The sequence below is a fragment of the Hyla sarda genome, chromosome 7 (genome assembly GCF_029499605.1).
Source record: "Hyla sarda isolate aHylSar1 chromosome 7, aHylSar1.hap1, whole genome shotgun sequence".
Taxonomy (NCBI): Eukaryota; Metazoa; Chordata; class Amphibia; order Anura; family Hylidae; genus Hyla; species Hyla sarda.
The window spans coordinates 174,760,344-174,832,432 of NC_079195.1; the positions used below are offsets into that span (position 1 = coordinate 174,760,344).

Genomic DNA, 72,089 nt, shown 5'->3' on the forward strand with positions numbered 1-72,089 from the left:
ATGTCTTTGGGTGGTCCACCTTCCTGCATTATAGAGTCTTCTGAACTGCTGTATATGCGCTTGTTTTAACAAAAAGGTATTTTGTCACATAATTTTTTTTTAAATTGCGTTTTTTTGGGGTGGATTGTGAAGCCCGGGTGTGTACTCGTGCATCAGCCAACTCCAGGCTGTGTCTTTCAGGCAATCTATGGGTTACTGATGCAGCTGAGGTGGGGCCTGGTAGAATTTCAATTTTTTTTAAAATGTAGAAGATGTTTTCTTCTGATGACTCTTCCATGAAGACCATATTTGTACAAGTATCTCTTTATAGTGGAATAGTGTACCACAACTCCAGTGTCTGCCAGATCTTTCTGGAGAGATTGTGCAGTCGAACGTGGGTTTTGAATTACTTTTCTCACAATCCTGTGAGCTGTTCTGTCTGATATTTTCTTGGTCTTCCAGATCTTGCTTTAATTTCCACTGTTCCTGATGACTGCCATTTCTTAATTACATTCTGAACAGAGGATATTGACATCTGAAAACGTTTTGCTATCTTCTTATAACCTTCTCCAGCTTTGTGAGCATCAACTATTTTCAGTTTCAGATTTCTAGACAACTGCTTAGAAGAACCCATGGTTTAGATTGTTGGGGCAAGGTCAGATGAGTCTGGGCATTTAAAACCTTTGAGATTGACATCACCTGGTCTTCCCAGATGATGATTGAGAACAATCCATGACACTGGCAGGTCTCAGCTTTGCAAAGGGGGCAGTGCATGCTATAAATTCTGCAGGGTGCCCAAACTTTTGCCGACGCCATTTTTTTGTTTTCTGCTATTTTGAAACTGTAAATGATGGCAATAAAATCTAACTTTTGTTGACATATTATAAGAATGTCCAATCTGTAATTTGATGCCTTTTGGAGATTTTTCCATCTTTCCTTGGCTTCTTTATGCACATTAATACAAATTTTTACCTGGGGTGCCCTGGGGTTTACCTTGATCCCCACTGTAAGACAGACAAAAACAAGGTGCATCATAAAACAGACATCATAGTAGCATTATTGCACAAATAACCAGCACAGACTTCCAACAGAGCTCGGGTTATAAAACCACTATAAAACCACACCCAAGCAGTCATTGGCTCAGAGCATTAACTATTCCCCATCCAGGGGTAAATAGCACAGAAACTGATAATACACACAAAAATCTGAACAGTGCCTAATGTCTGAATAGACACCTAAAACAGAAGAATATAAAAACAGACATTACAAAACTATCTAGTAGCTTTCCCATAGATGACTTTTAATCTCTTTGTTTGGACCATTTGAAGAAAACAGTGTACATACTCTGCATAAGTTGCACTATTTTGGGTGGTAATGTCCTTCCTCAATGTATGCATGTTGCATGTTATTGATGCATACATTTTTATTAAAATACAATTCAAATATAACTGCAGTTAAAGATACTTTCTTATTTCCACTTGTGTTCTGTTAGCAATTTATAATATAACAGCACTATTTTATTACATCTGTATGAATCTTTATATTTGAGGAAGTGCTTCTTAACAAAGGCATGTAAAATGGTGTCTTTCTAAAAGCTTGTTTCATGCTGAGGATGGTAGAGCCACTTTATTATATGGGAAGCTAGATGTCAGCTGCACACACTAAGTTATAACCCAGTGCTCTACTGCATTCCCCTGGGCTACTTGAAGTGATGAAAACCATTGATTTGTACCATTGCGCACATAACCTGCCAGCTAGTCCCTCTATTCTTCAATCCCCAGCGGTGCATTCAAGAGGGGAAACCAGTAATTTTAGTTATCAGGAGCAGATACAGAAGAACTAGCTGGTAATATACAATTCTGGCATCCCGTCACTGGGGTTATTTTCTGCCTGGGAAGGCTATCATTTCATTCTGCTAGGGGTGCTGTTCAGAGCGGTTTTGTTTCTTTCTGACTTGGAGCTGACAGAATGAGGTATATTTTCAGACATGTTTGCTACCAGATTCCTTGAACAGAATAATAATATATATTTTTTAACACAACATTATCTGCACAGAAAATAAATGAATTGTCATGTCATGCAGAGACTTAAGCAATAGAAATAACAGATGCTTTATAAAGTTTGCACTAACCATGAACAGTTACTTTTTTATGGGCAATAAGAATGGAGGTGAAGTGTATCAAAGCTTTAAATGAAAGGGTTATATTTAGGTACAATATCACATATGTGTCTACAGTGCAAACTATTTCTTATAGCAGTGTGATACAACTGTGATTATTCTATGTTGGTGCTACCATTTTATTTAGTATAATAATTTACACAGTTTATGAACATAAAAGAGCTAGAAATATTAGGCTTAGTTCACACTATGTTTACTCTGTAAGTTGTAGATATACAGCACAAAGTTACTTAAAGTGTACCTGTCGTTAACAAAAACGTTTTATATAATGTAGATAATACCATTATATGTATATTTGTAATATACATTGGTTAAAATGTGTATATTTTTGTCCCTGCAGCTATTGCCTGTGTGTCTCTGTGAGGAGTCCAAATACAGGAAGTGTGGGAGGACAAGCAGGACTCTGTACATTGAGGACAAGCAGGGCTCTGTACACTGAGGATAAGCAGGACTCTGTACACTGAGGAGAAGCAGGGCTCTGTACACTGAGGACAAGCTGGGCTCTGTACACTGAGGACAAGCAGGGCTCTGTGCACTGAGGACAAGCAGGGCTCTGTGAGGTGAGGACAAGCAGGGCTCTGTACACTGAGGACAAGAAGAGCTCTGTGCAGTGAGGACACGCAAGGCTCTATACACTGAGGACAAGCAGGGCTCTGTACACTGAGGACAAGCAGGGCTCTGTGCACTGAGGACAAGCAGGGCTCTGTACACTGAGGACAAGCAGGGCTCTGTACACTGAGGACAAGCTGGGCTCTGTACACTGAGGACAAGCAGGGCTCTGTACAATGAGGACAAGCAGAGCTCTTTGCAGTGAGGACAAGAAGGGCTCTGTACACTGTGGACAAGCAGGGCTCTATTCACTAAGGACAAGCAGGGCTCTGTGCACTGAGGACAAGCAGGGCTCTGTACACTGAGGAGAAGCAGGGCTCTGTACACTGAGGACAAGCAGAGCTCTGTACACTGAGGACAAGCAGGGCTCTGTGCACTGAGGACAAGCAGAGCTCTGTGCAGTGAGGACAAGCAAGGCTCTGTACATTGAGAACAAGCAGGGCTCTGTACACTGATGACAAGCAGGGCTCTGCACACTGAGGACAAGCAGGGTTCTGTACACTGAGGACAAGTAGGGCTCTGTACACTGAGGACATGCAGGGCTCTGTACAATGAGGACAAGCAGAGCTCTGTGCAGTGAGGACAAGCAGGGCTCTGTACACTGAGGACAAGCAGGGCTCTGTTCACTATGGACAAGCAGGGCTCTGTGCACTGAGGACAAGTAGGGCTCTGTGGCACACTCCCATCTCACTGCACAGAGCCCTGCTTGTCCTGTCCTCACTTCCTGTATTTGGACTACTCATAGAGACACACATGCAAAGGCTGCAGGGACAGCATTTTTTCACTCAAAAATATACACATTTTATTACCAATGTATATTACAAATATTCATAAAATCATAATATCTACATTATGTAAATAGTTTTTGTTAACAACAGGTACACTTTGTTTAATGGGAAAAACATCGTCAACTAGTGACAATTGGAAATCTATTTATTTAGTAGGATTCAAAAGTAAATTCAGTTGCGCATTTAATGATATAAAAACAAATATATATGTGAGGGAAATTACCCAAATATAGTCACCAGTTGGGCAGGGTTATTAACCCCTTAAGGACGCAGACAATTTTATTTTTACGTTTTCGTTTTTTTCTCCTTGCCTTCAAAAAATCATAGCTCTTTTATATTTAACAGACTAGTATCTGTTAAATAACAGACTTGTTTTTTGCGCGACCAGTTGTCCATTGTAATGCCATCACTCACTTTACCATAAAATATATGGCGCAACCAAAAAATACTATTTGTGTGGGGAAATTAAAAAGAAAACTGCAATTTTTCTAATTTTGGAAGGTTTTGTTTTCACACCATACAATTTATGGGAAAAATGACATGTGTTCTTTATTCTTTGGGTCAATACGATTAAAATGATACCCATGATAACATACTTTTCTATTACTGTTACGCTTAAAAAAAATCGCAAACTTTTTAACCAAATTAGTACGTTTAAAATCCCCCTATTTTGAAGACCTATAACTTTTTCATTTTTCCGTATAAGCGGCGGTATGAGGGCTCATTTTTTGCGCTGTGATCTGATACCATATTTGCTTACCGTATATACTCGAGTATAAGCTGACCCGAATATAAGCCGAGGCCCCTAATTTCACCCCAAAATCCCAGGAAAAGTTATTGACTCGAGTATAAGCCTAGGGTGGGAAATACATCATCCCCTTCATCATCCAGACCCCCGTCATTAACACCCTCATCATCATCACCCTGTCATCATCCCCCCTTCATCATCACCGCCTGTCATCATCCCCTTGTCATCATCCCACACCCCCCCTTCATCATCCCCTTGTCATCATCCCACACCCCCCTTCATCATCCCCCTGTCATCATCCCACACCCCCCCTTCATCATCCCCTTGTCATCATCCCACACCCCCCCTTCATCATCCCCTTGTCATCATCCCACACCCCCCTTCATCATCCCCTTGTCATCATCACCACATGTCATCAGCCCCCCCCCCCCCCCTTCATCATCACCACTTGTCAATGTCTGATACAGTGGTCTTCAACCTGCGGACCTCTAGATGTTTCAAAACTACAACTCTTCTCCGCGCTTTGGCCCCAGAATAGTCATGTTGCCGTGACGACGACGCACAGGGACGTTCATTAGTAACGTCCCTCTGCGTCGTCGTCAAGGCAACGCCTCTATTCCGAGCCCAAAGCACGGAGAAGAGGCCCCCCGGTGAAGATGGACAGCCCGGATCAACTATCCCACCGGACGACCTCCCCACCGGACAGTCCTGCACACCGGACCAACGCACCCTAACGTCCAGCCGAGCGTAGGTGAGTACAGAACTAAAGGGGGTGGGGGGTCTGGATGATGTCGAAGGCCGCAGTGGTCTTCAACCTGCGGACGTCCAGAGGTTTCAAAACTACAACTCCCAGCAAGCCCGGAAAGCCGATGGCTGCCCGTACTTGCTGGGAGTTGTAGTTTTGAAACATCTGGAGGTCTGCAGGTTGATGATCACTGAGGGCGGAGAGTTCACTCGAGTATAAGTCGAGGGGGGTGTTTTCAGCACGAAAAATCGTGCTGAAAAACTCGGCTTATACTCGAGTATATACGGTATATAAAACTTTTTTAAACCCATTTTTTATTAAAAAAAAATTGGGGAATAAAATGTTATAAAAAAGCAGCTATTTTGGACTTTGTTTTTACGTTCACGCCGTTCACCACACAGTATCATTAACATTTTATTTTAATAGTTCAGATATTTATGCACGCGGCGATACCAAATATGTATGTAAAATATATTTTTAACACTTTTTGAGGGTGAAATAGGGAAAATGGGACAATTTACGTTTTTATTGGGGGAGGGGGTTTTTCAAATTTTTTTTACTTTAATTTTTACACTTTAATAGTCCCCCGGACGAAGGTCAGCAGACCGAAACACGTGTAGGGGTGGCGGCATCCTGGGACTTGCAGTACTTCTTTCACATTACTGTGGTATGTACATGTTATTCATCTGTTGTCATATGATCAATGCTTAGGCCTCATCTTGTTTGCACTTGCATTTTAGTTTGAATTTAGTTTGTACCCATTCAATGCACTTTCATTTTTGCCTCAGTAATTGTATATACATATCTAATGAGATTCTATCAGTATTTGCACATTTATTGATTTTGTCCCAGGTATGCTGTCTGTCTGTGCCGTATTCCTCCTTTTTTAACAATGTTTTTAATATTATGAAATAAAGTTTATATTTTATATTTTGACACCTAATTTCTGAGTAGCTCCTTTTTTCTTTGGGTTTATTCCAATAGGAGACTATGTATAGCAATCATTCGATTGCTAATACTGTTCAGTGCTTTCGGTCATCTTCTGCTCTGGTCTGCGGGAAGGCAGATCAGAGCAGAAGACGACAGGAAGGCAGCGGAGCCAGGTGAGGGGACCTCCGTCTGCCGTGCTGGATGACCGGTTCGTCGCGGCAGCGCTGCGGGTGATCCGATCATCCATTTTAATGACCGCGATGCTGCAGATGCCGTGATCTGTATTGATCACGGCATCTGAGGGGTTAATGGCGGACATCCGCGGGATCGTGGATGTCTGCCATTATGGGCGGGTCCCTGGCTGCGATCAGCAGCCGGGACCTGCCGCGCATGATCCGGGCATCGCTTCGATGCTCGCGGTTATACTTAGGACATAAAGGGACGTCCTGCTACGTTAAGTACCACCTCAAAAGACATACATTTACGTCCTGCATCGTTAAGGGGTTAAAGGGGTAATCCAGGAAAAAACTTTTTTTTTTATATCAACTGGCTCCAGAAAGTTAAACTGATTTGTAAATTACTTCTATAAAAAATCTTAAAGGGGTTCTCCGGTGCTTACACATCTTATCCCCTATCCAAAGGATAGGGGATAAGATGCCTGAATGCGGGAGTCCATCATTCACACGGCACCCCGTTTGTAATCAGTCCTCGGAGCGTGTTCACACCGGGTCTGATTATGGACGACTACAGGGCCAGCGGCGTGTGACGTCACACCTCCGCCCCCGTGTGACGTCACGCTCCGCCCCCCAAAGCAAGCCTACGGGAGGGGGCGTGATGGCTGTCACGCCCCCTCCCGTAGGCTTGCATTGAGGGGCGGAGCGTGACATCACAGGGGGGCGGAGGCGTGACGCCACACGCCGCTGGCCCTGTAGTCGCCCGTAATCAGACCCGGAGCGAACACGCTCCCGGGACTGATTACAAACGGGGTGCCGTGTGCATGATCACAGGCGTCCCCAGCTGCGGGACTCCCGCGATCAGGCATCTTATCCCCTATCCTTTGGATAAACGATAAGATGTGTAAGCACCGGAGAACCCCTTTAATCTTTCCAGTAGTTATCAGCTGCTGAAGTTGAGTTGTTCTTTTCAGTCTGACAACAGTGCTCTCTGCTGACACCTCTAATTGTCTCAGGAACTGTCCGGAGCATTAGAGGTTTGCTATGGGTATTCGCTTCTACTCTGGACAGTTCCTGAGACAGACAAAGGTGTCAGCAGAGAGCACTGTTGCCAGACAGAAAATAACTCAACTTCAGCAGCTGATAACTAATGGAAGGATTTATATTTTTTTTAGTAGAAGTAATTTACAAATCAGTTTAACTTTCTGGAACCAGTTGATAGAAAACATTTTTTTCTGGAATACCCCTTTTGAACTGAATGGGTCCACTGAGTAAATGCAGTGTGGACCTAGCATTATGCTGTATTGCATAGAAACAAAATCCTGACAGTAAAATGACTGCAAGTACATCAGATAATCTATATCACACTCTGTATGTATCTGCAGTTGATTATTTCTACCCATAATGATTGTTTACATAAATGTAAAATATTAACAGTTAAAATGCACAGATCTTCTCTACCAATGTCCCTCAATCAGGTAAAGGTTTGTTAAACTAGTGCAAAGGTTTTAGCACATTTCCTGTTCGATCCATCTTGTAAGTGTAGGACATGCTACTGCTAGGGCCTCGGTTTAACCACTTGTGCTCATCTGATTGCATCTGCGTGCTTACAAGCAAAAATCTAATTGATTGTCCTTAAAATGTTGCTTTCTTACTTCCAAAAAGTTTTATGTTCAGCCACTCCACTTCCAGTTAATTGCAATTCACTGCCTGTTGTAGTTCACTGACTGTTGTTAGGCTCAGTCCATTAAAAAAAAAATATAAGTAAATAAATAAAAAGGGTATGGGTGAGCCCTCTGTGAGCCTTAGAAATGATCCAACAATAATCCAGGCACTGATCATTTCTAACCTCCCTGAACCCAGTGCAATGGCATTAGGATAATTGTATAATGGAGAGCCCACAGGCAGTGGTAGGATACACACTTCTTTTTTTCTCAACGGACACTTATCTGTCTCCTTAAAACAAGGGAACCTTTATGTGTAATCTAATTTTTCAAATTTTTTTTTTAAATAACAAGAAACACAGGGCCAGCAAAACTGGTGTTTAGTACAACTAGACTACATACAATAATATAAATATGCACAAAGAATTCCAGTTTACTGGGGAATTACTGCATAGAAACATGTACTAAGATGAGAAAACTTGAAATGTTTATTTATTCCTTTACACATGGAATAAATGTTCTGTTCAGGATGAGTGGGAGCCATTGTTGTTTGCCAAGAGATATGTAAAGATACTTCAGGTACCCGGGCCTGGTTAAAACCTTTGCACTCTATAAATTTGCCCCTTTTTGAGACATAAGGAGGCTGCCCTATATGTAATCTTATTACAGGAATATTCAAAGGAAAAAACTCCAATCGCGCAAAGATCCCGTCACTTCTCAAACAAGGTGATGGAAGGAAGATTTATTCTCCAATCAAGAATATACGGCTCCTTCCTCAGGTTACAGAACTTAAAGGGGTTATCCAGGAAAAAAACTTTTTTTTCATATCAACTGGCTCCAGAAAGTTAAAAATAGGGTATTAGTCCTCAGCTCAATATCAAAAAGATTAAATGGTGGATGTCTGGTGACAGTAATAGAGAAAAAGAAGGATAGAATAATAAAAAATAGGTTGTTTATTATAAAATATTAAATAATGCGTTCCCGCAGGGCCCTACGGTAGCGCACAAATGGTTAAAAGATACAATATAATATAAAGAAGCAATTGAGTATTACACTACAGAGCGAACATGAATGGTAAGGATGATACTCCCAATTTCAATGTATCTAATATGGCTGCCAGCCATATAGTGATACACTAAATGTAACTGTTGCATATAGTGCTACACTTATCAGAGTGATAGTGTATCTGGTACGGGCAATGAAAAATAGGAAAAAAATGTCATTGCCCGTACCAGATACATCTGGTACATCTACATCTGTCTGTGGGGGAGAGCTTTTAGTTAACCTCGCTCATTTTATTGTGGTTGAGCTACACATATCTGTTTACAAGATTTGTAAATTACTTCTATTAAAAAATCTTAATCCTTTCAGTACTTATGAGCTTCTGAAGTTAAGAATGTTCTATTCTGTCTAAGTGCTCTCTGATGACACGTGTCTCGGGAACCGCCCAGTTTAGAAGAAAATCCCCATAGCAAACCTCTTCTAAACCGGGCAGTTCTCGAGACACGTGTCATCAGAGAGCACTTAGACAGAAAAGAACAACCTTAACTTCAGAAGCTCATAAGTACTGAAAGGATTAAGATTTTTTAAAAGGAGTGGCTACTGTAACCCCTCCCTCTTTTTTGTGTACATAAATAAAGCGGACACTGACCTACCCCAGGGATTTTTTTCTATGCTGGAGGAGAAATCAGTTGCTGGACCACTGACTCTGTCTGTGTTTTTCCAACTATTGCTAATTCCAGGGGCGGACACAGACAATAGAGGGCCCCTGTGCAAAGAATATGCCTGCCCCCCCCCCCCCCACCCAGGTAATATGTTTGCTAGGTAAGCAGGTAGTACGTTTGCAAGTAGTAAATTAGGTAAGTAGAACATTCTCTAAGTAGATAGGCAAGTAGTAAGTTTGCAATTTATTTAGGCAGGTAGTAAGTTCAGTTGGTAGGAAGGCAAGTAAAAGGTTTGCCGTTAAGTAGGTAGGTTACCGTATATACTCGAGTATAAGCCGACCCGAATATAAGCCGAGGCCCCTAATTTCACCCCAAAATCCCAGGAAAAGTTATTGACTCGAGTATAAGCCTAGGGTGGGAAATACATCATCCCCCCCTGTCATCATCCAGACCCCGTCATCAACACCCTCATCATCATCACCCTGTCATCATCACCCTGTCATCATCCCTCCTTCATCATCCCCCCTTCATTATCACCGCCTGTCATCATCCCCCCTTCATCATCCCACCCCCCCCTTCATCATCCCCTTGTCATCATCCCATTGTCATCATCCCACACCCCCCTTCATCATCCCCTTGTCATCATCCCCACCCCCCTTTATCATCCCCTTGTCATCATCCCACACCCCCCCTTCATCGTCCCCTTATCATCATCCCCTTCTCATCATCCCCACCCCCCTTCATCATCCCCTTGTCATCATCCTCTTGTCATCATCCTCTTGTCATCATCCCACACACCCCCGTCATCATCCCCCTGTCATCATCCCACACCCCCCCTTCATCATCCCCTTGTCATAATCCCACACCCCCCCCTTCATCATCCCCTTGTCATCATCACCACATGTCATCATCATCACCGCTTGTCAATGTCTGATACAGTGGTCTTCAACCTGCGGACCTCCAGATGTTTCAAAACTACAATTCCCAGCAAGCCCGGGCAGCCATCGGGTGTCCGGGCTTGCTGGGAGTTGTAGTTTTGAAACCTCTGGAGGTCCGCAGGTTGAAGACCACTGCGGCCTTCGACATCATCCTCACCCCCTTTAGTTCTGTACTCACCTCCGCTCGGCGCTGGTCCGGTGCTGCAGGACTGTCCGGTGGGGAGGTCGTCCGGTGGGATAGTGGTTCCGGGCTGCCATCTTCATCGGGGGGGGGGGGCCTCTTTTCCGCGTTTCGGGGCCGGAATAGAGGCGTTGCCTTGACGATGACGCAGAGGGACGTTGGTAATGAACGTACCTCTGCGTCGTCGTCAAGGCAACGTGACTATTCCGGGCCCGAAGCGCGGAGAAGAGGCCCCCCCCCCGATGAAGATGGCAGCCCGGAACCACTATCCTACCGGACGACCTCCCCACCGGACAGTCCTGCAGCACCGGACCAGCGCCGAGCGGAGATGAGTACAGAACTAAAGGGGGTGAGAGGGGCTGGATGATGTCGAAGGCCGCAGTGGTCTTCAACCTGCGGACCTCCAGAGGTTTCAAAACTACAACTCCCAGCAAGCCCGGACAGCCGATGGCTGCCCGGGCTTGCTGGGAGTTGTAGTTTTGAAACCTCTGGAGGTCCGCAGGTTGAAGACCACTGAGGGCGGAGAGTTCACTCGAGTATAAGCCGAAGGGGGTGTTTTCAGCACAAAAAATTGTGCTGAAAAACTCGGCTTATACTCGAGTATATACGGTATACGTTTGTTAGGTAGGCAGGAAAAGCATTTGCTAGGTAGGTAATATGTTTGGTTGGTAGGTAGGCAGGTATATGTTTGGTTGGCAGGTGGGTGGCCACGTTACATTTGGTAGGTAGGCCCTTAGTCCAGTGTTTTCCAAACAGGCTTTGGCTGTTTGGGCATGCTGGGAGTTGTAGTTTTGCAACAGCTGGAGGCACTCAGGTTGGGAAACACTGGACTAAGGGCCCAACTACCCACCAAAATGCCACCTTCTGCTGCAAAACTCTAACTTCCAGCTTTAGACTGTCCGAGCATGCTGGGAGTTGTAGTTTTGCAACAGATGGAGAGACAATGTTTCGAAAACACTGCCGTAGTTAGTGTTTCCCAACCTGGGAGTTAGAGTTTTTCAACAGCTGGAGGCACCCAGGTTGGAAAACAATGGACTAAGGACCTACCTACCAAACCTGAGTGTCTCCAGCTGTTGCAGAACTATAACTCCCAGCATGCCTGGACAGCTAAAGACTGTCAGGGGAATGCTGGGAGATGTAGTTTTGCAACAGCTGGAAGTCCCCAGGTTGGAAAATACTGATTAAGGCAGTGTTTTCAAAACAGTGTCTCTCCAAGTGGTCCAAAACTACAACTCCCAGCATTCCTGGACAGTCTCTAGCTGTCAAGGCATGCTGGAAGTTATAGTTTTGCAACAGCTGGAGGCACACTTATTTGTAAACACTGGTGTAACACTGGAGGCACACTGATTTGTAAAACTGGTGCTGAAACAATGATGACACTGAGCGCACCGTGATTCACTGACCTGCAGGAAAAGCAGAAGGCGGCGAACAGAGAACGGGACGCCAATATTGGAGCAATGGGGGAGCATAGACAGTTGAGTTAGTTTCTTTTGGAATAATTTTCATCCCTGGCACAGTGGATAAAACTAAAATAAAATACTAAAAAAGCCAGCAAGTAGAAGTAAAACATCCGTCTTTATTCAGGGTTCTTCCTTAAAAGCCTTCATGGTGGCAGACAAACCGTGAACATATCAAAAATATGAAATATTGCACAAACAGAGGGGGGTCCCAAGCATGGCTGACGCGTTTCTGATCTATCGATCCTTACTCATAGCCTGTAGATCCTCAAATGAGGCCCCCTTATATACTCCAGGGCATTTTCCCCATTCCCACAGGAAGGGGAGGGACAGGTCCACATCACATGTGCGCGTGATTAAAACCAAAACAAAAACATGGGACCAAACACAGATAAATTATTCGGAGACATATCAGTAATGTAATATTAAATCTGTTTTGCTATTTAGACCATGGTGTTGAATGCAATTCAAAAGATAAATCCACATGATTTCCCTATTGTGGAGGGATCGAATATGGTCACCTCCCCTTTTATTTAGCTTCACCTTCTCAATGAGCCGATAGCTGCCCGGGCTTGCTGGGAGTTGTAGTTTTGAAACCTCTGGAGGTCCGCAGGTTGAAGGCCACTGAGGGCGGAGAGTTCACTCGAGTATAAGCCGAAGGGGGTGTTTTCAGCACGAAAAATTGTGCTGAAAAACTCGGCTTATACTCGAGTATATACGGTATACGTTTGTTAGGTAGGCAGGAAAAGCATTTGCTAGGTAGGTAATATGTTTGGTTGGTAGGTAGGCAGGTATATGTTTGGTTGGCAGGTGGGTGGCCACGTTACATTTGGTAGGTAGGCCCTTAGTCCAGTGTTTTCCAAACAGGCTTTGGCTGTTTGGGCATGCTGGGAGTTGTAGTTTTGCAACAGCTGGAGGCACTCAGGTTGGGAAACACTGGACTAAGGGCCCAACTACCCACCAAAATGCCACCTTCTGCTGCAAAACTCTAACTTCCAGCTTAAGACTGTCCGAGCATGCTGGGAGTTGTAGTTTTGCAACAGATGGAGAGACAATGTTTCGAAAACACTGCCGTAGTTAGTGTTTCCCAACCTGGGGGCCTCCAGCTGTTGCAAAACTACAACTCCCAGCATGCCCGGACAGTCTTAAGCTGGGAGTTAGAGTTTTTCAACAGCTGGAGGCACCCAGGTTGGAAAACAATGGACTAAGGACCTACCTACCAAACCTGAGTGTCTCCAGCTGTTGCAGAACTATAACTCCCAGCATGCCTGGACAGCTAAAGACTGTCAGGGGAATGCTGGGAGATGTAGTTTTGCAACAGCTGGAAGTCCCCAGGGTGGAAAATACTGATTAAGGCAGTGTTTTCAAAACAGTGTCTCTCCAAGTGGTCCAAAACTACAACTCCCAGCATTCCCGGACAGTTTCTAGCTGTCAAGGCATGCTGGAAGTTATAGTTTTGCAACAGCTGGAGGCACACTTATTTGTAAACACTGGTGTAACACTGGAGGCACACTGATTTGTAAAACTGGTGCTGAAACAATGATGACACTGAGCGCACCGTGATTCACTGACCTGCAGGAAAAGCAGAAGGCGGCGAACAGAGAACGGGACACCAATATTGGAGCAACGGGGGAGCATAGACAGTTGAGTTAGTTTCTTTTGGAATAATTTTCATCCCTGGCACAGTGGATAAAACTAAAATAAAATACTAAAAAAGCCAGCAAGTAGAAGTAAAACGTCCGTCTTTATTCAGGGTTCTTCCTTAAAAGCCTTCACGGTGGCAGACAAACCGTGAACATATCAAAAATATGAAATATTGCACAAACAGAGGGGGGTCCCAAGCATGGCTGACGCGTTTCTGATCTATCGATCCTTACTCATAGCCTGTAGATCCTCAAATGAGGCCCCCTTATATACTCCAGGGCATTTTCCCCATTCCCACAGAAAGGGGAGGGACAGGTCCACATCACATGTGCGCGTGATTAAAACCAAAACAAAAACATGGGACCAAACACAGATAAATTATTCGGAGACATATCAGTAATGTAATATTAAATCTATTTTGCTATTTAGACCATGGGGTTGAATGCAATTCAAAAGATAAATCCACATGATTTCCCTATTGTGGAGGGATCGAATATGGTCACCTCCCCTTTTATTTAGCTTCACCTTCTCAATGCCTGAGAACTTGAGGGAAGTGGTGTCTGAATTATGAGATATTAGAAAATGTTTAGATATGTTAGAAATGTTCGAGCTTAAAGGGCCAGCAGCATGTCTAATGTGCTCTTGCATGCGTTTTTTCAGGGACCTTTTGGTGGAACCCACATATGTTAAGTGACATTGTGTGCACATGATTTTATATAAAACAAAAAGTGCTATCACAGTTTATAAAGTTGTGAATGACATGGCATTTGCCATCCACCGCACCTTCTATTTTCTGGCATTTTTCGGCAAAGGGACATACCACACACCGCGATTTACCGCACTTGTGGAAGCCCTTGGTGCTAATCCACTGGGTGGTAACACTAGCCGTGTCCACCATACTGGGGACAAGGAGATTGGATAGAGTAGGTGCCCGCCTCGCTGCAAATCTCACACCTGACTTTATAATCTCCCCTACCATGGGATCTGTTGATAGCAAAGGTAAGTGTTTAATTACAATGCGTTTGATGTCATTAAATTCTGGACTGTACGTGGTGACAAATGTAGGACAATCTTGTGATTCAGTTGGTTGCTTACTTGTAAAAAGGGATTTTCGATCCTTAGGATCCACTCTCGACCGAGCTTTTTTCAAGAGCCGTCCAGGGTAACCTCGAGCCGCCAGGCGTGTGCATGCTGCATCAGCTTCCCTGCGGTACACCTCGGCGGAAGAACTGTTCCGCTTAATTCGTATAAGTTCACCTACTGGTATGGCTCTTACTGTTTGTTTGGAATGGCATGAATTCGCCCTTCGGATGGTATTGCCTGATATCTTTTTTCTGTAAGGATCAACCTCAATTTTATTTGTATCAGGGTTGCCACGTAATATGACATCCAAAAAGTTGGTTTCACTTTTACACCATGTGTGGGTAAGATTGAACCGATTATTATTGATATATGTCATGAATGCATCAACGGTCAGATGGTCAGACGACCAAATGATGAACACATCGGATACATACCTCCCATACCATGCGAGGCATGTGGAAAATGGATTGGTGTCAGAAAAAATTAACTGCTCCTCCCACCAAAAAACAAAAAGGTTAGCCCGAGCTGGTGATGACTTTGCTCCCATTGAAGCACCCGTGCACTGCAAATAAAATTGTTACCAAACATAAAATAATTGTGTTTTAACACAAAATCTACCACCTCAATAATGTAAAGTCTCAAATCCACAGAATATTTAGAAAATCTCATCAGTATATCCTAAATAGCTGATAATGCTAGGTTTTGCGGAATACTGGAATAGAGCGATTCAATGTCGCAAGTAAGCCACGACAGAGAATCGCTCCATGTGAATTCATCCATGATTTTTAGCAAGTGCTTAGTGTCCTTGATATAACTTGGGCATTGCATAACCAGAGGTTGCAGTACTGAGTCCAACCATTCGCATAGGTGCTCGTTAAGGGATCCGATCCCCGCCACGATCGGACGCATCGGCGGCGGGAATCAGTCCTTATGTAGCTTGGGTAGCGAGTGGAAGATAGGAATAATTGGAGCAGGCACGAAAATATAATCCACTTCTTTTTGGGTCAAAATAGATCTGGCTTTCCCCTCTTCCAACAGAGTCAACAGTTCTTTTTTAAAAGGTTCAGTGGGATCCCCACAAAGTTTAAGGTAAGTTTTATCATCAGATAGTAGATTTTCATTTAAATTGATATACAGTCCCGTGTCCATAAATACTACCGAGCAGCCCTTATCGGCGGATCGGATCGTCAAATTTTTGTTTTTCTTTAATTTCTTTATGGCAGCAGCCTCCTTTTTATTCAAATTAGGACGAGTTGTATTGGACATTACTTTTGATTGTAGATTAACCAAATCTTTCATGATAAGGTCCTGGAACCAATCAAAAATTGCTGGTCTGGTCTGTATGAGGTAAAAATTTTGGTTTTTAGTGGAGAAGGTATGTGCAGTATTCACTTCATCACAAATTGATATCCCACTATTTTCAAGGAGACAGAGATCTCTAAAAGCAATTTGTTCTGTTAACGTATGCATTAGTGGTAAATCAGGGTTTATAGAAAGTTGAGGTGGGTCCGATGGTTCATCAGCATTTTCCACAAAAAAATGTTTCTTAAGTTCTCACAAATTTATTTATATCCAAAATTGTCCGATAAACATCAAAATGATCTATAGGAGAGAAACCCAGTCCTTTCCACAGGACCGAGGTTTCTTCATCTGTAATGGTTTGTGCAGAAATGTTGATGACTTGAAAATCCTCTTTTATTACTTTTTCCGCTTGTCCTTGTTACGCTCCGAAGCTCTTCTTCCTATGTTTTCTGCCACCGCGCCTTCCTCGTTTTTTGACTTTCTTCTCGCATTGCGATTCTTGTGAGTGTTCACATATTGCGGTTCTGAGTCCCCGCTAGTGTCCGTGGTATCTGAACAATCAGAATTTTCAGTAAACTCCTGGTCAGAAGAACTAAATTCACATGGAGCGATTCTCTGTCATGGCTTACTTGCGACATTGAATCGCTCTATTCCAGTATTCCGAAAAACCTGGCATTATCAGCTATCTCGGATATACTGATGAGATTTTCTAAATATTCTGTGGATTTGAGACATTACATTATTGAGGTGGTAGATTTTGTGTTAAAACACAATTATTTTATGTTTGGTAACAATTTTTATTTGCAGCGCACGGGTGCTTCAATGGGAGCAAAGTCATCACCAGCTCGGGCTAAGCTTTTTGTTTTTTGGTGGGAGGAGCAGTTTATTTTTTCTGACACCAATCCATTTTCCACATGCCTCGCATGGTATGGGAGGTATGTAGACGATGTGGTCATCATTTGTTTGTCCGACCATCTGACCGTTGATGCATTCATGACATATATCAATAATAATCGGTTCAATCTTAAAGGGGTAATCCAGGCAAAAACTTTTTTATATATATCAACTGGCTCCAGAAAGTTAAACAGATTTGTAAATTACTTCTATTAAAAAATCTTAACCCTTTCAGTACTTATGAGCTTCTGAAGTTAAGGTTGTTATTTTCTGTCTAAGTGCTCTCTGATGACACCTGTCTCGGGAAACGCCCAGTTTAGAAGAGGTTTGCTATGGGGATTTGCTTCTAAACTGGGCATTGCCCGAGACAGGTGTCATCAGAGAGGACTTAGACAGAAAAAAACAACCTTAACTTCAGAAGGTCATAAGTTTTGAAAGGATTAAGATTTGTTAATAGAAGTAATTTACAAATCTGTTTAACTTTCTGTAGCCAGTTGATATCTAAAAAAAAGTTTTGGCCTGGAATAACCCTTTAAGTCCCAGGATGCCCTTGGTCCTAGTGGGGTTAAAAGGTCAAAAGATTAAAATATATAAACTAAGAAGACACTGTGAAGTACGGGGATATACTTGGCAGGCCTGGAGAAATATTTTTCTAAAAGATGTTTTTATGTACTTGATGTATTTGTAGGTGTGTATTAATATATATATATATATATATATATATATATATATATATATATATATATATATGTAATGTCAAAGAAGAAAGCAGCACTCCTAAAGCGTGAGTAGGTGCCTCCAGCTAGGATCCGGGTCCAGGATCCTGCATACGTAGTTCCAAGGAAAATGCTGTGGCACTCAAGGTATGGTGAAAAAATGAAAACTATTTATTCATCCCAAATGTGCAAAGAGCAACGTTTCAATGGTCTCACACCATCATTATCAAGTGGCTTGCCCACAGCATTTTCCTTGGAACTACGTATGCAGAATCCTGGACACGGACCCTAGCTGGAGGCACCTACTCACGCTTGGAACTATGTATATATATATATATATATATATATATATATATATATACACACAAATCAAAAAATATGTTGCAGTCTCTTGTAATACCTTTTTTATTGGACTAACAGAATTTTGTAGAGACAAGCTTTCAGGATTCCTCCCTTTATCAAGTCCAATAGACAAGGACTAATGATCAAAGGACTTTATAAATTATCAGGGAGGAATCCCGAAAGTTTGTCTCTACAAAATTCTGTTAGTCCAATAAAAAAGGTATTACAATCTGCATCACTGGACTAATATGGCTACTCACATTTACTATACAGATATACACATACCTGAAGATGGTTTAGAACCCTGTGATGTCACACATGCTTGTGATGATGTCACCGTAAGCTGTACAAGGAGGTGCGCGCCGGCTGCAGTCTCTTCAGTGTGTTTTGCATTCACAACCTGTGGTGCAAAGTGTTTGTTAGAGAGTTTCTATTTGCGATAGAGAATTCAAGATTTTGACCGTTCCTTGTCTGAAGAGAGAACCACAAGGTAAGTCTCAGCCTCTTCTATTTATACATACACAGGGCTTTTTGTTTGACAGTTTTTTTTTTATTGTTGTTGCTTTTTTTTTTTAGCAAAAAAAAAACAAGAAATGAATTTCCAAAAGAAATAACAAAAGTTATATTTCTCATAGCATTGTGACAATACTTGGCTTAGGCATTAAACACAATAAAACGCACAGATAGTATCATGACCAGAGCTTTTTCTTGCAAAACTGCTAAAATGCAATTATGCCCAAAAAAGCCCCCCAAGAAAAAGAGTCCTAATTCATGAAGTTCTAAAAGATATAAGTCTATGAGAAAGATTTGGTGATGTAGTAAAAGAATAACAGAAAGATTAGGGCAGAAATATAATAGTATATAATAGAATTCTGTGTGTACTAACAATAGAAATACTCTGGGTACTCCGAAAGGGACAATTTTCAAATCAACTAGTGGCAGAAAGCCATATAGGGTACGGATAGATCCCAATGAGGTGGGGTAGGTTCAATATTAGTAAATGTATATAGCAGGATAGGAACAGTATGAAGTTCACATGGCCCAGTGACCATACAGCCAAGCCCTTATAATCCGCCATTACTAGGACAGATTCAGGGTTGTCAGATATTACTAGGACCGGACAGGTTTAGGGTTATCAGATATTACTAGGACCGGACAGGTTCAGGGTTATCAGATATTACCAGGACCGGACAGAATCAGGGTTGTCAGATATTACTAGGACCGGACAGGTTCAGGGTTATTAGATATTACTAGGACCGGACAGGTTCAGGGTTATCAGATATTACTAGGACCGGACAGGTTCAGGGTTATCAGATATTACTAGGACCGGACAGGTTCAGGGTTATCAGATATCACTAGGACCGGACAGGTTCAGGGTTATCAGATATTACTAGGACTGGACAGGTTCAGGGTTATCAGATATTACTAGGACCGGACAGGTTCAGGGTTATCAGATATTACTAGGACCGGACAGGTTCAGGGTTATCAGATATTACTAGGACCGGACAGGTTCAGGGTTATCAGATATTACTAGGACCGGAAAGGTTCAGGGTTATCAGATATTACTAGGACCGGAAAGGTTCAGGGTTATCAGACATTGGTAACCTCAGGGAAGACGTCTCTATATAAAACACTTATAGAGAAGCGTCTTCTTCTGAGGCTGCGATGGTCTTAGTGTTATCTTGTGGTTCTGTGCTGGACATTTCTGCTCTGTATGAAGGATCTATTGTATAATGACAGGAATGATGACATGTTGTCTAATGTGTTCACTTATCTCTCTCTCTCTAGTGTTTTCAGGCTCTGACCTGTGACCATGGCCTCTCCACAAGACCCATTGCTGAAGGAGGAGGAAGAAGCAATGGAGGACCATAGTGATATGGATGTGGAAAAGGGCCATATCCCTGAGAGGCAGAACCTGCCATCTCTAAGCGTAATGTCCACCGCACGTTCCATCATCACCGTAGTGATCCTCGCCTTTGTTAATTTGCTCATCTATGCAAATCGCTCCAGCGTGGCGGGGGTGCTGCCTTATATACAGAAAGCATATGACACCAATGCTAGTCTGTCCGGCTTATTGAATACATTGTTCATTGGAAGCTACGTGATGGTCGCACCAATTGCCGGATATTTGGGTGACCACTATAATAAGAAATATACTGTTTGCGCAGGAGTCATCGTTTGGCTGAGCATGACACTTACCCTGTCATTCATCCCTGACGGGTACTTCCTGCTCTTCCTGCTGACGAGTGGACTGGTTGGGGCCGGAGAGGCAACTTTCTGCACCATCGCCCCCTCCATCATTGCAGACCTTTTTACAAGTGACCAGCGGACCCGCATGCTGAACGTGTTTTACTCCGTCATACCTGTAGGCTGCGGACTAGGATACATCATCGGGCCCAAAGTGACTGATGCAGCAAGAGGCAATTGGCACTGGGCATTTCGGGTCACCCCTGGCCTGGGCCTCATAGCTGTGGCTTTGATGATTTTGGTCACAAAGGAGCTTCCAAGAACGACTACAAACGGGAAGAAGAACAACAAATCCCAGAAGTTTGCCAAATGGGCGACAGATCTGAAAAAACTATTTAAAAATCGAAGCTTCATGTTAACCACCATGGGATCGACGGCTGTATCCTTCATAGTGGGAGCCATAGGTGTATGGGGTCCGTCATACCTGACCCACGCACGAACACTCCTACAAGAGAAGGACCCTTGCCGTGCTGAACCGTGTGACTATCACGACATCCTAATATTTGGTGTGGTTACAGTCGTTTCCGGCATTCTGGGAGTTGTAGCAGGGACGGAGATAAGTAAAAGATATCGCAAATCCAACCCACGGGCGGACCCGCTTGTGTGTGGATGCGCGATGATGCTCTCCGCCCCTTTTCTTCTGTTGGCATTGACTTTTGGCAACATCAGCCTCGTTGCCACCAACATCTTCATCTTTATCGGAGAGACGCTTCTGTCAGTCAATTTCACCCTCATATCTGACATTATACTAAAAGTAGTAACTCCGTGGAGGAGATCTTCAGCCCTGGCCGTGCAGATGACAATCTATCACCTCCTAGGTGACGCCGGCAGCCCGTACCTCATCGGCCTGATATCTGACACCTACGAACGAGGATATGCCAAATCCCCTCTTCTGAAATACCGCAGCCTGGAGTATGCCCTCATGACCTGCACCATAATGGCAGTCATCGGAGGGGCCTTCTTCATGGCCACGGCCCTATATATAGAGAGGGACGAAAAAGAAGCAGAGATGGAATCAGAACCTCCGTCATCCTCCTCCTCCTCACTGCTTCCTGCCGATGAGGACCGCGCTTCAGACTGAGGAAAAGTCATTGCTTAACTTTATCTCGTTTACTTCATTAAAAAAAATTAAGAAAAAAATAACTGCACTTGTTCTATGTTCCACTTTACCCCTTATTCTCTACCCAGGGGCGGACACAGACAGCAGAGGGCCCTTGTGCAAAGAATGTGCCTGTGCCCCCCCCCCCCCAAAAACATCAATTGTTCAGCACCCCCCCTCCATGTGTCACTTACTCAGGTGGACCCCCATATGTCACTTGCTGTATAAGTTTCTAATTATTTATTAAGGCCTCCCATATGCCGCAGCTCATTCAAACCCCCCACATTAGGTAGCATAGATTCCCAACATTAGGTAGCATAGATTCCCCACATTAGGTAGCATCGTTTCCTCACATTAGGTATCATAGTTTCCCCACATTAGGTAGCATAGATTCCCTACATTAGGTAGCAGTTTCCCCACATTAGGTAGCATAGTTTGCCCACATTAGGCCACATAGTTTGCCCACATTAGGTAGCATAGTTTCCCCACATTAGGTAGCATAATTTCCCCACATTAGGTAGCACAGATTCCCCACATTGGGTAACATAATTTCCCCGCATTAGGTAGCATAGTTTCCCCACATTAGGTAGCACAGATTCCCCACATTAGGTAACATAGTTTCCCCACATTAGGTAGCATGGTTTCCCCACATTAGGTAGCACAGATTCCCCACATCAGGTAACATAGTTTCCCCACATTAGGTAACATCGTTTCCCCACATTAGGTAGCATAGTTTGCCCACATTAGGTAGCACAGATTCCCCACATTAGGTAACATAGTTTCCCCACATTAGGTAGCATAGTTTCCCCACATTAGGTAGCACAGATTCCCCACATTAGGTAACATAGTTTCCCCACATTAGGTAGCATAGCTTCCCCACATTAGGTAGCATACTTTTCCCCCATTAGGTAGCATAGTTTCCCCACATTAGGTAGCACAGATTCCCCACATTAGGTAATATAGTTTCCCCACATTAGGTAGCATAGATTCCTCACATTAGGTAGCCATAGCCCCCCCCAAACACACAGACAGACACAGACACACACAGAGACACACTTACCTGCCCTGCACAGCGCTTCTCCTCTCCGGCAGCGGCCTGACGAGTGACGTCACTGACGTCCTCCTGAGCGGGTCTGCAGAAGTACGTCACTTGTGCGACGTCCCTCGTCAGACCCCGGTCGGCCGGAGGCAGACTCACTGTCTAGAGTGCCCACTGCACTATTATACCCCGCAGCTGCTTTAGAACAGTGAGCAGCGGCGGCGCCAACCCTACCATGAACCTACTAGGCACAAAAAAAAAGGGGGCAGCAAAATGCCGCCCCTGAAAAGTGCCACCTGGGACTTATGGTCCCACCGGGTCCCATGGTAGGGCCGACCAGAGGCGGCTCTAGACTTTGTGAGGCCTTAGGCGAAACTTGAACATGAGGCCCTGCTTCAATTTCTGCTGAAATTACATGGTGGTCCGGCTGTGAGATGATTATACTGTGACATCACTGTGTATTATCCCTGTACTGTGACGTCACTGTGTATTATCTCTGTACTGTGCCATCACTCTGTGTATTATCCCTGTACTGTGACATCACTGTGTGTATTATCCCTGTACTGTGACATCCCTGTGTATTATCCCTGTACTGTGACATCCCTGTGCATTATCTCTGTACTGTGACATCACTGTGTATTGTCCCTGTACTGTGACATCACTGTGTGTATTATCCCTGTAATGTGACATCACTGTGTATTATCCCTGCACTGTGACATCACTCTGTATATTATCCTTGTACTGTGACATCACTCTGTATATTATCCCTGTACTGTGACATCACTGTGTATTATCCCTGTACTGTGACATCACTGTGTATTATCTCTGTACTGTGACATCACTGTGTATTATCCCTGTACTGTGACATCACTCTGTATATTATCCCTGTACTGTGACATCACTGTGTATTATTCCTGTACTGTGACATCACTGTGTATTTTTCCTGTACTGTGACATCACTGTGTATTATTCCTGTACTGTGACATCACTGTGTATTATTCCTGTACTGTGACATCACTGTGTGTATTACCTCTGTACTGTGACATCACTGTGTATTATCCCTGTACTGTGACGTCACTGTGTATTATCCCTGTACTGTGACGTTACTGTGTATTATCCCTGTACTATGACATCACTGTGTATATTATCCCTCCCTGTACTGTGACATCACTGTGTGTATTATCTCTGTACTGTGACATCACTGTGTATTATCCCTGTACTGTGACATCGCTGTGTGTATTATCCCTGTACTGTGACATCACTGTGTATTGTCCCTGTACTGTGACATCACTGTGTATATTATCCCTGTACTGTGACATCACTGTGCATTATGCCTGTACTGTGACATCACTGTGTATTATGCCTGTACTGTGACATCACTGTGTATTATCCCTGCACTGTGACATCACTGTGTATATTATCCCTTTACTGTGACATCACTGTGTATATTATCCCTGTACTGTGACATCACTGTGTGTATTACCCCTGTACTGTGACAACACTGTGTATATTATCCCTGTACTGTGACATCACTGTGTGTATTATCCCTGTACTGTGACATCACTGTGTATATTATCCCTGTACTGTGACATCACTGTGTGTATTATCCCTGTTCTGTGACATCACTGTGTGTATTATCCCTGTACTGTGACCTCACTGTGTGTATTATCTCTGTACTGTGACATCACTGTGTGTATTATCCCTGTACTGTGACATCACTGTGTATTATCCCTGTACTGTGACATCACTCTGTATATTATCCCTGTACTGTGACATCACTGTGTATTATTCCTGTACTGTGACATCACTGTGTATTATTCCTGTACTGTGACATCACTGTGTATTATCCCTGTACTGTGACGTCACTGTGTATTATCCCTGTACTATGACATCACTGTGTATATTATCCCTCCCTGAACTGTGACATCACTGTGTGTATTATCTCTGTACTGTGACATCACTGTGTATTATCCCTGTACTGTGACATCACTGTGTGTATTATCCCTGTACTGTGACATCACTGTGTATTATCCCTGTACTGTGACATCACTGTGTATATTATCCCTGTACTGTGACATCACTCTGTGTATTATCCCTGTACTGTGACATCACTGTGTGTATTATCCCTGTACTGTGACATCTCTGTGTATATTATCTCTGAACTATAACATCACTGTGTGTTATCTCTATACTGCAACATTACTGTTGATACTTACACTGCACTGTGACATCACTGTATATATTAAGCCTGTATACCCTAATGCCACTGTACACTGTATTTACCTTGCACTGCGAGTGACAATACAGGGTAAATATGCAAAGTGACATCACAGTTCAGAGTTAATATAAACAGTAATGTCTCTGTACAGGGACAATAAACAGTTTTGCCACTACAGGGTTAATAAACGCAGTGTTGTCACAGTAGAGGGTAACTATACAGTGATGTCATTGTACCGGGAAAATATACACAGTGAAGTCAGCATTCAAGAATAATAAACTGTGATGTCACTACAGGGTTGTTATACACAGTGACATCAAATTACAGGATGAAGCACAGTGATGTCACAGTTTATTATGAAGCACAGTGATGTCACAGTTTATTATGAAGCACAGTGATGTCAGTTTATTATGAAGCACAGTGATGTCACAGTTTATTATGAAGCACAGTGATGTCACAGTTTATGATGAAGCACAGTGATGTCACAGTTTATTATGAAGCACAGTGATGTCACAGTTTATTATGAAGCACAGTGATGTCACAGTTTATTATGAAGCACAGTGATGTCACAGTTTATGATGAAGCACAGTGATGTCAGTTTATTATGAAGCACAGTGATGTCACAGTTTATTATGAAGCACAGTGATGTCACAGTTTATTATGAAGCACAGTGATGTCACAGTTTATTATGAAGCACAGTGATGTCACAGTTTATGATGAAGCACAGTGATGTCACAGTTTATTATGAAGCACAGTGATGTCACAGTTTATTATGAAGCACAGTGATGTCACAGTTTATGATGAAGCACAGTGATGTCACAGTTTATTGTGAAGCACAGTGATGTCACAGTTTATGATGAAGCACAGTGATGTCACAGTTTATGATGAAGCACAGTGATGTCACAGTTTATGATGAAGCACAGTGATGTCACAGTTTATGATGAAGCACAGTGATGTCACACTTTATGATGAAGCACAGTGATGTCACAGTTTATGATGAAGCACAGTGATGTCACAGTTTATGATGAAGCACAGTGATGTCACAGTTTATTATGAAGCACAGTGATGTCACAGTTTATTATGAAGCACAGTGATGTCACAGTTTATGATGAAGCACAGTTATGTCACAATTTATGAAGCACAGTGATGTCACAGTTTATGATGAAGCACAGTGATGTCACAGTTTATTATGAAGCACAGTGATGTCACAGTTTATTATGAAGCACAGTGATGTCACAGTTTATAATGAAGCACAGTGATGTCACAGAGACTACAGAATGTACAACTGTACGTATGATGAAGATGGCGGGATGCTATCGAAACATCACACATACATGGGGGAATAAAACACTTTGTTTTTGCACCTTATCTGGGAGTGCCGCTGGATCTTTAGTTTTGTAGATAGATAGATAGATGATATATAGATAGATAGATAGATAGATAGATAATAGATATGAGATAGATAGATAGATAATAGATATGAGATAGATAGATAGATAGATCAGTGTATCCCAACCAGGGGGCCTCTAGCTACTCCAGAACGACAACTCCCAGCATGTCTTTGGCTTTATGAGCATACTGGGAGTTGTAGTTTTGCAACAACTGGAGGCCCCCTGGTTGGGAAACACTGCTCTATCTATCTATCTATCTATCTATCTATCAATCATCTATCTATCCATCTATCTCCTATCTATCTATCTATATCATATCTATCTATCATCTATCTATCTATCTATATCATATCTATCTATCATCTATCTATCATCTATTAGTGTTGAGCGGCATAGGCCATATTCGAATTCGCGAATATTCGCGAATATATGGACGAATATTCGTCATATTCACGAATATTCGCATATTCGTAATGTTTTCGTTTTATTTTCGCATATGCGAATATTCATGTGTGCGAAAATTAACATATGCGAAAATTTGCATATACAAAATTAACATAAGCTAAACTTCGCATATGCGAAGATTATCATATGCAAATATTCGCATATGCGAACATTCGCACACCAGTCTCACACAGTAGTATTAGAGCCTTGTTACACCACATAAGCTGGAAGCAGAGAGGGATGATCACTGTGATGTGTACTGTGAAAAAATAAAAAGAAAAAAGAAAAACGAATATTCGTAATTACGAATATATAGCGCTATATTCGCGAATATTCGCGAATTCGCGAATATGCGATATTCGCGAATAAAATTCGAATTGCGAATATTCGCAAGCAACACTATCATCTATTAATCTATCTTTCTATCTATCTATCTATCTCATATCTATCTATATATCATTTATCTATCTATCTCTCATATCTATCTTTCATCTATCTCTCATCTATCTGAAATAGATATGAGATAGATAGATAAATAGAAAGATAGATAGATAGATACATAAATAGATGGATATAGATAGATGGATAGATAGATAGATATGAGATAGATAGATATGAGATAGATAGATAGATAGATAGGAGATAAATGGATAGATAGATAGATAAAAAAAAAAAACTCCAGAAGAGCAGCACAACAAAATTAGGAAAACCAATGCAATGGTGCACGCTGGGTGTGGACCTTGGTGAGAGGTTCACTTGTACTAGAAAAAAAAGCAAGAGACCAGCAGCACACAGAAAAATTAGTGCAAAAAAGGTGGAGATTTATTGCATTATCCCAGTGTACAAGCTCCTTGAGAACGGCGACGAGAGGTCGCTGAAACGTCGCTTCTTTTGTACACTGGGATAATGCAATAAATCTCCACCTTTTTTGCACTAATTTTTCTGTGTGCTGCTGGTCTCTTGCTTTATTTTTTTTTTTTTGGATAGATAGATATATAGATAATAGATAGATGATTGATATAGATCAGTGTTTCCCAACTAGGGGGGCCTCCAGCTGTTGCAAAACTACAACTCCCAGTATGCTCATAAAGCCAAAGGAATGCTGGGAGTTGTAGTTTTGCAACAGCTGGAGGCCCCCTGGTTGAGAAACTGATCTATCTATCTATATCATATAAATTTATCTATATCATATCCATCTATCTATATCATATCCATCTATCTATATCATATCCATCTATCTCCTATCTATCTATCTATCTATCTATCTAATTTATCTATCTGTCTAGATCCTATCTATCTATCATCTATCTATATCATATCTATGTATCTATCATCTATCTATCTATCTATCGATCTGTCTATCATCTATCTATCCATCTATTTATGTATCTTTCTATATATCATCTCTCTATCTATATATCATCTATTTATCTATCTTTCTATCTATCTCATATCTATCTATCTATCTATCTATATATATATATATGTATATTGTATCTATCTATCTATATATCATCCATCTACCTATCTATCTCTCATATCTATTTATTTATCTCTCATCTGAGTTAGATAGATAGATAGATAGATATGAGATAGATAGATAGATATGAGATAGATAGATATGAGATAGATATGAGATAGATAGATAGGAGATAGATAGATAGATAGATAGAAGATAGATAGGAGATAGATAGATAGATAGATAGATAGATAGGAGATAGATAGATAGATAGATAGATAGATAGATAGATAGATAGATAGATAGATAGATAGAGAGATAGATAGATATATAGATAGGAGATAGATAGATGGATGGATGGATGGATAGATATGAGATAGATAGATAGATAGATAGATAGGAGATAGATATATAATAGATTGATAGATAGATAGATCAGTGTTTCCCAACCTGGGGGCCTCCAGCTGTTGCAAAACTACAACTCCCAGTATGCTCATAAAGCCAAAGGAATGCTGGGAGTTGTAGTTTTGCAACAGCTGAAGGCCCCCTGGTTGGGAAACACTGAACTACCTCCCACTGTCTCCTACAACTTTCCCCCTCTCCCCCAAGCAAGTTACTTACTTTAAAAGGGAAGCATCAGCAGTGGGCATTGGACAGGTAAGTCTTCCATACTGGTGGTGTCCGGGCCTGTATACACACAGCAGGCCTGCTCCACAAGGTCCAGCAGCAGTATACAGGGGAGTGAGAGAGGGGGAGGAGCTTCCTGTCTGCTCTTCCCAGTCTGCATAGCGTGGCCCCTGCGTGGTGACAGGGCTGCAGGCTGAAGATTTATTTAAAAAAAGGATGGCGGAGTAGATGGCTCCGGGGGGTGGGGGATGCAGCGGGGGCTCGGGCCCCTTACTGGTGTCCATGAGAGCTGCTAGTGACCTACTGCTGCTAGGGGGGGCACAAGGGGGGGGGGGCAATCATGATGTAGGGGGGCCGTGGCCCCCTCTGGCGCCCCTAACCCCGCCCCCCCCCCCCCCCAGACGCCACTGGCTGCAGGGGTGGTTGAACGCAGCGTCCATCCGGGTGCTGTCAAACTTGCTGTGGTCGGGGAGTATGCGGTGGTATGTGGCCTAATGCTCGCCTCTGGGGCCGGACCTGGAGAGGGCAGCGGGCCCCCTCTCACGCTGGGCCCCTGTGCAGCTGAACCGGCTGCACAGGTGATATGTCCGCCCCTGGCTAATTCGCTATCCTGGCAGACACCACTGAGCCCCTAATTATTACAAGTCTGGATATTCTACAACATTTGGCGAGCAAGGTAGGAGGCACCTATGTTTCAATAGCTGCATTTAATGGATAATCTGTATGTTTTGAAGCCGTAACTCTGACCAGTCTTTTAAAGTAAGAAACATTGTATTTCTTTTTGTAACTTTTTAAATTTGACTTATGGTTCAACTCATAGGCCTATCTGGCCAGCTGTTGGGACAGAGGCTGCCTTTGTTATAGCCAGTGATTGTGTCTGCCATTAAGGGAAATTACCAGCATTGTGGCCCATGTTTGTATATAGATTGTGTTGTCTGTGTTTTTAGAGTATTTCTGATAAGTGATAAGTATTGGAGTATGTTTTTAGAGAATTTCTGATAAGTGATAGGTACTGGAGTATGTTTTTAGAGTATTTCTGATAAGAAGTGTTCACATTGACCATATTGTTGGAATATTAGAATTGTGTATATGTGCTTGGTTGTGTTTAGTCACATTGTGCTGGAGGGAAGGTGATTTGAGCAAAGTGTTTGCAAAAACCCATTGGGCCTCATTTACTAAATGTTTTCCGATCTAATTTAGTCCGCTTTTTTTTTGGGCGCACTATGTCTGCGACATGTCGCAGACATCTTGCGACATCCTGCGCCCTCTTTTTGCAATTTTTCTGCAACAAACCCCAAAAAATGGGCGTGATCTTCAAGTTTTCCCGAAACCCGACATATTTACTATCCAAGCCCACCAAAACTCGTCAGGTTTAGGCTCCTTAAAATCGACCAGGTCAAAGCAGGTCAGTTTTGCATTACACAGACTTCTCACGTCGGGAATTAAATCCCAACAACTATCAAGGTTCTTTTTTTTTATTTATTTTTTTTTTTAATGAGACCAAACAACTATCTTATTTATTCAAAATAAAAAAGGAAACATTTTTTGCTATGGATATTCTAAGTAGCTGGACCTTGGAGAAATTTTTCAGTTATCCAAGTTTGCATTATTTATTTATTTTTTGCCTTCCCGCCCACAGGGATACATCAAAGGTATGTAATGAATATCTCCTTTAACCAATTAATTTTTTCTTAATTGCAATGTGGCAAATAGCCCTATACTCGTTCCTGACAGCGTAACCCTAATGTAGTTTGTTGTTTACAAACCCAGCAATAAAGATAGTCCATTTTTTGGTTGCCCTCAAGTGTGGTATGTTTGAAACCCAATTAGGAGGACTTTTAGCAACCACTCACATGAGGATGAATTCCTGAATTGACCATATCAAACAATTTTTTGGGGATTTGGATTTGGATAAGGCCTCTATCTTCTTTAATTTCCAAACATGTATTTACAATGTATGTTAATGATGTCTGAATATAATGCCTGTGGATGTTTGACAATGATTTAAGACATTTTTGTTCTGTGTTCCATCACATAGGCTGGTGGTTGTTGCAAAAGGGGACACCATCAAATCGTGTTCTTGCTTTTCCAAAGTGTCCTACCTATAACTATTTTGTTCTTTTAAAACCTAAATTTGCAACTTTCTTTTCCGAGGCCAAACCAATTTTTTTTTTATTTTAAACAGATTCACCAATGAACTCTGATTAACTCTTTATTACTATGCCATAAAGAGGACTTCACAACCCACACTTTCAATTGGATAATCCATTTCACACACAACACAGGTCTGATCTTAGTAGGAAGGGATAACTTATATGTCTCCAAAGAAATTTTCTGTGATCTGTTGCCGAACTAGGTGTCCCATATTATCATGTAAATTTATTTGAATCTCTTCGCACAGGTCATCTGCCAATGTAAGGTCGACATTGTGGATGTTGGCTATATTATGGAGAATTGCACAAGAGATTATTATTTGACATACTATTTCTGGCTGGTACATTAAAGCGCCCCCACTATGGTCTAGACACCTAAATCTACTCTTCCATATCCCAAAGGTTATTTCCACCATCGAGCGTGTCTTCTTATGGGCTGCATTGTATCTGGTTTCTGCTGGACTTTGTGGAGACAAGTAGGGGGTCATAAGCCATCTGCTAAGATGGTATCCATTATCGCCTGCAAACACACAGAAAGATAAGATTGGGATCCAGAAGCAGGATACAATGGTGACTAGCTGTTTGGCCTGTAAAATAAGTTAAATCTTTTAACATAAAAATGAAAAACACACATGCCAGACTAATGGTGATTTTAGGATAATGGATTATAAAATGGTATAACTTAAAAATATGTGTTGCTTTGTAAAATCAAGGTGTTGTTATCATTGTGGATGTTGAAGCTAGCTAAGAATGGGTTCACATCTGTCCAGGGTCTGGCATAGGTGAACTCAGCATAAATCTACACACACCTGATGCCATGACTGATGTCAACTTGTCATCAGTTATCTGGCATCCGTCATCCATTGTTTGGGGACAATAGACAGTCCGTTGCTATTCACCATGTTCAGCCATCATGTCTGAAGATTCATATGATGGCTGATTGTGAACTGTTCCATACAAAGGAATTAGATCAGATATAGCATCATTTTCCATCTGTTGGACGACAGAGGGAAACTGAGCTGATGCACTGGTCATATATGAACCCAGCCTTTCATGGTTTCCAAAGTAAACCCGGAACACAAATTAAAATTGTTGTGGTTATTTGTGAATGTGCTTGGTTTGACTCACACACATTAATAACAGTTTAAGTATAATATTTTGAAACATGAAGGTTCCATAGTCTTATTTGAGTCTCTAGCAAAAGCTAATTTTTTTCAATTAAAAATCCATGCCAAAGATTGTTTTCAAAAATGCAAAAAAGAAAGGATCACATCTAGATGTTGGCAAGCAAACATTTTCTAAAAGTGTTATTTCTTGCCTCAAATATTTGTACAACCTAAACTGTCTACCTAACATTCAACATATTTTGCGTAATTTGGTTATTTGGAGATTATAATACTACCAGTTCTTATCAACTGCTGTATACTACTTAGTAATTTTTGAATTTAGCAAACCTCTCATGCTCAGGACAGTTCCTGTCATGGCTAAAGGTGTCATCAGAGAGCACTGTGCTGATACTCAAAATAGGCACTACACTTCAGAAGCTGATAAGTACTGGAAGTATTAACTTTTTGAAATCAAAATATTTCCTAATCTTTTTTTTGTTAAAGCTTTTTTTTTTACTCTGTATTTGCAAAGTGTATGCTCCGTAATTATCATATGATGTGAACTGTCGTTCACATGAAGTGAGATCAATGTATTCGCCTTCATGTATTTTCAAAATTTAAAAAAGTACCAAGTAAAATGCTGTCTCCAAAATCTCCCCTTTCAAAACGATGGTGTAATCCGGTGGTTTGAAGTATGAAGGAATCATGAGTAGACCCTGGAAAGTTGGCAACAATATCCAGAATATTCATCTGTGGCCCCACAACCAGTTGAACATTTATCGAGCGAAACATTTACCGATTTCGATAGATATGCTCTGAATTAGCTGGGGGAACAAGGGCCACATGGCTACAATCTATTAGCCCAATTACGTTGGGCATGCCAGCAATTGTATATTTGCATATCTTCTGTCCTAGTTGGGAAGCGTATGTAGTCCTTGGCAATATGCATCATGGCTCGAAGGACCACTCTGAGTATTCTGCTGAAAGTCGGTTGGTTTAAGCCAAATCTGGATGCAGCACAGTGCTGAAACAGTCCTGAGGCCATGAAATATAGGACCGAATGCATTTTAGTTAGTCCATTTACAGCATGTGAACGTGTTGTCCGTGCTTCTATATGCGTCTCTATTTTTACATATAACTCAAGCAGGGCCGCTTTATTAAGTCGAAATGATCTATGGATTTCATCCTCGATTAGATCATGAAAAGAGAGGCATTCTTTAACCCCTTCTCGACCTATGACATACCTGTACGTCATGAGTGGGAAGGTGTTCCCGACCCATGACATACAGGTACGTCATGAACATTTTTGCCGCTACTCGCGGCATCCCGCAGCGCCCGGTAAGATGGTGGCTATCACTGATAGCCAGCCATCTTACCATGCGACCACGGGGGGTTTCATCCGACACACCCCCCCCCAGCGATCGCTGCTATCAGCTGGTCAAATCTGACTAGCTGATAGCAGCATTTCGCTATCAGAATACTTAGCAGCGCGGTGTGTGAGTCCCGATCACGGGGAACGGGACACACACCGCTCTGCTAAGTGTCCCTGACCCGTCCCCCGGCGTCACTTACCCGGCCATGCGATGTCTCGAGCGGTCCCGGCGCGAGCGACGTCCTCCAGGCTGTCCCGGCTGCGCTGAGTCCCGGAGGTGAGTTTCCGGCAGCAGGGCGGCATCTTCTTTGGCAGCAGTGAGATCGCCGTAAAGCGATCTCACTGCTGCCTCTGGGAGTTTCAAAACTGCAACTCCCAGCATGCCCAGACAGCCTTTGGCTTTCTGGGCATGCTGGGAGTTGTAGTTTTGCAACATCTGGAGGTCCACAGTTTGGAGACCACTGTATAATGGTCTCCAATCTGTGCTCTTCCAGATGTTGCAAAACTACAAATCTCAGCATGCTCAGTCTGTCCAGGCATGCTGGGAGTTGTAGTTCTCTAACATCTGGAAGAGCACAGATTGGAGACCATTATACAGTGGTCTCCAAACTGTGGACCTCCAGATGTTGCAAAACTACAACTCCCAGCATGCCCAGACTGCCCAAGCATGCTGGAAGTTGTAGTTCGGCAACATCTGATCCTTCAGATATTGCCGAACTACAACTTCCAGCATGCCTGGGCAGTCTGGGCATGCTGGGAGTTGTAGTTTTGCAACAACTGGAGGCACACTAGTTGGGAAACATTGTCCGTTTCCTACCTCAGTGCCTCCAGCTGTTGCAATTGTTGCAAAATTATAACTTCCAGCATGTACGGACAGCCAAAGGGCATGCTCAGAGTTTGCAACAGCTGGATGTTTGCCCCCTCCCCCCAATGTGAATGTACAGGGTACACGCACATGGGCGGAGGTTTACAGTGAGTGCTGCAACATGTGACTGTACCCTAAAAACACTACACTACACTAACACTAACCTAAAATAAAAAGTAAAAAACACTACATATACACATACCCCTACACAGCCCCCCCTCCCCCCAAAAAATGAAAAACGTCTGGTACGCTACTGTTTCCAAAACGGAGCCTCCAGCTGTTGCAAAATAACAACTCCCAGTATTGACGGACAGCCAGGAGTTGCTGGGAGTTTTGCAACAGCTGGAGGCACCCTGTTTGGGAATCATTGGCATAGAATACCCCTATGTCCACCCCTATGCAAATCCCTAATTTAGGCCTCAAATGCGCATGGCGCTCTCACTTTGGAGCCCAGTCGTATTTCAGGGCAACAGTTTTGGGACACATATGGGGTATCACTGTACTCGGGAGAAATTGCCTTACAAATTTTGGGGGGCTTTTTCTTCTTTAACCCCTTATTAAAAGGTAAAGTTGGGGTCTACACCAGCATGTTAGTGTAAAAAAATAAATTTTTTACACTGACATGCTGGTGTTGCCCTATACTTTTCATTTTCACAAGAGGTAAAAGGGAAAACAGACCCTCTAAATTTGTAATGCAATTTCTCCCGAGTACGGAGATACCCCATATGTGGGCACAAAGTGTTCTGGGGGCGAGAAGGGCCCAGAAGGGAGAGTGCACCATGTACATTTGAGGTGATTTGCACAGGGGTGGCTGATTGTTACAGCAGTTCTGACAAACGCAAAACAATAAATATCCATATGTGACCCCATTTTGAAAACTACACCCCTCACGGAATGTAATAAGGGGTGCAGTGAGAAGTTACACCCCACTGGCGTATGACAGATTTTTGGAACAGTGGTCTGTGAAAATGAAAAATAAATTTTTTCATTTGCACAGTCCACTGTTTCAAATATCTGTCAAATGCCAGTGGGGTGTAAATGCTCACTGCACCCCTTATTAAATTCCATTAGGGGTATAGTTACCAAAATGGGATCACATGTGGGGGGTCCACTGTTCTGGCACCATAGGGGCTTCCTAAATGGGACATGCCCCCCAAAAACCCTTTCAGAAAAACTCACTCTCCAAAATCCCATTGTCGCTCCTTCCCTTCTGAGCCCTCTACTGCGCCCGCCGAACAATTTACATACGCATATGAGGTATTTCCTTACTCGAGAGAAATTGGGTTACAAATTTTAGGGTGATTTCTCTCCTTTTACCCCTTATAAAAAATTCAAAAATTGGGTCTACAAGAACATGCGAGTGTAAAAAATGAAGATTTAGAATTTTCTCCTTCACTTTGCTGCTATTCCTGTGAAACACCTAAAGGGTTAAAACACTTACTGAATGTCATTTTGAATACTTTGGGGGGTGCAGTTTTTATAATGGGGTCATTTATGGGGTATTTCTTATATGAAGACCCTTCAAATCCACTTCAAACCTGAACTGGGCCCTGAAAAAGTACGATTTTGAAAATCTTGAGAAAAATTGGAAAATTGTTGCAGAACTTTGAAGCCATTTGGTGTCTTCCAAAAGTAAAAACTTGTCAATTTTTTTATGCAAACATAAAGTAGACATATTTTATATGTGAATCAATATGTAATTTATTTGGAATATCCATTTTCCTTTCAAGCAAAGTCTTTCAAAGTTAGAAAAATGCTAAATTTTCAAAATTTTCATGAAATTTTTAGATTTTTTACCAAGAAACGATGCAAATATCAGTGAAATTTTACCAATAACATAAAGTAGAATATGTCACGAAAAAACTGTCTCGGAATCAGAATGATAAGTAAAAGCATTCCAGAGTTATTAATGTTTAAAGTGACAGTGGTCAGATTTTCAAAAAATGCCCAGGTCCTGAAGGTGAAAATGGGCTGGGTCATGAAGGGGTTAAATAATCTTTCTCTTCGTCTTCGTATATTCTGACGTCTCGAGCTAATTATACTGTTGGAACTGAATTCATTTACCAAGTTAGGGATCAAATCCATCTTCTCAATTCTGATGCCTAAACCAAAAAGATAAAGTGTACTCACTTGCAACGTCTATGGTTTTTTAATTAACCCGATAACGACCAAGGACAAGTATAGACGTCCAGGTTGGCGGGCGTTCCCGCACCTGGACGTCTATACTCGTCCATTCTTCTCGTGGGTGCTGCCCAGTGCACCCACGAAATCGCGGCAGGGACTCGGCTGTATCACACAGCCGGGACCCTGCTGCACTGCCAGGACCGAAGTAAACTTCGGTCCCGGCAGTTTTAACCCTTACAGCCGCGGTCGGAAGTGACCGCGAGCTGTAAGTGTTATGACAGAGGGAGGGAGCTCCCTCTGTCACTCCTGCAGCACCCCGCATCGCGATCGCGGGGTGCTGCGTGTAATACGCGGCTGGCTGGGGCCTGCCGCACTGTCGGGAGTGAGGTTCACTTCACTCCCGGCAGTTTAACCCTTACAGCCGCGGTCAGAAGTGACCACGCGCTTTAAGGAGTTCTGACAGAGGGAGGGGGCTCCCTCTGTCTCTCCTGCAGCACCCCGCATCGCGATCGCGGGGTGCTGCTGCACACCTGGGCAGCCGGGGGTCCTACAAAGACCCCCAGGTCTGCCCTGGGTATTGCCTGAAAGGACGTGCCAGAGGCACGTCCTAATATGCTGCCTGCTAGTGAAAACTGGCAGGCAGCATATAACTGCAATGCTTTGGAATACTAAGTATTCCAAAGCATTAAAAAGTGTAAAAATAAATAAATAAATAAAATAAAAGTGTAAAAATAAATAAAAATGTAATAAAAGTGTAAATAAATAAATAAAAAATAATAAAAAAAAAAATATATATATATATATTAAAAATACATTTATTAAATGAATCTAATTTAAAAAAAAATGCATAATGTGTAGGATCGCATTGGCGGACATCCCCAGCATGTAATATGCTGCGGATGTCCACCATGTGATCCTACACATTATGCAGCAGTCACGGTAATGAGCTCCCTGCTGCGGCTGGGTAGCTTTGTGTGTCCACTCATAGCGGCGGATTTCCCGCCGGCAGTCATGAGCAGACACACTGAGCTACCCAGCCGCAGCAGTGATGGATATATTCGCCGTGAGCGGGTGCTTATTCCCACAACATGGCGGATATATCCATCAGGAGCCTTAACTGTCACAGACAGACGCGTTATACTGCCAGCCGACCAAGGACCAATCAGAGTGGTCCCTGGTCCAGCCAATAACTTGTAGGGGTGCGGTATATAAATGGGGTCACTTGTGGGGGTGGGGGTACTGTTCTGCCCTGAAAGCCAAAAGGCGCTCCTCTCCTTCTGAGTCCTACCACGCGGCCAAGGAACCATATATGGCCAAAGCGGGGATATTTCCGAACATGGGACAAGCAGCTAAATAAAATATAGGGTGCATTTCTTTCAATATCAGAAGTGATGTACAAAAAATATGCCCCCCAAATGATGCATTTGTGAAAAATTGCAAATTTCGAATTTTTAACACTGACTTTGTAATAATTCCTGCCAAAAAACTAAGGTGTTAAAATACTCACTGTACCCCCTAGCGAATACCTTGAGGGGTCTAGTTTTTAAAATGGGGTCATTTTGGGGGTGTTCCTATGTTCTACTACCTTTTAATTTCTGCAAACCTTGCATAGCACACAAAAAAAGATGTACTTTTCAAATTTTCAAAATTTTCAAAATTTCAAGTGAAATTGTTAGGCTTCTAACGAATTTAAAATGTTAATTAAAAACTAAAAAATGATGTCAAAATAAAGTAGACATCTGAAAGTATAAGTTTCATAAACTATTTGGTCAGTATGTATATGCAACCTAATAGTGTTAAAATAGCAAAAAATCGTAATTTTTTGTAAAAATTTCATGATTTTTTGCATTGTAAAAAAAAACTACAAATGATATCGGCTTACTTTTACTATATACATGAAGGACAACTTGTGACAAAAAAACAATGTCAGAATTATCGTGATTGGCAAAACGTTACCAGAGTTATTCTCTAATAAAGACAGACATCCCCGATTTGAAAAAACAGGCCTGGTCTTTCAGGGGCGTACAGGTTTATTTGTATTGGTCCTTAAGGGGTTAAAAATTATCTTCGAACATTTCTTGATAGTGTCAAAAAATGTTTTTTTCTAAGTTTACTGCAACCAACAATGTCAAACAACCTCTTCCTTTTGTTTTTATCATGTTTAATCTTTTCACTAAACATATTTTCTCTGTATTTTCTGGAATTCTGAGTCCTACTTCTCACATATGACGATGCTTTTTCATAGTTCAAGTCTGTTTCAAAAAGTAATTTAACTGACAAAAGATTTCCCCTCAAGAGCTGATCGTGAGAATGTACTGAATTGCTTGATATTTTAAAGTAAATCAAAAAATAGTTGCCCATAGCAAATAATGAAATAGATACTTTTCATTTTCATGATGCCTTGGTAAAACAGAAAGAAGCGAGCTTTAATTTTGCAATGGCCAACTGGCAAACTTTAATACACACATGTTTTTGCAATATCACCGATTGGTCATGCTACGTAAAAAATGGAGTAAGGCAGCATTCACACCTTGTTTGTACAGTACGGTTGCCCGATCCGGCTGTGGGAGGGGCAAACGGGGCACTCCCATACCCCAGCCATATCCGGCAACCGTACTGTCCAAACGAGGGGTGAATGCAGCTTACACTATAAACGTAGTGTGAACACACTTCCAAGGTAATCCCCGAACTTCTGTGGTCATATCCAAGTGTCCGCACACAATTCTTTTTTAAGCTCATTAAAAATTCTTTATTAATGGTCAAATTCTGTAAATTTTTAAGACATGTTGATGTCTAAAATAGTATTTTCCAAATAATTTTTAACACAAGGCTGCTATCTATCACATACCACGGGCACACATGACCTAATAACAAGCAATACGCCTGGACAATTTTCAGCTGCGACCTAGTCTCTAACTTCACATGCGCAGAGCTAGTAATTTCCACGCCAGGAAGGGGCAGAGTGTGACGCAGCGCAGACAGAAGAGACCTGCCGTTACAGATGAGAAGCTGCCTGCTTTCCTCAGGTAAGAAGGTCCTTATACTTAACTTTTGGAAAGTTGTGATGTTCCTTAGGCTATATACATGTATGGCGAAACACTCAGCCACCGCATGAAAGGATTAACAGAACGGTACCTTTGTGTGGATGTGACAAAAGTGAGTGGACCGAAATGTATTGATCCTCCACAGAGGACTTGTCGCCATTATTGTGCCTACTTTTGCAACCAAAATTAAATTCTACACTACACGTGTCGTCTCAGACATGCATGCTGCTCTAGAGACATAAATAGCATAGTGCTTGTTAACGTTAAAATAATTTTCAAGCATGCTTCCTTGAAATGTATAAAAATACTCTCCAAATGGCAGTAACATGGGCTTTTAGTGTTTAAAGGGGGTTAAAACAGCTGTTTGGACATGCATGGTTTGGACACCAATCCCTAGGTCAGCTAATAGCAATATAGACCTGTGTTCCTTGACTTTTTGCAAGGCCTGTGTTTCTATTGACAACATCAACTGCCTTTCTAACTTTCGCTTTAAAAAAAACAACCTTCCAAATTCTTGATCTTAAGGTTGTTATAATACATAAGGGGTAGATGTTTCTAAATCTGTCCATAGGCAAAGTATTTGATGCCCATAGCAACAAATCAGATCATTTAGTTCATTTTTCATAGGCATTTTGATCAAATAAGTTATCTCATTGGTTGCTATGGCCTACATAGCCACCCTATTTTGGATACTGAATAAAGATAAAGCCATGGTTGAGTTTGTGGCACAGCAGTTGCCAATCATAGCTCATATTACAATGACCTGCTCTATGCAGCAGAGTGAGGTAGGCTGTTCACCCCTGTATGGCTTAAGATGATGGAACACCTGGTGGCTAATGCCCCCCCTTCCACTCTGTGAAACCTGACTGAGACTGAACATAAAATACTGCGAAATGTAAATGTAAAAATTTGATAACAATAATTATGGTAGGGGGGGGGGGGGGTTGTGACAATTATAACATTGTACCATTGCATAAGTATTTAATGATCTTTCTTTGCCACAGGATAAGATCCCAAAATACCCAGTTTGTGTTTTGCCTGTGTCAAGAGTAATCCAAGCTTATGGCTCACCTCCAAGGTAAATTTGACAAATTAGTAATGAATGTTTAGATATCTTTTTTTTTTTTTTAATGCTTTGCAGTTTATCTGTTTGTATCTAGCTGTTTTTACTGTTGGGTCACACATAAAGGATCAGCATCCTCTTTTATGCTGTGTATGAGCCGAGGAACAAACCTTTGTGTCTCAAGTTGTTGCCCCCCCCCCCCTCTCCCCACGGTATACACTGCACATGAGCAGTGCAGTCAGACATTGCGCAATATGAATGTCAGAGTATACTTGTTAACTTGCAAGACCCTCGATGTCTGTTTATACCAGAGGATGGCCACTGCCACCATCCCTGGGGCAGAGCGAGGTGGTGTATGGGGACGGAGAAAGCAACAGCTGGCTTTAAACAATGTGGTCAGGTCACTGGGGGATCTTCATTGTAAAATCCTCTGCGGATCTGTTATGTGGGACACTACAATCAACTTCTAACATATATAAAAATGTAAAACAAACAACAGTCCTTAATCAGGACATCAGATATTTTTTTGGGGGGGGGGATATGTATCAGAAATGCTTCATAAGAAAATACGCTCTGAACCATTTATGCATAGTGAAATTGAAAAGATGGTCCGTTACCTGGAGAAGAAACAATATAATGGCCCAAGTGTTGGTCAAACATACAAGGCCAAAGCCGCTGTCCTATAGAGGCTTTAAAAAAAAACTGCATAAGAAATTTGATACGCAACATTCACCAAGACAAATTCAGAAACGGTATTCAGATCTGAAGATAAGACAGCCTCAACTGTTGGCAAGCATACGTCAGCGGATATCATCAGCTCACAATGGTGAGTAACAATCCTGTATTTTAGCATTTTGAACATTGCTAAGTAAACATGTTATTTTGAAATAATGACCAGGCTATTGCCCAAATGTTTTTTATTTTTCTGAAATTTTTTTTTGTGTACGCAATGACAGAAAACAATGATGAATCATTGGCCTCCAGCAGTGGTGCAGCTGATTCCCTTATGGAAGAAACAACCATAATAACCCCAACACCTACTGTGGTATGTTTTCACCTAGTGTATTACTTCTTACTGTTTGACCACAGTGCTGTGACCTGACAGTTTTATTTGTTATTTGCTAATATTTTCCTGTTTCAAAAATTGCTCCATTACTAAGTTGTCAGGGCAGTATGGCAGCAGACACCAGAGAGATTATACTGTAAATAACTAAGATTTTCAAAGGTTTATTAACCAGTGTTTATGTTGCTAAACTTTTGTAATTTTAGACTACCAGGACTTTGACAGTCGACCGCTTTGTTTCTGCTTTTGTTGTGTTTGATGTAGTGTAAATGTAGAAGAGCAATTATTCCACATATTCTTTTGCATGCTAATTGTGCAATGTGCAAAAAATAGTACTAATTGAGTGTGTGGTTTTCACTTTTTTGATGCATACATTTTAAATTTAAGGTTTAATGTGTAAAGTGTTCATTAAGTTTTTTTTCTTTCCTTTACAGGTTTGTCCAACTTTGACACAAGAGGAAACTATTACCTTGACACTGCAAGAGATTCCACATACCTTGCAAAGTAGCCAGAAAAAACAATCTTTTACTACCCCAAACATTGATCAGGAGATGGTTCTTGTTGAGATTTTAGGGATGTTGCATAGTTTAAATGAAAAACTTAATAACATGTTGTCTAAAACTGATTTGATAACACAAAACATGTGCTCACCTTGATGTAGGGCTCTGTCCAAGTGTCAGCATCTTGTTAATTTTCCACTTATGTTCCAAGATGAATGATTACTTCCAGCAGAATGTAATTACCCCTCCCAAATAACAATTGTGTCTTAAAAGATGTATTCATGCCAAAAAGTTTTTGTAGATCACCTGGCTACAGAAAGTTAAACACATTTTGAAATTACTTCGCTTAACAAATCATAATCATTACAATAGTTCTCAGCTGCTGAAGTTGAGTTGTCCTTTTCTGTCTGACAACAGTGCTCTCTGCTGACATCTCTGTCTCAGGAACTGTCTGTAGCATTAGAGATTTGCTAGGTGTATTGCCTGCTACTCTGGTCAGTTCCCCAGATAGGTGTTATCATAGAGCAGTTAGACCGAAAATCAAAACTCAACTTCAGCAGCTGTTAAGTACTGTAAGGATTAATAATATTGTTTTTAAGTAATTTACAGATCTGTTTCACTTTCTGTAGCCAGTTTATCTCTAAAATAATGTTTACTTATGTTTTTGAATTATCATGGTTAGTTATTTTTTGTTTGGAATCCTGCAACATCCACATTGCCAACTTTGGATAATTTTTTTGGCGCATATTTTTTTTTCATGCAACACATGTTAGTTTTGTGTGTAAAATATGCATAAGTTCAGGTTGGATTTAGAGTCTCAGCACACTTCTCTTTGCTGAAACTTCTGTGCATGTCATGAACTGTCCATAGCAGGATAAAATCACCATAGTAAACCTATCCTGCTCTGGACAGTTCCTAAGACAGACAGAGGTGTCAACAAAGAGCACTGTGGTCATACTGTTAAAACTTAAAAAAAAAAAAAAAGAAGAAGGAAAGTAATCCTCATGGCCAATAAACAAGGTTAAGATTTTGTGACAAATCTATTTCATTTGGCTGTTGTATGTGTTAACTAATATACTTACGTTTACATGTTTTAAGGAAAGATTTATAATTTGTGAACAGTGGCTGTGAACAGAATGCACTTAAAGGGTCTGTCCGATGTTAAACAATTGTTTATGCATCCAATGGCTTTTTAAAGTTATTAAAGTTGGGCTTGTAAGCATACAAACATGATGTAAAGGTGTTCTTGGATGAGCAATGCAGCATTGATGTTTTTGGTGGACAACGGTGCTTGCTGATGAGGGTTTTACTAAGGTAATGCAATGCACCCTTGTGACATCACAAACCCCTTAATAAACCTTAATAATTCTTGTGTAAGGCAATAATTTACAGGATTTGTTGTATTGTTTAAGTTAATGGTGTACAAAGCAAGCACAGTCAGAAAATGTGTTTTTATTTTGAAGCCAAAGATACGTCCATTCACAAACCAAAGAGGAACCCAAAACTAATATGTCTGGGTCAAAATTTTTATTTTGTTCCGAACAATTCAACATGTTTTTGATTTAAATTTTAGGATGAATGTGGTATGCTCCTACCTTTAACATATGACAGTATTAAGCTTTCATACTATCTAAACATTAAATATAATAAATAAAATACAAAAATAATCAAAACATGATGCTAATTTTTACATAATTTTAAAGGCAATCTGTCCCCAGTGTCACATGCACTAACCTGTCATTACCAACAGGTCGTGCAGGTGACCCTGATGACAACAGTACTTCACTTGTCCCATTCCGTGCAGGGGATCTCCTGTAATCTTCTGCTTATCTTTGATTATTGCACCCATCTTGGGGCACGGGCGGAGCTTGGTGACGTCACGGCTGCTGTTCTCTCACAGCGGTACCCAGCAGGGAGCAGCAGCGGTGACGTCAGTAAGCTATGCCTGTGCCCCAAACATGGTGGCCGGAGCAAATATACAGTAGAAGATTACAGGATAACGGGACAAGGTAAGTACCGTTGTCCACATTGGCACATGCACTACCTTAAAGGACAACTGTAGGTCAAGACTTTTATATATTACTGTGCCCGTGCTGCCAAAAGAATCCAAATAAAGTTTAACATTCCTTCCTACATTCCCCCGTCAGGCCGATACCGGCCTCACGTTCCAGTGGTGCAAACCTCATTCAACTTCATGGGCACGGAGACGTCACAGAGCCATCGGCGTATCACCGGCCACAGCGATGCCACAGACGGTGATAGGCTGAGAGCACTGGCATGTAAGGAGCTCTGGGCGGCTTCTTACATGACAGTGCTCTCAGCCTATCACTTTCTGGGCATCTATCACCTATCACTGACATCGCTGCGGCCAGTGACACGCCGACGGCTCGGTGACGTCTCCATCCCCAGGAAGTTGAATGAGGTTTGCACCACTGGAACATGAGGTTGGTAAAGGACTGACTGTGGAACGTAGGAAGGTATGTCAAACTTTATTTGGTTTCTTTTGGCAGCACGGGAACAGCAATATATAAAAGTCTTGCACTACAGTTGTTCTTCAAAAAAAATTCCAGACAAAATTACCCTTACAAAAATTAACAAGCCTTCATGGATAAATAAAACAACAATTGCCAAATACACCACTTGGTAGAATTCTGGTTTGTAAACCAGCAATCATGTTTACAAAAAATAAAATCAAACACTAAAAAACATAAGGCACCTGGAGGATACAGCGATAATGATTATTCCTCCTTAACACTTTTTCTTGACGCACAACCCTTTAGGAGACTTAGATTGGGATGGTCTACCACGTTTTGAATGGCAACCTTTACTAGCATACACATTACCAACATTGACCTGTTGATCTGCCTCATTATTCAAACTCTCACCCTGTAGCTCATCTTTCACTTTTAGGAGAAAATTCCCTGTGGACGAGGGACAAGGTAAATGCATTGTTTAACTAGATGGTTCCCCATTGTCACTGTGGGTACAAAATTCTGTGAATTTAGGAGGGAGTGGTTCAACAAACTGTGGCTCTGTACTATGCCTTAGATCAATTGTTGCGGGGTCTGTCCCTGCAAAATCCTCTGAAATGTCATCTTTGTTGTCATTATTTTCTGATGACAGTTCAGGGGAGATTTCTATAATGTCATCAGTTGACAGGGATGTGTTGGGCTCCTCTACCACAATTGTACATGGTGACCTTGTTGTTGGTATAACCCCACAAATGTCGCGCAAAACCATGGCAACATGACACAGGCTTGTGTTGACATAACCAAGTTACAGGCAAATGTTGTCACATGCAGCATGAATCACATCAACAAGTGCCTGGTTGCCATCATGGATGTTCTGAAAGAAAGCCTTATTCTTCTGCATGTGTTGTTTCAAGAGAATAGGTAGTGGTTCAATTGGCTCAATGTCCTCATTAGGATTCTGTGTTTTGCCCAGAATACTGCTGGATGCTTCAAGAATTCCAGAACGTGCTTGAGGAGTTTCATCGCCAACATCATCCCCATCGCTGGAGTCGCTATCTCCTGTAAGAAACAAAATTGATGCTAAGAAAACCTTGTGTAGTCACTTTAAAGTGGTAAATAGTTAGCACATAGAAGCCACATAGCTTGGACACCATATCAAGGGTTTCTAGATAAGGGTTAGTTCACATGTCCATGATCCGGCGCAGATTTGATGTGCATGATTTTATGACCCTAAATTTGGCCTGTATACAACCCAAAAAATATAATATATAGCAATTTGTGAACATTTAAATCATACACATTACATCTGTGCCTGATCCCGTACACGTAAATGTACAGTATAAAAATTAAGAGGCATCATGGGAAAGTTAACCAGGTTTTTTTGTTTTCTAGCAATATGAAAGTAAAAAATTATTTAAAGGTGTTTAAGTTATGTCCTAAAGTACATTACTCTAACACCCACAAAATATATATATATATATATGTAAGCATCATTAAAGCAACGATAATTTTGCTTCATATTTTTAATTTATTTTTGTTGCATGACCTTTTTAACAGAAACCAGCACAAGTAACCTCATGTAATCTATAACTTATATACTATCCTTTGTGTAGTGTATAACTTAGATAATTGTAGATTACTTGCAGTGTTTTATGTTTAAAAATCCACCCAGCCACAAAAATCCACAAAATACAAAATCTAATTTTATGGCATAACAAATACACTGGGACATGCATTAATCTATGAAACAAATTCTTAAAGACTATGGAAAACAATTGCATGTGCACAAAATGCTGATAGACGAACCAATTATTTTAAAAATATGATACATTACTATTAAACGGGCCTGACCACAGTTGTTACTAGGATGATTTAGTTTACTTGCGAAAAATTGTTCAGATGTTTGAACTTATCATCCATACCTGCTAAAACATCAAAGTGACCGATGCCTGTAATTTGCTCTTTTTGAAAAGTATCCGCCACTATTTCCTCGGTTGGATTCAGACAAATTTGACATCCTGGACCACCGCCAGTTCTTTTGGTTGACTTCGCAATCCGCATCATCTTTTCTTTTACTTGGCGACGACAATTGTACCATTTTCTTTGAACATCAAGGATTGACCTTTTCCCGACTCCAAGGGCATTAATCTTTTTACATATTTCACTCCATACTTTTTTTTTTTGGCTTTGGGAAGCTTTTCACTGAGCCTGCCACAAATTAGCTCATACTTTTCACGCACCTATCAATCAAAAACATAACATTCTTATTCTGATACAATACAGTACTAAGATGCCCGATGAAAATCATGTATAGCAACACTGGCCTTTAAAGTGTTAATCCTTGCTCTAACATTTGATACTGTAGCCAGAGGATAGGGACTAAAGTGTGTGATTGGGGGTGGGCCGCCACTGCCTCCCCCCACCCCCCGCGATCTTATTGCAACACCCCATTGTATGCGTGGCTGCATCTCCAGTTTGTGAAAGTTTACGTTTGGAGACACTCGATATGTGACCTAAGCAACATAGTGACATCACGCTACCTCCATTCATGTGTATGGGAGGGGGCGTAATGTCACTCACGCCCCCTCACATAGACATTAATGTAGCGTATGTGGCTTTACGTCCCAAGGGTGTCGTTACGTTATGTCACATAGCCAGTGTCAGAAAAAATACAAGAAAAATACAATAATGCAGGTGTTGCAGGAGATTGGGGGGGGGGGGGGTTCACAGCGGCAGACCACCCACAATCAGACAATTTATTCACTATCCTCTGTATAGGGGATTAAATTGTAAATACAAGAATACAGCTTGAACATATATTAAAGGAAAACTGTCACGTTTGCTCACGCACTAACCACAGGTACAGATGGATAGTGCGGGAGACGCTGATTCCTATGATCCCTATCTTGCCAGGATCCGCCTGGCCGTTCACCCGCAATCATACTTTTATTAAATGTTGAAATCTTGCTGTAACTGGCACGGGCAGGGCTTCTGTAACTTACTGGCACAGACGTCAGCGCTGCCCGTCCGCAGCGCCGCACGCTTATGAAAATAAGGGGAGGGGGGATGAATATTCATAAGTGGGTGGCGCTCAGTGGGTGACGTCAGTGCCAGTAAGCTACAGAAGCCCCGCCCGTGCCAGTTACAGCAAGATTTCAACATATAATAAAAGTTAGATTGCGGGCGAACGGCCGGGCGGATCCTGCCAAGATAGGGATCATAGGAATCAGCCGCACTAGCCATCTGTACCTGTGGTTATTGCGGGAGAAAACATGTGACAGTTTTCCTTTAACGGACAACACGGCCACTACAACAGTTCTATGGCCGAGAGACTAAAGGGCGATAGACTCTCTCATACAGCTTATATGTTGGTGCCAGTGTAGTGAAGAATACTATTCCCTGGAGAGAAATGATCACAAGCAGATTATCCTAAATTCCCAGTCAGCAAAGCCACTGTGATTGGCTGAGACACACACAACCGCACCATACTATTGGTTGTTGGGGGGTTTCATCCTAGCTCTGGTCACTTTTTGGCACCAGATACATGGACATTTCACTACACTACGATCTATGCGCTCTCACAGAAGGGTAAAGCAAACTGTATCATCACTATGGGGAAGATTTAGCAAAACCTGTGCAAAGGAAAAGTTGCCCAGTTGCCCGTAGCAACCAATCAGATTGCTTCTTTCATTTTGCTGAGGCCTTGTTAAAAATGAAATAATAAATCTGATTGGTTGCTATAAGCAACTGGGCAAATTTTAAAATGAACAGGTTTTGATAAATCTCACCCTATGAGAGCAGAGAGATCGGGACTGAAGTGTAGTAAAACTGGGTCCCTAATGCTGGGGATTCCTCTCGCCGCTGCTGTAAAACTGTAAACCACATCTCCAGGGCTTGGGAATCAGAGGCAAGGGAGAGCGTGTATGGATATCGTGCTCCCCTGCCTCTGCGACACCAGACACACATTTCTACAGACCCGCCGCAGGGATCAGGGATGGAGAGAGAGCGGGGACACACATTTTGACACCCTCCAGGCTGATGAGAGCCATGGGGACTGGATTCACCATTTCACAGCAGCGGCGTGAGCAAGTAAATAAAATAACTTAAAAACAATGAAATGTTAACAATTAAGCTGCAAAGGTTGAAAAGGTTTAAATATATAAATAAATAGCCACTATGTCGTGCCAGCACACAGGCCACCACCCCCATGTATAACATAGAGATACATGGGCTGTGTCTGAGACTGCGTCACGCGAGCAAAAAATGGCCAGGCTTTGAAACACCATTGGATTAAAATTTCTTAGCACAGGGGATAAGTTGAGACCAGTACAGTTTGCATAAAAATACATAACACAAAGCACAAAATCAAAAAAACGAAACACATCTAGCGCTAGGAAAAGTCAGGAAACATGTCGGGGTGGAAAAAGTGGCTACTTACCTCAACCACGAGAAGATGTTTTTCCTCCCGTGTAAAACGCTTCTTCCGGGATGATGAGCCCTCATCCTCTCCTTCCTCATTGTTACGCCGAGCGCTCCGGGTCCCCGCTCCTCCCCGGAGCGCTCGCTTCACTCTCCCCGCGGCAGCGCTCCGGTCACGTCCTCTGACCCGGGGCGCTGCGATTCCGCTGCCAGCCGGGATGCGATTCGCGATGCGGGTAGCGCCCGCTCGCGATGCGCACCCCGGCTCCCCTACCTGACTCGCTCTCCGTCTGTTCTGTCCCGGCGCGCGCGGCCCCGCTCCCTAGGGCGCGCGCGCGCCGGGTCTCTGCGATTTAAAGGGCCACTGCGCCGCTGATTGGCGCAGTGGTCCCAATTAGTGTGTTCACCTGTGCACTTCCCTATATCACCTCACTTCCCTTGCACTCCCTTGCCGGATCTTGTTGCCTTAGTGCCAGTGAAAGCGTTCCTTGTGTGTTCCTTGCCTGTGTTTCCAGACCTTCTGCCGTTGCCCCTGACTACGATCCTTGCTGCCTGCCCCGACCTTCTGCTACGTCCGACCTTGCTTTTGCCTACTCCCTTGTACCGCGCCTATCTTCAGCAGCCAGAGAGGTGAGCCGTTGCTAGTGGATACGACCTGGTCACTACCGCCGCAGCAAGACCATCCCGCTTTGCGGCGGGCTCTGGTGAAAACCAGTAGTGGCTTAGAACCGGTCCACTAGCACGGTCCACGCCAATCCCTCTCTGGCACAGAGGATCCACTACCTGCCAGCCGGCATCGTGACAGTAGATCCGGCCATGGATCCCGCTGAAGTTCCTCTGCCAGTTGTCGCTGACCTCACCACGGTGGTCGCCCAGCAGTCACAACAGATAGCGCAACAAGGCCAACAGCTGTCTCAACTGACCGTTATGCTACAACAGTTACTACCACAGCTTCAGCAGTCATCTCCTCCGCCAGCTCCTGCACCTCCTCCGCAGCGAGTGGCCGCTCCTGGAATACGCTTATCCTTGCCGGATAAATTTGATGGGGACTCTAAGTTTTGCCGTGGCTTTCTTTCCCAATGTTCCCTGCATCTGGAGATGATGTCGGACCTGTTTCCCACTGAAAGGTCTAAGGTGGCTTTCGTAGTCAGCCTTCTGTCCGGAAAAGCCCTGTCATGGGCCACACCGCTCTGGGACCGCAATGACCCCGTCACTGCCTCTGTACACTCCTTCTTCTCGGAAATCCGAAGTGTCTTTGAGGAACCTGCCCGAGCCTCTTCTGCTGAGACTGCCCTGTTGAACCTGGTCCAGGGTAATTCTTCCGTTGGCGAGTATGCCGTACAATTCCGTACTCTTGCTTCAGAATTGTCCTGGAATAATGAGGCCCTCTGCGCGACCTTCAAAAAAGGCCTATCCAGCAACATTAAAGATGTTCTGGCCGCACGAGAAATTCCTGCTAATCTACATGAACTTATTCACCTAGCCACTCGCATTGACATGCGTTTTTCCGAAAGGCGTCAGGAACTCCGCCAAGATATGGACTCTGTTCGCACGAGGCGTTTCTTCTCCTCGGCTCCTCTCTCCTCTGGTCCCCTGCAATCTGTTCCTGTGCCTCCCGCCGTGGAGGCTATGCAGGTCGACCGGTCTCGCCTGACACCTCAAGAGAGGACACGACGCCGTATGGAGAACCTCTGCCTGTACTGTGCTAGTACCGAACACTTCCTGAGAGATTGTCCTATCCGTCCTCCTCGCCTGGAAAGACGTACGCTGACTCCGCACAATGGTGAGACAGTCCTTGATGTCTACTCTGCTTCTCCACGTCTTACTGTGCCTGTGCGGATGTCTGCCTCTGCCTTCTCCTTCTCTACAGTGGCCTTCTTGGACTCAGGATCTGCAGGAAATTTTATTTTGGCCTCTCTCGTCAATAGGTTCAACATCCCGGTGACCAGTCTCGCCAGACCCCTCTACATCAATTGTGTAAATAATGAAAGATTGGACTGTACCATACGTTTCCGCACGGAGCCCCTTCTTATGAGCATCGGATCTCATCATGAGAGGATTGAACTTTTGGTCCTCCCCAATTGCACCTCGGAAATTCTCCTTGGACTTCCCTGGCTTCAACTTCATTCCCCTACCCTGGATTGGTCCACTGGGGAGATCAAGAGTTGGGGGTCCTCTTGTTCCAAGAACTGTCTAAAACCGGTTCCCAGTAACCCTTGCCGTAACTCTGTGGTTCCTCCAGTAACCGGTCTCCCTAAGGCCTATATGGACTTCGCGGATGTTTTCTGCAAAAAACAAGCTGAGACTCTACCTCCTCACAGGCCTTATGATTGCCCTATCGACCTCCTCCCGGGCACTACTCCACCCCGGGGCAGAATTTATCCTCTCTCTGCCCCAGAGACTCTTGCCATGTCCGAATACGTCCAGGAGAATCTAAAAAAGGGCTTTATCCGTAAATCCTCCTCTCCTGCCGGAGCCGGATTTTTCTTTGTGTCCAAAAAAGATGGCTCCCTACGTCCTTGCATTGACTACCGCGGTCTTAATAAAATCACGGTTAAGAACCGCTACCCCTTACCCCTCATCTCTGAACTCTTTGATCGCCTCCAAGGTGCCCACATCTTCACTAAATTGGACTTAAGAGGCGCCTATAACCTCATCCGCATCAGAGAGGGGGACGAGTGGAAAACGGCATTTAACACCAGAGATGGACACTTTGAGTATCTGGTCATGCCCTTTGGACTGTGCAACGCCCCTGCCGTCTTCCAAGACTTTGTCAATGAAATTTTTCGTGATTTGTTATACTCCTGTGTTGTTGTATATCTGGACGATATCCTAATTTTTTCTGCCAATCTAGAAGAACACCGCCAGCATGTCCGTATGGTTCTTCAGAGACTTCGTGACAACCAACTCTATGCCAAAATTGAGAAATGTCTGTTTGAATGCCAATCTCTTCCTTTTCTAGGATATTTGGTCTCTGGCCAGGGACTACAGATGGATCCAGACAAACTCTCTGCCGTCTTAGATTGGCCACGCCCCTCCGGACTCCGTGCTATCCAACGCTTTTTGGGGTTCGCCAATTATTACAGGCAATTTATTCCACATTTTTCTACCATTGTGGCTCCTATCGTGGCTTTAACCAAAAAAAATGCTGATCCCAAGTCCTGGCCTCCTCAAGCAGAAGATGCCTTTAAACGACTCAAGTCTGCCTTTTCTTCGGCTCCCGTCCTCTCCAGACCTGACCCTTCCAAACCCTTCCTATTGGAGGTTGATGCCTCCTCAGTGGGAGCTGGAGCTGTTCTTCTACAAAAAAATTCTTCCGGGCATGCTGTCACTTGTGGTTTTTTCTCTAGGACCTTCTCTCCAGCGGAGAGGAACTACTCCATCGGGGATCGAGAGCTTCTAGCCATCAAATTAGCACTTGAGGAATGGAGGCATCTGCTGGAGGGATCAAGTTCTCCTGTTATTATCTACACCGACCACAAGAACCTCTCCTACCTCCAGTCTGCCCAACGGCTGAATCCTCGCCAGGCCCGGTGGTCTCTGTTCTTTGCCCGATTTAATTTTGAGATTCACTTTCGTCCTGCCGATAAGAACATTAGGGCCGATGCTCTCTCTCGTTCCTCGGATGCCTCAGAAGTTGAACTCTCTCCGCAACACATCATTCCACCTGACTGCCTGATCTCCACTTCTCCTGCCTCCATCAGGCAGACTCCTCCAGGAAAGACCTTTGTTTCTCCTCGCCAACGCCTCGGAATCCTCAAATGGGGTCACTCCTCCCATCTCGCAGGTCATGCGGGTATCAAGAAATCTGTGCAACTCATCTCCCGCTTCTATTGGTGGCCGACTCTGGAGACGGATGTTGTGGACTTTGTGCGAGCCTGCACTATCTGTGCCCGGGATAAGACTCCTCGCCAGAAGCCCGCTGGTTTTCTTCATCCTCTGCCTGTCCCCGAACAGCCTTGGTCTCTGATTGGTATGGATTTTATTACTGATTTACCCCCTTCCCGTGGCAACACTGTTATTTGGGTGGTCGTCGATCGATTCTCCAAAATGGCACATTTCATCCCTCTTCCTGGTCTTCCTTCTGCGCCTCAGTTGGCTAAACAATTTTTTGTACACATTTTTCGTCTTCACGGGTTGCCTACGCAGATTGTCTCGGATAGAGGCGTCCAATTCGTGTCTAAATTCTGGAGGGCTCTCTGTAAACAACTCAAGATTAAATTAAATTTTTCTTCTGCATATCATCCCCAGTCCAATGGACAAGTAGAAAGGATTAACCAGATCTTGGGTGATTATTTGCGACATTTTGTTTCCTCCCGCCAGGATGACTGGGCAGATCTCCTCCCATGGGCCGAATTCTCGTATAACTTCAGGGTCTCTGAGTCTTCCTCCAAATCCCCATTTTTCGTGGTGTACGGCCGTCACCCTCTTCCCCCCCTCCCTACTCCCTTGCCCTCTGGTCTGCCCGCTGTGGATGAAATTTCTCGTGACCTTTCCATCATATGGAGAGAGACCCAAAATTCTCTCTTACAGGCTTCATCACGCATGAAGAGGTTCGCGGATAAGAAAAGAAGAGCTCCCCCCGTTTTTTCCCCTGGAGACAAGGTATGGCTCTCCGCTAAATATGTCCGCTTCCGTGTCCCTAGCTACAAGTTGGGACCACGCTATCTTGGTCCTTTCAAAATTTTGTGTCAAATTAATCCTGTCTCTTATAAACTTCTTCTTCCTCCCTCTCTTCGTATCCCTAATGCCTTTCACGTCTCTCTTCTCAAACCACTCATCCTCAACCGTTTTTCTCCCAAATCTGTTCCTCCCACTCCTGTTTCTGGCTCCTCGGACATCTTCTCGGTCAAAGAAATTTTAGCTGCCAAAAAGGTCAGAAGGAAAAATTTTTTTTTAGTGGACTGGGAGGGTTGTGGTCCTGAAGAGAGATCCTGGGAACCTGAGGACAACATCCTAGACAAAAGTCTGCTCCTCAGGTTCTCAGGCTCCAAGAAGAGGGGGAGACCCAAGGGGGGGGGTACTGTTACGCCGAGCGCTCCGGGTCCCCGCTCCTCCCCGGAGCGCTCGCTTCACTCTCCCCGCGGCAGCGCTCCGGTCACGTCCTCTGACCCGGGGCGCTGCGATTCCGCTGCCAGCCGGGATGCGATTCGCGATGCGGGTAGCGCCCGCTCGCGATGCGCACCCCGGCTCCCCTACCTGACTCGCTCTCCGTCTGTTCTGTCCCGGCGCGCGCGGCCCCGCTCCCTAGGGCGCGCGCGCGCCGGGTCTCTGCGATTTAAAGGGCCACTGCGCCGCTGATTGGCGCAGTGGTCCCAATTAGTGTGTTCACCTGTGCACTTCCCTATATCACCTCACTTCCCTTGCACTCCCTTGCCGGATCTTGTTGCCTTAGTGCCAGTGAAAGCGTTCCTTGTGTGTTCCTTGCCTGTGTTTCCAGACCTTCTGCCGTTGCCCCTGACTACGATCCTTGCTGCCTGCCCCGACCTTCTGCTACGTCCGACCTTGCTTTTGCCTACTCCCTTGTACCGCGCCTATCTTCAGCAGCCAGAGAGGTGAGCCGTTGCTAGTGGATACGACCTGGTCACTACCGCCGCAGCAAGACCATCCCGCTTTGCGGCGGGCTCTGGTGAAAACCAGTAGTGGCTTAGAACCGGTCCACTAGCACGGTCCACGCCAATCCCTCTCTGGCACAGAGGATCCACTACCTGCCAGCCGGCATCGTGACACTCATCATCCGAGTCAGCTTCCATAAGGCCAACTTCATCTTCGACAAGGCCCTGAAAAAATTTACCTTCGACCGATAAAGGTTGACTGGGCATAACCGACTGTGAGTGGGTGACGGGCCGTGACTGAGGGAGCTCGTCATCCTGTGGAAAGTGAGCTTGTAAAAATGCCAGGAACAACTTTGAGATCTCTTCTTTCGGGAGGGACATTGCGCTTCTCCTCTGGTGTAATGATCCTCCTTCTCGGTCGCTTGGAGCGCAACTGTCTGGAAAGTTCCCGCGTCGGGTTATTTTATGACGTCATGCGTCATGAACATCCGAAGCGCACAGTTAGATGTCACTAGAGTAAATACAGACGGGAAGCAGAAGGTGGAAAAAAGCTACCAACAATCTTAGTAAATGAAGCCCATTGTGTTGGTGTATTCACTTTGTTTAAAGTGTAATTTTGCTCTTTTTGTATTCTCTTGTAATCTCTTCTATGTTCTAACTTTTAAACATTTTTTTCCTGCCTTTTTGTAATCTCTTTGTTTAAACTTTTTCTACAGTTTTTTTTCCCGCATTTTTTTCCCGCCTTTTCGTAATCTCTTTGTTTAAACTTTTTAAACTGTTTTTTTCCCGCCTTTTTGTAATCTCTTTGTTTAAAAATAGTTTCCCACCCTTCTCTGTCTCTTTTGTTTCTGCTCATGTGACTGGCGGGCATTTTAAGTCACTGTAAACAATTTTTGTAACTTTGTATACAAAGAATTTGCTGCACATGAGGGCTCAAAGTAGTAAGCTCAAATGTGCAGCAAATTCTTTGTATAAATAATTAACTGAATAGTATTCAGTTAATTATTAGTATTCCACTAACATACCTATTTTCTTTTGTGTTCATGGAAGTAAGAGTTTCGCTTCCATGTTCACAAAAGTAAGATTTTTTTTCCCTGTGTGGGATAGGTTTCCCCTGTGTGGGGTAGTTATTGTCTCCTGTGTGGGGTAGTTATTGTCTCCTGTGTGGAGTTTCGCCTGTGTGGAGTAGTTAATTCATGTCCCTGTGTGGGTATTTATTTGTCCCCTGTGTGGGGTAGGTTTCCCTGTGTCGGATAGGTTTCCCCTGTGTGGGGTACTTATGGTCTCCTGTGTGGAGTTTCGCCTGTGTGGAGTAGTTAATTCATGTCCCTGTGTGGGTATTTATTTGTCCCCTGTGTGGGGTAGGTTTCCCCGTGTCGGATAAGTTTCCCCTGTGTGGGGTAGTTCAATTGTCCCCTGTGTGGGGTTTAGAATAGTAGTAGGTATCCTTGGTGGAGTACTGATTCAGAGTTATATGGATTTTTTTGGGTAAAACAAACCCCTATAGTTGGGTTTAATGCCAAACTTCCTGGGGGGGGGGGGGGGGGGCTTGGTTTTGTCTTAAAGAGTTCAGTAAACAGGATATACGGCAAATGATCAATGTGAAACAATATTGGATGGTTGCAGAAGATAGAAATCTTTGGTTTTAAAAGTGTCAGTAACAAGTATGTCTTAGTAGAGAAAGCAATGAGTGCATAGATATTGCATTGTGCCCTATCTGCATTTCTACCTATGTAGGGATGTAGATGAGTTTAAACTATAATGTTTTTTGTTTTTTTTAAACTGTAATGTTTTTTTTGTTTAAACTGTAATGTTTTTGTTAGTGAAAATTCTTTCTATTTGAATTTCACTATGTAAGGAGCACATAGTGTGAATTTAGGCCTAGACTAATTTACATAGGAAAAGGTCTTTGTATCAGTAAATAATTGGAAAGACAGGGGAGAAGCATTTCTTTGTGTTGGAGACAATTGATTTTACCTGTAAGAATTTCAATGTGTTTATCTGACCTTTTGTATTTAGCATATCTTTCAGGAATCACAATGCATATGGATATGGATATTGGTAATCGGTGCACACCAGCTGGTAACACTAGCTATAGCCATAATATCTATCCTGCTTTCAGATGATGTCCCTGTAAATTTTTTAAGAGCAGACATTTAATCAGATGATTCAGGCCTCATCACCCCAACAGGTATTGTGGTGGCCGGCGCGCTCATGGATGAAAGGATAAGCACCATTGTTGCCATACCTTGCATCCAGGAACCAGACAGCCTGATCCCACTGGAGATTATAGTGGAAGTGAACCTGAAACTTTGGATGGCAGATGAGTATGACGTGGGTTTGCTCCCTGTGTCTCTAGTGACGGTCGGGACAAGGTCTAGTTCTACACTCACTTGGCTGCCATAATATCCCCTTAGTGTAGAGCAAATGGATAGTATGAAGGTGCAGATAGACCGTTATATTAAAAGTGTAGATTAATCAAGGTCCAGTCCCCTTTGTAACACGTCCCTATTCCCAGGAGGTCACTGATAGGCTTGTACATATCAATGAGATTATTTTGAATGACACCCCAATGTTCCCTAATTTACACACATTGCTGGTCTCTATACCACCTGATTTATCCTGTCACTAATGTATTTTTCTTTGTGTCACTGGACTCACAATGTCAATACCTTTTTGCTTTCTCATTACATGGTCAACAGTAGAGTCGGACACGTTTACCGCAGGGCTTGGTGACCAGACCATATGAGTATAGTGACTGAAGCTGGTATTAGTCCAGTGGATGTCTGACAATAGTCATGTCTTTCTCCCACAGTGTGTCAATAATCTATTGATCTGTTGTCCATACTGATCGACTTGTTATTGTCATACTGTGTCTCTGATAAATTTACTAACATCAACAGGAACATGAGGTCACCTTCCTGGGACATTGCATATTGCAGGGCAGTCAATATCTGACAGCCCAGAGGGTACAAGCTTTGAAAGATTTTCCTAGGCTGCAAACCTTCTATAAACTGAGTTATTCTGGGGTAAATAAATTACTTTAGAGAACGAGTACCAAACATTGCCACAACCCTAGCTCCTCTGTACAAGAAAGCCTCCGCAACACCTTTTGCTTTGACAGATGATGACTGGTGACACTACAAACACTGGTTTAAGAACTACCCCCCCCCCCCCAGGCCTTCCCAGCTTCGAGTTGTCTTTTTTCAGATTATGAAGGGCATGCCACAAGGGTCTTGATTCAACGCCATGGGGCTAGATTCAGACCAATTATGTATCTGTCTAGGTTCTGGACCCTGTAATCAGGGGATCACAACAAGGTGTGTGATATAGTTTAGACTCACTTTTAACTCTGTTGAGGCCCACTCAGTCCAAGAGATCTTGAACCAAATGAAAAACTAAACATCTTCCAGCAGGTCATCTGACAAAGTACAAGGTGGTCCCCCTCATCCTATACCCCACATCTCTTCTTCCTTTTGAGGAGGAAGAAAAGGTGGGGAGAAGTATATATACTATAAAGTGACATAGGACCTCAGGCAAGGCAGTGTACAGATTATTAGCATGACTGTCTGGCAATAAATCCTGTAAAGTAAGCTCCTATACCTACTTTGCTGGTCTGATTTCTGCATTATTGTGCATTAACCAAGGTTCACACTCCACATACCACCCCTAGAATAGTGTCAAGTTTGAAAAAAGTTAAATGGGACGGTTAAAAACAAAATAGTTAAGATGATGGCAAAAACGAGTCCGCTTTGGCCAGAATGTCTTCTGAATACTCTTAATCCAGTATAAAATGTTCATTAATGTCCCCACAATTTATCCATGTACAAAATTTTGTTTGTGAATAGGTGTAAAACATAGTTACATAGTTCATAAGGTTAAAAATAAAAAGATTAGAGTCCATCAAGTTCAGCCTTTATCCTTATTGTGCTCCTACTGAATTCATACATGAAAAAAAATTATAATAATAATAATCCTTAAATGGTTGATGGTAATTGCCACATACTAATGAGGAAAAAAAAATCCATTCCTGATTCCAAATAGCATCAGAATAAATTTCTGGATAATCGTTCTTACCCCAGTATCAATGGCCTGTAATGTTATTGTGGTAGCCCTTGGGGGGGTGTATGGTAGGGATGGTAGGATGTTGGTATATGAGGGGTTAATATTAACCCAGTCACTCATGACGCCAGGGTGAGGGCTGGTATGCTGAATCTATGTTCCGGCCTATTGCCGCCCTTCCCAGAAGTGATAGGTGCAATGAAATGACTGAAGGTACACAAGCAGATTTAACTTGAACTTCAATAACTTTACTGCAGTGCTTGCAATATCCAATACGTAATAACAGTCTCTTAATACAGTTCTTTGGTTGCTTAGCGACTGGTAGAAGTTGCGGACCTTGCATAAGACTTATAGTCTCTGAACTTAGGGAATGATGTGCAGATCCGTCCGGATTTAGGGGAAATATTGAGTCCGGTGATGCTGCAGAGTGCTTAGGGGATGACACACTCTATAATTTATATCGTTCGGCCATTGCCGCAAGGCTCAGGCCTAACTCACTGCGATTACTGCAATACAGGTCCTTCTCTGATGAAAGCCAGGAGAGAGAGAGAGCGATAAGATGGCCGCCGCTCCCTTATGTGGGCAGAGGGCGTGGCGATTTTGATTGGTCCGAACGTCTGCCACTCACTTTACATGGTGAGATGGGATTGCTTACGTCACAGGCTCTATGTACATTATAGAACCAGAACGAGGCTACAGATACCAGAACGAGGCCTGGAACACATCCAGAGCGAGGCTTGGAACGCATCACATGACCCGAAGGCCCTGCAATGCCATAGAAATAAGCAATTAACCATTTACATACTGAAATAACACTATATACATTATTTTATAGATAAATTAGTAATCTATACACTATAATGGAGGTGACTAGGGGCGAACTGACCAATAAAGACTACTAAGTCCTAGTGACTCAGGCTATGGGGACCCACAGATAAATAAGTACCGTGTGAAATGCGGTACTGGGACACCACATTATTATCTCCAGAAATTTATCCGGGCCCTTTTCTGACTCTCTTACAGAGTTCACCATGACCATGTCTTCTGGCAGAGTCCCATAGTCTCACTGCTCTTACAGTCTGTGCTGGTGTAAAAATCTAATTTTATTCCTTGTTATAGATACAGTCCTGGGTATAAATAGATCATGTAGAGATCTTTGTGCTGCCCCCAATAAATTAATACATAGTTATTAGGTCGGCCCTAAGACAGGACTGCACTGCTGACTGAGAGTATGCAGCCCCTGCGATGCAGCCTTTCTATGATCCACCATCATGTCCATGTATCTATCCCTGACCTACATTCAATAACTGGTTTACATTCCATCCAAACAGGTGATTGGGTCGTAATTATAAAGTTCCAACAGACGTGGGTAGAAGCTACACTGGTCTTTCCAAGTGCTGATACATCACCAACATCTCTAAATCTTCAGGACAAGGACATATGGATCCACGACAGCCACTGCAAGAAGCTGCAGAAATATACGGGAAACGGGTCTAAGTATCAGTGTCAACTACTGTCTTGTTTTTGTAACCCTAAGTTTGTGTATGAGTGACCGTCCTAATCTGTTATTCAGAATACATGTGCAGTTGGCTAAAGCCGCCAATCTTACCAACTGTTGGGTGTGCTCCCTCCCGCCCCCTAGTCAGAGCACATCGGCCATGGCCGCCATCTATGCCACATATAGTTTTTGGTTGTCCACGGGAGGTGGTAGGGATCTAACAATTGAACTCAACAGCACATTTCTGGATGACAGAATGAGAAGGGAGGGTCTGTATAATTTAAACCATGACCATGACTCATGCAGAACCCTCAGCAAACCTATCTGAGTTTCTGGAAGACTGGGTGATCCATGGGTGTGTATTAATTTTAGTTTTGGAAATAACGACTTGGGAACCACCACATGTAAAAATGGTGTTACAATCGGCTTGGGCAATGATGTTCTTGACTTCTCAGGTGAACCTGGTGGATTAGAAGGACCTGAATATGTCTGTTGGAACACAGACCAGTAGAGGGATTCCCCAAATTGTTCGGTTAATCGCACAAGCGGGACACCGTCCATTTGGGGCTCCCTGCATTGGTTTGTCTGGTCCCTACTATTTCTTTTATGGATCCTCAGCATATAAGGTAATTCCCCCAGGGTCAATGGGCACTTGCACATTGGTCAAATTAGTACAAGCCTCTTATGTTACATCTGAGGAGGATTTTTCTACCCATGGGAAATTAAAATTTCACTGGAAGAGCAAAAGGGAGTTATTTACTAAGTCCGATGAAGCATGGGCATGGTTTCCTGCATGGACGGGGTGGGGGATAGAGCTTATGAACAGATTAAACAATTTCTCATCTATAGTGGATCAAATGGTTAATGAAACTGTGGAGGCTGTAAAGGAGATTTCTGAGGAACAGAGACAGATAAAAATTCTCCTGTTTCAGGAGAAGATGGCTTTGGACTATTTGTTGGCAGCTAAGGGTGGGTTTTTGTGAATTCATAGGAAGAGATTGCTGCACCTGGATCTCAGACACCAAGGATCAAGTGCAGGCTCATCTGGACAAGATAAATGATCTACAGGGGAGGGCACGGGCGATTGCAGAGGAAGGATGGAATCCGTTTAAAGCATTAGGCACAGGGGTCAAGTCCTGGGAAAAAAAAGTGTTGGAAGTCACCCAAAATTTCCACTTAAAGGGGTACGAGACATCTTATACCCTATCCAAAGGATAGGGGATAAGATGTCTGATCACGGGGGTCCCAACACTGGGGACCCCCACGTTCTCCTTGCTGCACTTGGCATTCGTTTGGAGCGTTGGGTGCAGCGCCGGAGGCTCTTGACATGACAGTCATGGCCCCTCAATGCAAGTCTATGGGAGGGGGCGTGACGGCTGTCACGACCCCTCCCCTAGACTTGCATTGAGGGGGCATTACTGTGACGTCAAAAGCCTCCGCCCCGCATCACCAGTCATCCGGCAGGAACTCCGTTCCCATGAGTTCCGTCAGGACTTGAGCCCTGATTAGGCAGTTTTGAAGATTTAATTTGGTCAATTGGTAACTGGTTGAAGCGGATTGGAGTATATATATTAATGCTATTATTTTCCATCCTGATCATATATGCATTTACCCTATGTTCCTGCTGTCTGATGGAGAGAATTGCCAGGGATCGAGCAACCAATCCCATCATGATATCAAGACGACTCTACTATGAAGATCAAGCCACCACATCACAAGTTTGAAGCTGGAAGTTTGAAGCAAGAAGATCAACAACCTTCAATTTTGGACTATTTTATTAAATTTCTGGACTATTACATTTCTGGACTTCCTGGTGGGAATGGCCCTTGGGTTTGCCTTCATTGGGGGGGGGGGGGGGGGGGGCTGACTTGGCCTATCTAGTTCTTCTTCCCTCTAGAAATATACCACTAGGAAGGAATATGACAAAAAGGGGGGAACTGTCGTGGAAATATTTTCTGGTTTGTCACATTGCCTTCATGGTGAGCGTAATGTTGTGCAGCGTAGTTTGTCATTATTGGCTATTGGCACAACTGCAGATGTGTTGGTGGTCAGTGACATATAAGCCTCAGTGCACAGTGTTGTAGCCTGGATCACCATATTGTAACTTGTCTGTGTCCACTGTGGGAGTGCCTTTGATACAGTGGCTGTAGGTGTGACACCTGATACTGTATATGTGGGAGTGGCTACTGTAACCCCTCCCTCTTTATTGTGTACATAAATAAAGCGGACACTGACCTCCCCCAGGGATTTCTTTCTATGCTGGAGGAGAAATCAGTTGCTGGACCACTGACTCTGTCTGTCTGTGTTTTTCTAACTATTGCGAATTCGCTATCCTGGCAGACACCACTGAGCCCGAATTATTACAAGTCTGGATATTCTACAACAGAAGTAATTTACAAATCTGTTTAACTTTCTGGAGCCAGTTGATATATATAAAAAGTTTTTTCCTGGAATACCCCTTTAAATGACAAACAACAGCATACATACTATTTATACACTATTTAACAGAAGTTCTAATTATTTCATCATGGCCAATTCATATAACTAATGACCACATGTAATGTATATACAGTTCATATAATCTTGTATTGTCATCATATCGTACTTTCAATTGTGTGTTGTCATGCTAATTAGACCCCAAATATGAATCACTATGTTTAATAGAACATGGCAATATGTCCTCCATGTTGTCTCTATTCGCAGAAGACCCAAAATAGGGCTAAAGTGTAGTTCATTGAAAGGGCACAGATCTTGCCTGAATGTCTGCTTATGTGTATCTCTTCTAAGGGTTTTGACAAACAAGTCAAAACAATGGTTTATTGATAAGTGCTTTACCAAACAATGATAAAGTCTTGGGAGAAGCAAATACTGAAAGTCTTCACATCTTAACAGTGTTAGTTGAGATTTGAAGACAATAGGGGATATTTATCAAAGGATTTAGACTGGTTTTTCCTGTCTTAATTTGTCGCACAGAAAGTCGCAGTCTAAATATGTGCAACTTTTTTGCGACTTTTGCTCTAGAGAGCAGAACATGATGCATTCTAGTCTATTTTAGACGGAAATGCATTGGAAAATGCATTGGTGCTGAATTTATCAAAAGCGACTTTTCAGCGACAAGTCGCATCGGCTGAAAGTGCGCCGAAATGTCAGACCATGTTGGAACAGGTTTAAATACAGTCTAAAGCATAGATCCCGAAGTCCATGCGCAGAATTTATCAAGAGCCGTGCGCCTTTTGATAAATTAGGCGCACAATAGACCAGCCTAACCCTCTGTGGTTTGGTCTATATTGATGCGGGACATAGACAGCTTTGATAAATATCCCCCAATGGCTCTCATATGTATTGAGCTAAGTGATACTGGGGGACTGTAAACAAAGGACAGATCCCTGAGAGAGGTTAGTTTCAACTAGCCAGAGGTGACCTGCAGGTTAACATGAGATGTCTTCATAAGACTATTCTATAGATAATCTCATAATATAATCTTTGTAGAATGAATATGCTATATTGCCCTATACAATATTGATATATATATATATATATATATATATTTAAATTAGCTCACCACACCACCTTCACAGGTAGTGTGTCCTGCAAAACAGCTCAGGCTCCAGTTAAGAAGTCTCAGAACTGACTGGGATTTATGCCAAGCCAGAACTCTCTCCAGAAGGAAAGAGGACCCATCTGCAGACAGCTGTTTCAGGGTGTTTGCCCCTCGTCAGTACAGAGCAGGGTGATCTGGCTTGGCGGTGGTGAGAGGCCTGTGGCTTTAAACGGGTCAGTACTTTACTCGGGGAGAGGACACCTCTTCAGGCGTAACGGAGATTCAAGTTAGGCCATTTAGCACTCCGTGGGCTTCTGGGTAAAAAAAAAATTATTTAAATTAGCTCACCACACCACCTTCACAGGTAGTGGGTCCTGCAAAACAGCTCAGGCTCCAGTTAAGAAGTCTCAGAACTGATTGGGATTTATGCCAAGCCAGAACTCTCTCCAGAAGGAAAAGGACCCATCTGCAGACAGCTGTTTCAGGGTGTTTGCCCCTCGTCAGTACAGAGCAGGGTGATCTGGCTTGGTGGTGGTGAGAGGCCTGTGGCTTCAAACGGGAGCCTGGAGCCAGAGCTGTTTTGCAAGACACACTACCTGTGAAGGTGGTGTGGTGAGCTAATTTAAATATTTTTTTTTTTTACCCAGAAGCCCGCGGAGTGCTAAATGGCCTAACTTGAATCTCCGTTACGCCTGAAGAGGTGTCCTCTCCCCGAGGAAAGTACTGACCCCGTATATATATATATATATATCGCAAAACAGTGGAGTAGAAAAAGACGGCAGCTCACCAAAGAATTCAACGCTAGCTTCTTTATTGACCAGCGTGTGCAGGTTACAAAACTTGAAGTGCAGGTGCTCTACCCCAAAACCGCACGAACTTACGACTACGTTGGGCAGAGGAAGATTAAGGTGAGGGGTGTATCCGGGAAGGAAGCCATGCCAGCTGATATTTCTACATTGTATACATATATATATATATATATATATATATATATATATATAACTGATAGATAGGGGCATTATAACATTAGCATTATTATGGTGTATACAGCTATATAGCTAAATGCTGTATTAAGGTGTATAAATAATGTGTGAGATGTCTAATCATGTAATTGGTGTTGCCTGATGGATTACTTCATGAATATTATTAATCTCAGGCATAATATATCATATTATGAAAATATAGTAGCCATAATACCTGGTATAGATATATTTATCCCTTATGGTGAATTTAATCATACAGAATATACTGGCTATAATTAATGATTAGCTGTGATGTTATGTCACTACCCACTACCACGATCTCCATATACACATCCACTAATCATCATTGGATGATCTGATATTTTTGAGGGTGGATCTTTAAGACAGGAGACAAGCTAAAAGCAGGACAACACACTCACAAGGGACTGACCGGCAGAGACACAGCCACACAGACAGAGGGACCCCATCCTCATCACAGAAGTTCCTACAGGCTACCTGAAGGGGCGGAGCCATGAAGAACCAGGGAGAGAGCTAGATCCAATTAGTAATTTCTTCTCTGATAACCGGTTATGACTACAGGCATTCCCATGGACCCCAGGCAGCCATCTTTATTTCCACAAATCCACAAATCAATCCCATATAAACTCAGGACAGCGTTGGAGCCAAGAGCTGGCCTTATCCATAGATCAGGCCCGTAATAGTATACAGAAATATTCAAAGGAAAAATACTCCAGATCCTGTCACTGGAGATAATGGAAAGAAGATTTATTGTCCAATCAACAAGCGCTTTCGGAGCCCATATGCCTCCTTCTTCAGGTTCCAGGACTTAAATGACAAACAACACCACACGTACTATTTAACTATCCAATCAGAAGCTCCTATTATGTCGTCATGGCCAATTCATATAACTAATGACCACTTGTAATGTACATACAGTTCATATATTCTTGTATCATAATCATATCATACTTAAAATCGCGAGTTCACAACAAATGTTCTTGTCGGCGTGTCCCGCCGCTAAGCGGAAGCGCACTGAACGCTATTGCCAGATGACCAAGAACCCGTGACTCACCGAGAAGTCATGTGATGATGATCAGCTGGAACGCAAATAAAACCACTATGGAACGAACCAAACTCAGCGACCAGCATAAGGGGGAAATGCAGAATACATGTTCTTAAATAAACTGTAATATAGTAATGCACAATTAATAAATATAATCTAAACAAACATAAATAATCTGAAAAGGCAGATTCCATCTCATTAATAATCAAAAAGAATTAATAAATATTGGTATGAACAACATGATCTAATAAAAAGGGTAATATCATAAACATCAATAGATTCAAAAAGATAAGCATAAATATTGTATACAAATACATAATACAAAAAGGATTAAAAAAGACATATAATTAGAAATTAGATTCTATCAATTTATTAAGACCCCATGGGATTAAGGTATTCAATTTAGGAATCCAAGTTCTCCCTTCTCCTTAATGTATCAAATCTATTAGCACTAGTGGTGGTAAAAACTTCTACAGGGGTAATTTTAAAATCTAAGAAACTATTAATTACCCCTATAGAAACTATTTCCTCCACTAGTGCTAATAGATTTGATACATTAAGGAGAAGGGAGAACTTGGATTCCTAAATTGAATACCTTAATCCCATGGGGTCTTAATAAATTGATAGAATCTAATTTCTAATTATATGTCTTTTTTAATTATTTTTGTAGTATGCATTTATATACGATATGTATGCCTATCATTTTGAATCTGTTGATGTTTATGATATTACCCTTTTTATTATATCATGTCGTTCATAACAATATTTATTTATTATTTTATATTATTAATGAGATGGAATCTGCCTTTTGAGATTATATATGTTTATTTAGATTATATCTATTATTTGTTCATTACTATATTACTATTTGTTTTTTAGCATCATTGTAATCGTATTTATAATTGTATCTATATACGGTTGGAGTTTATTTAAGATAATGTATTTTGCATTTTCCCCTTATGCTGGTCGCTGAATTTGGTGCGTTCCATAGTGGTTTTATTTGCATTCCATAGGTCAGCTGATCATCACCACATGACTCCTAGGCGAGTCACGTGATCTTGGTCACGTGATACAAGATGCCAACAGTTGTGCGCATGCACATGACATCATATCCTTCAATAGTGTTCAGTGTGTTTCTGCTCAGTGGCGGGACACGCCAACAAGAACATATGGCATGAACTCACGATTGTAAGTACGATATGATTACGATACAAGATTATATGAACTGTATATACATAACATGTGGTCATTAGTTATATAAATTGGTCATGTCGACATAATTGGAACTTCCGTTTGGATACATAAATAGTATGTGTGGTGTTGTTTGTCATTTAAGTCCTGTAACCTAAGGAAGGAGCCGTATGGGCTCCGACAGCGCCTGTTGATTGGATAATAAATCTTTCCATTACCTTGTATGAGAAGTGCACAATTGGAGTTTTTTTTTCTGATCTATTGATTAGGCCAACACTTGGCTCCGACGCTGCATATCCTGTGTCTATATAGTCTCCCCGGAGGGGGATTGATTTGTGCATTATAGTGTTGTGCCTATCCCACAACCTATTCAGGTGAGCATCCTGTTGCTGTGGTTTCTGTCTGTCATATTGGGCTGAATGTACTACCCTATGAAGCGCTCCATGTCCTTTTTGTGTTTTTTTCTATATGTAATCTTATTAGACATTGTTCTAACAGCACATGGGAATGTTGTGCTGGCAGATCCCCCCAATGGGTTTTTAAATGGCTTTGGTTTTGGATAAGTAGCATTGCATAAGTTAGAAATTTGAGTACATATCTGTCTTCTGAAATATGCAGTGCATTATTGCAGACTTTAACCCCTTAAGGACCAGGCCATTTTACACCTTAGGACCAGAGCGTTTTTTGAACATCTGACCACTGTCACTTTAAACATTAATAACTCTGGAATGCTTTTACCTATCATTCTGATTCCGAGAACGTTTTTTCGTGACATATTCTACTTTATGTTATTGGTAAAATTCTGTCGATACTTGCATCGTTTGTTAGTGAAAAATTCCAAAATTTGATGAAAAAATTGAAAATTTTGCAATTTTCTAACTTTGAAGCTCTCCTGCTTGTAAGGAAAATGGATATTCCAAATCATTTTTTTTAATTCACATATACATTATGTCCACTTTATGTTTGCATCATAAAATTTACGTGTTTTTACTTTTGGAAGACACCAGAGGGCTTCAAAGTTCAGCAACAATTTTCCAATTTTTCACAAAATTTCCAAAATCAACATTTTTCAGGGATTTGAAGGGTCTTCATCTTAGAAACACCCCACAAATGACCCCATTATAAAAACTGCAGCCCCCAAAGTATTCAAAATGAGAATCAGTCAGCATTTTAACCCTTTAGGTGTTTCACAGGAATAGCAGCAAAGTGAAGGAGAAAATTCACAATTTTCATTTTTTACACTCGCATGTTCTTGTAGACCCAATTTTTGAATTTTTACAAGGGGTAAAAGGAGAAAATGTATACTTATATTTGTAGCCCAATGTGTCTCGAGTAAGGACATACCTCATATGTCTATGTAAATTGTTCGGCAGACGCAGTAGAGGGCTCAGAAGCGAAGGAGCGACAAGGGGATTTTGGAGAGTACGTTTTTCTGAAATGGTTTTGGGGGGGCATGTTGCATTTAGGAAGCCCCTATGGTGCCAGAACAGGAAAAAAAAACACATGGCATACCATTTTGGAAACTAGACCCCTTGAGGAACGGAACAAGTTGCCTTAATACCCCACAGGTGTTTCACGACTTTTGCATATGTAAAAAAAAAAAAAAAAATAACTAAAATGTGTGTTTCCCCCCAAATTTCACATTTATGCAAGGGTTAATAGCAGAAAATACCCCCCAAAACTTGTAACCCCATCTCTTCTGAGTATGGAGGTACTCCATAAGTTGACCTGAAGTGCACTACGGGCGAACTACAATGCTCAGAAGAGAAGGAGTCAAATTTGGCTTTTTGAGAGCAAATTTTGCTCAGGGGCATGTCGCATTTAGGAAGCCCCTATGGTGCCACGACAGCAAAAAATACCCTCATGGCATACCATTTTAGAAACTAGACCCCTTGAGGAACGTAACAAGTTATAAAGTGAGCCTTATTACCCCACAGGGGTTTCACGACTTTTGCATACGTAAAAAAAAAATTTTTTTCACAAAAATGTGTGTTTCCCCCCAAATTTCACATTTTTGCATGGGTTAATAGCAGAAAATACCCCCCAAAATTTGTAACCCCATCTCTTCTGGGTATGGAGGTACCCCATAAGTTGACCTGAAGCGCACTACGGATGAACTACAATGCTCAGAAGAGAAGGAGTCATATTTGGCTTTTTGAGAGCAAATTTTGCTCGGGGGGGCATGTCGCATTTAGGAAGCCCCTATGGTGCCAGGACAGCAAAATAACCCCCACATGGCATACCATTTTGGAAACTAGACCCCTTGAGGAACGTAACAAGGGGTACAGTGAGCATTTACCCCCCACTGGTGTCTGTCAGATCTTTGGAACACTGGGCTGTACAAAAATTTTTATTTGCACAGCCCACTGTTCCAAAGATCTGTCAGACACCAGTGGGGTGTAAATTCTCACTGCACCCCTCATTACATTCCGTGAGGGGTGTAGTTTCCGACATGGGCTCACATGTGGGGTTTTTTTTTTTTTGCGTTTGTCAAAACCGCTGTAACAATCAGCCACCCCTGTGCAAATCACCTCAAATGTACATGGTGCACTCCCCCTTCTGGGCCTTGTTGTGCGCCCCCAGAGCACTTTGCGCCCACATATGGGGTATCTCCGTAGTCGGGAGAAATTGCATTACAAATTTTGGGGGGCTTTTTTCCCTTTTACCTCTTGTCTAAATGAAAAGTATAGGGCAACACCAGCATGTTAGTGTAAAAAATTTACTTTTTTTACACTAACATGCTGGTGTAGACCCCAACTTCACCTTTTCATAAGGGGCTAAAGGAGAAAAAGCCCCCCAAAATTTGTTAGGCAATTTCTCCCGAGTACGGCGATATCCCATATGTGACCCTAAACTGTTGCCTTGAAATACGACAGGGCTCCGAAGTGAGAGCGCCATGTGCATTTGAGGCCTGAATTAGGGATTTGCATAGGGGTATTCTACGCCAGTGATTCCCAAACAGGGTGCCTCCAGCTGTTGCAAAACTCCCAGCATGCCTGGACAGTTAACGGCTGTCCGGCAATACTGGGAGTTGTTGTTTTGCAACAGCTGGAGGCTCCATTTTGAAAACAGTGGCGTACCAGACGTTTTTCATTTTTATTGGGGAGGGGAGGGGGCTGTGTAGGGGTATGTGTATATGTAGTGTTTTTTACTTTTTATTTTATTTTGTGTTAGTGTAGTGTAGTGTTTTTAGGGTACAGTCACACGGGCGGGGGATTACAGCGAGTTTCCCGCTGCGAGTTTGACCTGCCGCGCAAAATTTGCTGCATTGCAAACTTGCAGCCTGATACTCACTGTAAGCCCCCTGCCCATGTGAATGTATCCAGTACATTCACAGGGGGGGGGGGACCTCCAGCTGTTGCAAAACTACAACTCCCAGCATGCACAGTCTATCAGTGCATGCTGGTAGTTATAGTTTTGCAACAGCTTGAGGCACACGGGTTGGGAAACACTGAGTTAGGAAACAGACAATGTTTCCCAACAAGTGTGCCTCCAGTTGTTGCAAAACCACAACTCCCAAACATTCTCATGCATGCTGGAAGTAGTAGTTCGGCAACATCTTTAGAGCCAGATGTTGCCGAACTACAACTCCCAGCATGCTTGGAGTTGTAGTTTTGCAACATCTGGAGGACTACAGTTTGCAGACCACTAATACAGTGGTTCCCAATCTGTGCCCTTCCAGATGTTGCAAAACTTCAACTCCCAGTATGCCAAAACTGTCCAGGCATGCTGGGAGTTGTAGTTCTGCAACATCTGAAGGGCCAGATGTAACAGAACTACAACTCCCAGCATGCCTAGACAGTAAGGGCATGCTGAGGATGTGTAGTTTTGCAACATCTGGAAGGGCACAGTGTTCTCCAAACCGTGGACCTCCAGATGTTGCAAAACTACAACTCCCAGCATGCCCAGACGCCAAGGGCCATCTGGGCATGCTGGGAGTTGTAGTATACAGGGTCCCAATACAGCAATGCATGTCGCTTTACGGCGATGTGCATTGCTGTAAAGGGCCCGACCGTGGCTGAAGATCCACTCACCTGTCGCCGCCGCCCACGTCTTCATCGCCGGGATCCGGGTCTTCAGGGACGAGGTAAGTACCGGGGCCGGGCCCCAGCACTCCCCCGTCCCCCGCCGCGTCCTCCGGTCTTCCTCCCGTCCTCTCCGAACTTCCAGGGGCCGGGCAGGGCGGGAGGAAGTAACCCCCCCCACGATTGGTCGGTTAACTAACCGAAGAATCGCAGGGGATCGGAGGAGGTGGCAGGCTTGCCACCTCGCTCCTATACTTTAGCATGGTCCTGGCTGTCTGTGACAGCCGGGATCATGCAAAATTACCGGGCGGTCGGGTCCTAGAGACCGAATCAGCCCGGTATCGCCGCAGATCGCAAGGGCGATTTCCCTTGTGATTTGTGGCGATCGCCGACATGGGGGGCCTACATGGCCCCCCTCGCCGTTTGCCCTGGATGCCTGCTGAAGGATTTCAGCAGGCATCCGGTTCCGATCTCTGCCCGGCGAGCGGCAGGGACCGAAAAACGCTATGACGTCCTGGGACGTCATTGGTCCTTAAGGCCCAGGGTGCCATGACGTCCCAGGATGTCATTGGTCCTTAAGAGGTTAAGGCATTTTCCTGCCTGGGTTCACAGAGGGACTGCTAAGTATTCTCCATAAATTCTGAGATGTCCATTTTCCTTATATTTCCAGGGATTTCCTGATAAACATAGTTTCCATGGTACTGGCTCTTTGCATGTGGGATATTATCTGTTGATCTGGAAAAACTGAGTTCAAGAGGCAAATAGAAAGAAACACTATATGGAAAGTCTCTACAGAAAAAAAATTGGGAAAATGAAATACATTTTTAAGAGATCTTCTTGGATTATTTATAGTGTTACTGTCATTAAAGAAATTTTTTTTTATTTAATATACAACAAAGAAGTTTGCAGCAGCACTCTTGGTCAAAAAATTGAGGCTCTTAGCGTACTTTTTTGATCAAAATGCGTCCTCCATCCACCAAGCGGAGGTGGCCTCATATTGGATGGGACCCTAACATGCTTAATGCACTTACCTCTGCTGGGCATATGGCCTCTGACTGGGTGACATGCAGGATCCCCTATCAATTTAAAAACCTCCGGTGAAACAGGGAGGGGTGCACGGCTAGAGAGGGTGCCACTCCCCCTAACTTGCATAGCATACTGCATACTGCCTTAAAAAAATAAGCATTTTCTTAATATACTTTATTTAAAAAAGATATGTTTTCTAAAGATGTGAAAAACTTTAAACAATGGCCACTAGGGTTCTCTGTCTCCATAACTTTGTCATCAGACCCAGGTCTGATAAGTCCTAACAACAGCGAATATGGTCGGATGTGCTCAGGTAGGCTTGGTGCAGAGCAAAAGTACACTGACGTCGCCGCTGCTGGTTCTCTGCTGGGCACCGCTGCGTGTAGGCTTGGGAAAGTAGCAGCA

At 42.8% G+C, this 72,089-nt stretch overlaps 1 protein-coding gene across 1 annotated transcript; it reads left to right on the forward strand.

Annotated features, from left to right (window-relative positions):
• Positions 1-19,936: 19,936 nt before the first annotated feature.
• Positions 19,937-40,973, forward strand: LOC130283186 (protein spinster homolog 1-like; the record flags this gene model as incomplete). Its single annotated transcript, XM_056532389.1, has 4 exons — positions 19,937-21,296; positions 39,900-40,009; positions 40,229-40,302; positions 40,880-40,973. Coding segments are annotated over 4 exons (1,638 nt in total), but the record flags the coding sequence as incomplete, so codon positions are not given.
• Positions 40,974-72,089: the final 31,116 nt, after the last annotated feature.